Source organism: Nicotiana tabacum, chromosome 16 (assembly GCF_000715075.1).
Source record: "Nicotiana tabacum cultivar K326 chromosome 16, ASM71507v2, whole genome shotgun sequence".
Taxonomy (NCBI): domain Eukaryota; kingdom Viridiplantae; phylum Streptophyta; class Magnoliopsida; order Solanales; family Solanaceae; genus Nicotiana; species Nicotiana tabacum.
Window position 1 is genome coordinate 161,884,756 of NC_134095.1, and position 72,089 is coordinate 161,956,844.

The following is a 72,089-nucleotide window of genomic DNA, read 5'->3' on the forward strand; positions in this document are numbered from 1 at the left end:
TCGCCAAAGGTAAAAATGCTCAGTTCAGGGGTTGGAGCCCTGATGCTGGCTGACAGAAAAAATGCTCAGTTCAGGGATTGGAGCCCTAATGCTGGCTAACAGAAAAATAAACGCACAGTTCAGGGATGGAGCCCTAATGCTGGCTAACAGAAAAATGCTCAGTTCAGGGTTGGAGCCCTAATGCTGGCTTACTGGAAAAATGCTCAGTTCAGGGTTGGAGCCCTAATGCTGGCTAAATGTAAAATGCTCAGTTCAGGGTTGGAGCCCTAATGCTGGCTAACAGAAAAATGCTCAGTTCAGGGTTGGAGCCCTAATGCTGGCTAAATGGAAACTTGCTCAACTTAGGGATCGGAGCCCTAAATTGGGAGGATTGCCAGGTTATGCTGGAAACTGTCCGGGTTATGTCGGAAAGATTCATCGGGTTATGCCAGAAGGATTCATCGGGTTATGCCGGGAAGATTCATCGGGTTATGCCAGAAAGATTCATCGGGTTATGCCGGAAAAGGCCCACGGGTTACACCGGGAAGATTCATCGGGTTATGCTGGGAAAAGGTAAGAATCCTCGAGTTATGCCGGGGAAGTCATTGGGTTATGCCGGAAAGATTCATCGGGTCATGCCGGGAAGATTCATCGGATCATGCCGAAAAGATTCATCGGGTTATGCCGGAAAAGTTCCACGGGTTATGGCGGGAAGATTCACCGGGTTATGCCGGAAAAGGTAAGAGTCCTCAGGTTATGTTGGGGAAGTCATCGGGTTATGCCGAAAAGATTCATCGGGTCATGCCGGGAAGATTCATCGGATCATGCCGGGAAGATTCATCGGGTTATGCCGGAAAAGGTCCACGGGTTATGCCGGGAAGATTCGTCGGGTTATGCCGGAAAGATTCATCGGGTTATGCCGGAAAAGGTCCACGGGTTATGCCGGGAAGATTCATCGGGTTATGCCGGGAAGATTCATCGGGTTATGCCGGAAAAGGTCCACGGGTTATGCCGGGAAGATTCATCGGGTTATGCCGGGAAGATTCATCGGGTTATGCCGGAAAAAGTCCAGGTAGATCCGCGATTTTTAGCCGGGATTTGGATAGAAAAATCTCCTTGGGTTATGCCAGGGAGATCCGTGGTTTATACCGGGATAGTTGAGGAATGAGGTCCTATGCTACCATGATTTGTTTTTCTTTTGGGGATTTTCATTTTTCTTTCTTGTCTTCTTTCTTTTCTTTGGTTTTCCTTTTATATTTCTTTTTATTTATCAAAATGCATGAAAGAATTCTGGGGAAACTTCCCTTTGGTCGTTTTCCTGCTGCATGAAAGAATTCCGAGGAAACTTACTTTGGTCGTTTTCCTGCTGCAAAGCTGTTTCAACGCTCGTGCGCTTCATTTCTTTTGGGCTACACCTGCTTCTTGCATGGTTTCTTTGGATTGCACCTGTCTCAATTTTCCTAAGCAAAGAAAAATTGTCAGTTTGAAAACGGTGGTTGATTCGGTGGCCTTGATCATTCCAATTGCTTGGTCTTGGACTAATTCCTGTTGAGAAACTTTGCCATTGATTGGATTCACAGGCGACCCGTTTTAAACTGATCAGACTCGCATTTCTGGATTTGTGATGATTTGTTCGTGTAAGGCTTTGGTTCTTTCATCCCATTCTGCTTGGGGATTCTTTACAAGGCCAACTCAGTGGGGATTTTTATTGGGGAGACTTTGTGGGGAAGTCCAAGGCAGACTTGTTGGGGATTTGCTGGGCAGACTCTTTGGGGGATTTTTACAAGGGGAGACTGGGATTTTTACAAAGGGAGACCCTGTGAGGATTTGTCGGTTTTGTGTCAGGGATTTTGATCCTCAAACCTAAACTGCAGTGGCTAACCGCGTGGGGATTAACCTTTCCAACTTTATTTTGCCTTCGTAGGCTTTTCTTTTCTTTCGAACGTCTTTACTTTGGAAGCAAATCAACTACCATGGTCAGTCGGGATGAGACTGACGCACCACTGAGGCCGTGCATTTTCTTTGACTCTTGCCAGGCGGGGGCCTGTGAAGCCGGTCCTGCCACCGTTTCTTTGTAATTGTTACGAAATCAGAGTTAGATCGAAAGGGATTCAAAGAAAACTATGCAAAAGGAAAGCATATGAGTTTAAAGGGAAGTGTCCCTTTCAGGGGGAAAGAAGGACTTATCTGGAGTGCATGCTGGCTTCAAACTGACATGACATGCCTTTTGGACTGTATGTCCGATCCGTATCAAACTCCAGCTTCTCATGAACCTATTGATATGTGTTTCCAAACTGGAGAACCTTTCCAGGACTTTTAATGATGAAGTATCCTTTTTCCGGTCGACCACGCCCTTTGCGGGTTTTCGCTAATCGACCTCTCTCATTTTTGATTTCTCTACTCTCATCGCCTCATGGTGCCCGAAGGTTTTCACCGATAAGACTCTCTCACTTTATTCTTCTCAATTTGATTTCTATCAGATTCCAACAATGATGTTTTCCACTTTCCTGTCTTTGCCGATTGATCAGAAGGACTTGGACAAGGTTTGGGGTGAAAAGAATTGGGATTGAACTACAACTTTGGAACCTTTTGGGCGGGATCATCGCCGAACCATTATAACTTCTGCCCGAGTTTCAACTTTTGGGGGACTTTTCGGATTTTTATTTTGGTGTGACTGAACCCCAGGGAGAGGTTGCCTACGTATCCTTTCGGAATCAAGTCAGACATAGTTCAGGGAACTTTTGTTTTTGGATTTTCTTTTTGTTTTTCTGCTTTAACTTTGTTTTTCACTTCCTTTTCCTTTTCTCCTTTTCATTGTATCTTTATATATATATTTAAAAAATTTATTATTTTTTTTCTTCTAATTCTTTCTTCTTCTTCCTTTTTGTTTCTTTCTATTTGTCTCTTTCATTTCGATTTCTCTTTTTCTTTCATTTTATTTTCAATAATACTTTCAGGTTCCAAAGAGGGTAATCAAAGAAGAGTAATCGGCCCAAATGGGTTTGCAAAAGGTTGATAGTGTTTGGGTAGCGAGAATGAAAGCCTTCGTCATCTCAAACTGTGCAAAGACATCGCCGGAGCGATCTAGACATAGTGTTGCATCTGCTTTCATAGCGGGGTCGGCGTCATTTCTTTCGACGTCGCCAGATACAAATGCTCTTCTTGGCAATATTTTCCAATGACGTATGGACCCTTCTTTGTCGATACAATTGCTCGTGACAAACCGCAGTCATTAAGGTTAACACTCCGTACGGGTCTAAACCCATTTACTGTCCTCAAACTCTGCTTTAGTGATAGACATTTTCCAAACCATGAACCAATTTCTTTGGTTGTTCCTATTTTCTCAAATTCTTTATATTTCAAATTTTGACTCATTATTTGAAGTCTGACGGAGTTCTCGGGATCTGGGCATGAAGTCCGCAAGCATATCATGTTATTTAAAGCTGCATCATCAGAATTGAAGAGAACTAAAAAATAAAATATAGCAGATCTCTGAAAAAGAAAGTGAGCGATGAAACATGATTTCATTTCTTGGAATTTTGGGAAGATAAAAAAAGGGTTGACATTCAGGAAATTAAAAACAGGAAACTAAAGAAAACATCTGAGTTACACCCTGGGGTAGCTTGTGGTGCAGAGAAAGTGGCAGGACAGGTCCATTAGGACTTCCGTTTGATCAAGAATGGCGTAGCCTTCCAGTTTTGAAGCTTGGCGCTTGGTCCCATGTACGATATCTCAGCGGTGCTAGTGCCCTCTCCTGGCTGGACCATGTGTGTTTCGCATAGCTTTTCCCTCATCGCCTCACATATTCCCTCACTCTCTTCGAGCGGGAACACCTTATCATCTTCCTCTTTACTGTATTTTGGCTTCTGTGGTATGCGTCCAACAACCACTGGCTCGTTCAGCCGAGGTGGTTTGATCGTCCCCCATACCATATAGGCCTGCTTGGATACATCAATTTTTCCCTTTTCTTGCTCCGGGGTTGCCTTGGGCTTCCTTTCTATATTAGCAATAGCAATTATGGCCTTAAGCGTTGGATCAAATTCCTTGTCTTCACAAATCATCTCAATTATCGGCCCGTTGTTGTGGGCGGGCAGCGGATTATTGGTCACCTTTGGGACATCCTCGTCTTTCAACACGATCTTCCCTTGCTCTAACAAATTCTCTACAGCTTGTTTCAATGTCCAACAGTTGTTGGTGTCGTGCCCTTCCGCCCCTGAATGGTATGCACACCTGACACCCCGCTGATATGATGGTGATCCCGGGTTCTGCCCGTTTGGTTGTATGGGCTGCAACAAATTCATCTGGACAAGCTTAGGGAATAGGGTGGAGTAGGGTTCACCTATTGGTGTATAGTTGGGTCTCCTGGGTGGTTCCAGAGGACGGAAATTATTCTGGGATGGTCGAGGATTGTAGTGGTTTTGGTGAGGAGACTAATTTCTGGGATGTGGAGCTTGGCCCCGATTGGCTGGTTGCGGCCGCTGGACGTAAGGCTGGGTGCTCATGACCATGTAGGGCTGAGGAGCATAGGTCACATTTTGGTGGGGGAAATAATGTTGCGGGGTTCTTTCTGAAGAACAAAGCCTGGGATTATGATATTCTCCTGCCTCTGATGCCGCCATGGATGTCTCTTCCTTTTTCTTCACTCTTGCCATTCCTCCGGTCCCGCTTTGGACGGCTTGGGAGGTTGCCCTTATGGCTGCCTGACTCAAAATTCTACCCGTTTTCAGACCATTCTCCACCATCTCCCCAATCTTAATCGCTTCTGCGAAAGGCTTTCCCATGGCTGACATCATGTTTTGGAAATAGTCGGACTCTTGAGCCTGGAGGAAAGTAGTGACCATTTCTATCTCGTCCATGGGAGGTTTTACCCTTGACGCTTGCTCGCGCCATTTGATGGCGTATTCTCTGAAACTTTTCGAGGGTTTCTTCTTCAAGTTTGACAAGGCATTTCTGTCCGGTGCGATGTCAATATTATATTGAAACTGCCCTACGAAATCTCTGGCAAGATCATCCCATATATGCCAACGAGATATGTCCTGGTCCATATACCACTCTGAGGCGATTCCTACCATACTTTCCCCGAAGTATGCCATCAACAATTCTTCTTTGCCTCCGGCTCCCCGCAGTTGGTTGCAATACTTTTTGAGATGAGCAATAGGGTCGCCGTGCCCGTCATACTTCTCAAACTTTGGGGTTTTGAAACCAACGGGTAAGTTCATGTGAGGGAACATGCATAGATCGGTATAGGAGACACTCTTCTGCCCGCTTAAACCTTGCATGTTTTTCAAACTCTTCTCGAGGCTCCTCATCCTTTTCGCCATCTCATCTTGTTTAGCAGTTTTGGGGTTTTGATCCTACCCAGGTGCAAACTCGTATTGAGGTTGTTGAGGGGGAGTGCTGGTGGTGAACCGAGTTGGTTCCAGTGAGAAGGAGGGTGCTTGAAAAGTGAATGAGGAAGAGTCAAAATTGGGCCTGTGTGTAGTGGGTTGTTCCATGATTGGACAGGGCGGTGCGGTGAATATGCTTGTAGTGACATCCGTTGTTGACATTCAAGGGAAAAACTCAGAGGGTGACCCTGCGGAGTGGGCTGAAATGGCCAGGTACCCGAATGGGGTAGTTAGATAGCTTATGGGAATGTTTGAAGTCCCACTTATTCTGTAGAACAACTCAGGGAACCCAGGGATTACACTCGGTGGCTCCTTTCCATTATTCCAGTCATCCAACATCTCCATCATGCGGAGCCTCAGGATTCTGTTTTCCTCAGCAGTTGCTGACTCGGAAGTCAGAACGGCCGAGATTGAACTCTCCTCAGAGACAGGAATTGTCGGCAAAGGAATTTCCGAAGACATCGCTACACTCCCCTTCGATCTTGTGAAGTAAGTGTGAATACCCCCTCTTGACTTAACAACAGGTAATTGAACACTCCCTCTCGACCTCGTGAAGTATGAATGTGAGGCCAGACTTTCACCAAACCAACCGCCTTTTCTAAAACCTGGAAGGACTCAACGACAAACGAACGGTTATTTCGAAACAAATAACAGATAGGTAATCTCACGTTGGGGCATGATGCACCTATACAGTTAAGTGAATTCCTACATGTTTGCAACGAAAGCATGCGTCATTCCGGCTTCCTTTTTAGGCTTCCCCTTTATTTTATTATTATTTTTTTATTATTATTATTATTTTTATTTTCTTTCTTTCCCTTTTTATTACTGTTTTCAATTTTTGCAGTTAAAATATGACCGGATCCGATGAGGATTGCCTACGTATCACGATGTCGCGTGAATCAGATCATTACGTAGTTCAAAACAGATGAGTGTAAAAGAAGCACACATTTTATTACTGAAACGATCTATTACAACCAACATTTTTTGAAAAAGGAAAAATAACAAACCTTGAAAATAAACATAGACTCAAACAGACTAATGCACCCTGATGCGAAAAGATGGACAGAAGATGCTAAGATACAGACTCGACCTATGAATACATTAAGGTTTCGAAAATTGGTGCCCGTGGGGCATCGTTCGGCCTCGCCGCGGTCCTAGGTGTGAGATCCCTTTCAAGTTGTTCCAGATCATGCATGGTCTGCTTGACATAACCCATCACTGCCGAGAGAACGGTAATGCTGGTCATGTTCTCGCACCGTAGACACCGTCTGATGATGGCATGGCCAATGGTCCTGATCTTATCTCTGGTTTGCTTCTTCTCTATGAGCAAGCATTTTATCTGATCACTGCACGTCTTTAAAACCTGAGAATCCTGCATATGCTGATTCTTCAGTTGTCGTACTTCTACCTTCATCCGGGCCAACAAGTCGTAACAGTATCTGCTCTCAATTTGGAAATCCTCGGCCTGATTAACTGCTTTAACCTCAAGTGTAGCCATCTCTCTCTTCATTTCGGCAACAGTTTTCTCGTGGTCACGTTTCAATTGATTCAAGTATCGGCGATGCTTATCTGCTCTTGTACCCCACTGTACCTTGAGCTCTGTCATGACGTTTTCAGACATTTCTAAACCATCTCACCATTCCCTGACTTCACTTTTCAGCCCTTTTATCAACTGCTCGTCTGATCGACTCCTTGGTTGTTTATCAAGAGCCAATCTCAATTTCTGAATTTGGGCCGTAAGTTCTTCATTTTCTTGGGCCAATCTATTCTTTTCGCCTCGATCCGCAGCGATTTGCATACTGTTATTGAATTTCAGACTGCTAACCTGTTGCTTCAAATCACCGATTTCTGCCCGATACCCCTTTTCTTTTGCTAACCAGTTCCATTGCTCTTGGGATGACTCAACGAAATCTTTGAGATGAGGTCTTTTAGCTGGTCTCTCGCAGGATATGTCACCTCTAAACCAAGCGTGATACCCCGGGGCAACTTCCTCTTTAGCCGTATCCATCACACAAGTGTTTGCTGTCAGGTGTTGGCACTCACTCCAGATTTGGCGGACTTCTTCTTCGGGAAAACGACCGTCTGGACTGATTTCAATCACTTGGGTACTCAAGTCTTCATCTTTCGGCACTACTTGATACCTCCCAAATTGCCTCAAAACCCGATACGGTGCATAGGGTTGGATGTTTTTAAGTCCTATCAACAGAAAGTGGGGCCTGGTTGCCGGCATGTATATGATTTCCTCAACAGGCAACCATCCGAGCGTCCACTGGATTTGGTTGGCAGAGAGAGTTCGAAAAAATGACGTCCAAGCTGTGACTCCCTTGGGTAGACTAAACCCTTTGATTCTTGTGTAGAATTCTCCAATACAAGTTTTCTCGGGCGAACCGTAACCCAAGAGCGGGGAGCGGTGGCATAAATGATCGGTCATCCACATTTGCAACAATAGGTTACATCATTCGAAAAAGTCACCCCTGGCTCGTCAAGCAGTGAGAGCCCGGAAGATGTCAGCCATAATCATAGGCGCCAGAGTACTTTTATCTTGGGTGAGCAAAGTACTGACGACCCCAGTTACTTTTAGATCGATGTTTCCGTCTTTCCTTGGGAACACTATAAGACCCAAAAAATCTATCATAAAAGCTACCAGCCTGTGTTCGTCCCACTTTTGTCGGTTACCTCTACTGCATAGTTTGAAGTTTGGCTTATTGAACCCGCCCACGTGGCCGTATCTAGCATATATGAGGTGGAGACTGCAGAAACCTTTGGCAAGATCTGGATGGTGAAATGTTCGGGGTATTTTTAGGAAATCCAGAAACCGGTGTATCGTGACGGCCCTAGGTGCAATCAAGTACTTGAACCTTAACGGGGCTTCATCACCTCCGATGTATCCCGCTATTTCTTCCAATGTCGGGGTGAGCTCAAAGTCCGAGAAATGAAATACATTGTGTGCTGAATCCCAGCAAGTGACCAATGATCTGATAATATCACCCCGAGGCTGAATGTCTAGTAAATCCGGGAGATCTTTCAGATACTTCTTTACTTTGTCTTGCCCCTCCTTGCCTAAGTCATTCCACCATAATCGCAACTCGAAAGGGATCTTGGTCATTATTGAAAAGGGTTTGTTTTGTATCGTGCTCATCCTACACATTTATTAAGGTGATTATGCCAACGAAAAGCTTTCATTAGACTCAAAAAATAAAACTATGTTTTCTTTTTTTGTAAAATGATGGACTCGGTTTTCGAATGCGGCCTTTTAGCACTTCGGGAACGAAGATTTTAAGGCTGCGAGGATCAACCGGTCGAAAATCAAAAACGATGACCAAAGACGACCGTTTATGCAATGGTAGCCTTCCGCCGTCCCTTTCGGGAACATTCAGCTGTTTTTGACAACGAAAGCGTCACTTGATTTTTTTTTTTTTTTTTTTTATTTTTTTTAGGAATGGTGACCCGATATTGGGAACATGGCCTCGCAGATCCTCGGGGACGAGGATCCTAAGGCCATTGGGCGATTTGGTCAAAATTTAAAAATGACTAAAATGGCTGTTTATGCAAAGATAGTCTTCCGGCGTCCCTTTCGGGAACATTTGGCTATTCTCGACAAAAACGGCATCACCTGACTCACAAATTAAAATTCTGATATTTTGGTTATTTCCGAAAACGGGGAGGTTGGACCCGATGAGGGTTGCCTACGTATCTCGCACCCTGCGAGAATCAAACCGGCGTAGTTCGGGCTTGATCAAGCGTAGAGTAAAACCCCTTCTGAATGCAATCTTTTTACAGAAAAGAAAAAAAATATTTTTCTGGATTTTTTTTATATTTTTTTTTTTTGAAAAGAGATAAAGACTAAAGAAAAATCTATTAGTCTGAATTTATAAAAGAGATACTACAAAAGAAACAATATTTTTTGAATTTTGAATTTTCCCTTCTTTTTTTACTTTTACAAATTTTTATTTTGAAAGTGATTAAAAGAATTTTATATATAAATATATATTTTTTGATTTTGAAAGTGATTAAAAGATTTTTTTTTCTTTTTATATGTTTTTTTAATAAATCAAACTAAAAGACAAACTTTGTTTTCATTTTTTTTTTTTTAAGAAAATTCTGGCGAGATTTTGACACTACTTGGACATTGGTTTTATTTTTCAAGAATAAGTAATTATCTCCCTACGCTGCTATTTTTTTTTCTTTTTTGAACCCTTTTTTAGAAACCGGTCAGCATGCAGATCTGAAGCAAATAAATGCGCAAAACAAACGGGATGCAGCAAGATGATCTTTTATTTCAGGTTGCCTGTCCTAGACAGACCCAACCCCTGTGTTGAGTCCCCTATGTCAAATGCAACATGATGCAAATAAGCGTTCCTACTAGGGATCCGGCACGAGGTTTCGTTATACTAGGTTTATAACCTGGGTATATATTCTAGACTGTGTACCCGAGCGGACAACTCGAGTCGAGGAGAGGGAAACTTACCGGGAACCAAAAGGCCATCCGGCTTCATAACTTGTCCGAGCCTCTTTTTTATTTCAGGGTATAACACTAACAGAAAAGGGAGTCTCAACCAGTAAGCACATCCCCGGAGGTGAAGAGAGAAGGATTCGGCACAGTTTATATATACAGTCAAATAATATCAAAGCGGTAAAAGCAGCATTTAGCACATTAGGCTCAAACATATAAAAATAAGATAAAAGCCAAATATAACAATTATTCTAAGCTCGAATTCTTGAACCTTGAACCAGTGATTCTGGGCACAATATCCCCAGCAGAGTCGCCAGAGCTGTCACACCTCTTTTTTGCGCACCCGCCCCGAAGGGTAGAACGCGCGAGGGAGTTTTTCCAATTTAAGTGACAATATTCGAAATGGGATTATTTATTTAATTCAGAGTCGCCACTTGGGAAAGGTTTAGATTTTGGTGTCCCAAGTCACCGGTTTATCTTGAATCCCAAATCGAAGAAATTTCGACTTTTCCAAATGAAGTCTGCGAACCAGAAATTCTAAGTAAGGAATTTTGTTGACCCGAGGGAAGGTGTTAGGCACCCTCGGATCCCGTGGTTCTAGCACGGTAGCTTAAATTGTTATAATGGCTAAATATCTGATTCGAATACATGTTGTGACTTATGTGCTTTTATTAAGTTTAAACCGCTTTTATTATTATCATTTATTTTTATAGAATTGCAACGTCGTGAAAATGCATCTCGAACCACGTAACAATCAATGCACCCGTAGTTGTTAACACATTTCGATTTCGTTGAGATTTGAATTTGGGTCACATAAATGCGCACCCGAATTTAAGAGGAGTAATATTATTAAAACGTGCCTAAAGAAACTATCGCGTTATTATTTTTGGGGAGGGTCATGAAATTCGCTAAATGACCCATCCCAGATTCTAAGTATTCAATATATACATTTATGAGGGCCCCGCAGTTTGTGCATCTCATTTGACGAGGCTCGTCTCATTTTATGAAATAGGTGAACCTACAATGACTACATCTTTATTATGTTCGTCTCTAAGAAATGGAAGAAAGAAAATACATTCTAATTAAATTGCATGCTTGGCCAACTCCGGATTCTTGTTAATTATCTGATTAATTGTTTAGGAGGCGGGAATTGTTTCGCGCCTTATTCCCTGGGTGAACATGCTTTTAATTTGGTAAAGGGAATTGCATACAAGATTGATGAAACGCTAAACTTACTCCAAACGCTTCTCAAACCGAATTTAAACTAACCCATTTAGACAAGATTAATGGAATTACTTATTAGAGGATGCTACTAATGGTATTCGGAACTTGTCCTATAAACTGCCTAAGCGGGATCCAATAAAGTTGAAACTCAAAAGATTAAAACTGTATTACATTTGGCAAGGTTAAAAGTCACCTGCCCTACATATTCAAACATAACTGTAGAAGGAGTTCAAATTAACAATTGTACTAAGTGATTGCACATTCCATGAATTATATAGCTACATCATGTATACTACTAAACAAACCATATATCGCAGTTTTAGACCAACTAAGTTTCAATTAAGTACGAGCTCACTAATGTGTTCTCTATTGAGCTACAAACTAAAGAATTACACAATTTTAACAACATTTATAAAGCTATAAGTAAAGCAGCGACTGATTAAACTTCTTTGCATCTTTCATTTCATGCTTTTAACTGTTACATCAGTATGAGATTCAAATGTGTACCTGGAAAGTGCTTACAATTGAAGAGGCAGAAAAGTCAGTAGAGCAGTAGTAGCATACACAAAGCAGCAGTGCAGCAGGACTTAGTAAAACCAATAACAACAGCAGCAGGAATTTCCAGGAAAGAATAGAACCCAAAGAAGAAGCCAGTAGCTTGAAAAGTAGTGCTTGAAAAATCAACAGGCAACTAGACTGCCCGATAAATCCCACAGTACAAGAAGATTGCTAAGATTGCAAGCAGTGACAATGAGACAGTAGTTTCTAATTTTTGAATTTCTGGGCAGAAGACAAAACTGAAGTTCTTTGTTATGAAGCTTAAACTTTTAACATACTAAGACCCAGGAAAATTCTTCTTTATGGCTTTTAAAACTCTTGCTCCTTTTCTGGTTTCAGCATTCTTTCTTTTCTGGTTTTTCAGAACTATCTCCTATTTTCAGAACTATCTCTTTCTGATTTTTAAAACTAATGCCCAGAACTCTCTCCTCTCTTTTCCAGTTTTTTCTTTAGCTTCTGTCTCTTATCAGATTTCTCTCTCTCTTCCCTTTCTCTGTCTGATTTTTTTTCATAACTGATGGAATCCCCTCTATTTATTCTAGCATCAGGCCATTCAAAACAGCTTGTTAAAATCCACTGAATCCCCTCCCATGTTCTCCTCCTGTTTTTCCACTCAAGGATTAAAATAAAGTCTCCTCCCATGAGATTCCCCTGACAGGCCCTTTCTTTACTGCTAAAGTGGCCTATCTTTATTAAAGACAACAGACATGGGCAGTGTGGGCATGTTCTGACAGCACATGCTATCCATTTCTACTCTAATTCCCTAACTTCTGACAAAACACATATTGTTACTGGTTTCCAGCCATTAAAGGTACTCAATATGTCATTTATCCCACTATTGGTCAATTAATTCCATTAGTTGAATCAATATTTTAATACTTTACTGGCAGCTCACTTGCCTTTAAGCATTTCAGAATTTTACAACCCCAAACCAAACCTTTTAAAACCCCTGACCATTACTGTTTTATCCCAACTTCAACAAACTGAAATTCTGAACTTATGGGAGTTCAAATTCAACAACTATCCTAACTGAATTCTAGTTATTGTATTGTAGCTAGCAAACCATTCACAGATAGTTTCAAACAATCAGCTAAACGACAATGGTTCGATCAAATCATATGAAGTTTATCAGAAATCAGGACATTTGAACATTCAGTCCTATAAAACTAATCGACGACGTTTATCTAATCGACTATACTAATTACAACGCAGAACAATCAGTCGATTAAACAAATAATACAAATAGGGCATGAACTGTTCTTGATAATTTTGCACGATTCAGGGAAAACTAACAGGCATTATTGATTCGACGATGTCAATCAAATTGAAATATGTACACTACTATACGGATTCAACATAACAGAATAAACAATCGACCAAATAAAAGGTCTTATGGAGATGGAGAACAACTGACAACAGAAATCTCAGAATAAACAAACAAACTAAATAAACATGCCGATAAACTAATCTAGACTAAAATAGACAACAAAAGGGAAAAGTGAACAAACCAGAAAAGCTTAAACACAGATGACCCAGGCTCGAGCTTGATTAGCCCATTTGAAGTCGAACAGATCTTAATCGAGGTGTTCTCGACTGAGAACACTTCGATTAGGGTCTATTAGACCCCGAACTTCCGTTTAAATCTAAACAGACTCCACATATTCTTGTGCTCTAGGGTTCGAATTTTCAGATTTGGGGTTTTGGGATTTGTGGGTAGATTCAGACCAAACCAAACTTGGTTTGGTCACGAGGAAGGTCAAGGGGATACCTGGTATGAATTTGGGGGGGTTTGGTGTAGGTCGAGGTCCGGCTTGAATCTTCAAATGAAGATTCGAGATGGTGGGGGGATATTCGAGACCCACGGCTGGTGGATCTGTGTTCAGGGGGTCGAGGTGGTCCTAGGGTGTGAAGATGGTGGTCACCGGCGCCCTTGCCTCCGGGTTTACGGTGAGGGGAAAGGGGGCGGCGCTAGGGTTTCGTGGGATTTGGGTCTGGTGAAGACGACGATGAAGGGGGGGTGTTTGGATGGGGGCGTGGGGTAAGGTTTTGGGTTTATATAGTTAGTGAGTGATCAGATCCTGGCCGTTGGATGAAGCGAGATGAAGGGCCAGGATCTTTCAGCTGGTGAGGAACGGTGTCGTTTCAAATGCCAGGGGTTGGGTTGGTTCGGGGTTGAACGGGTCGGGTTTAAATGTGGGTATGGAGATGTGACGAGGGCCGTCAGATCAATCTGGTTTGAACGACTGAGATGGGTTGTCCCTAAAACGACGTAGTTTTAGTGTCAAACTACGTCGTTTGGTGGCCTGGGAGATGGGTCTCTTGGACCGGTTGCCTTGGGCTGCTTTTGGGCCTCGAATTTAAAGAAAACCTGGCCCAATCCGATATTTGAACCAATTTGCACTCTTTTCTTTTATTTTCTAATTTAAAACACAACACCTAATTAAAGTGAAATTAAACACCCATTAATTAACACTTAACACAATTATAACACGCATATTAAAGTAGGTAAAATCATACCATGGCAACAAATAGAATAAAAGATGCATTTTTTGTGATTTTCCTTTTAATAACCGAATCATGGTTTAGTTACACACGACATATATTTTTTGTATTTTTGTTTGACAAAAAATAAAAATGGACAGGACCATAAATAACTACCAAAAATGCCACGTAAATTCCAAAAATTGTACAGCAAGACCATTTGTTATTATTTTTGATTTCTTTTGGAGTGATTGTCGCGTAAACAAAAATCACGTACTCACAGCAATCACAGGAGGATTTAACAATTCCATTGGGGACAAGTGTCAGCGAGATTGTATGCAAATTCTTAGAAGGAACGTATGATCTCTCTACACTGCTGTCATACAAAGAAAAATTTGGAGTTCAAACTTGTGCCAGTCAAGGTTAGATAAAATTTTCATTATATATTGTATATTTATTTCATTATATATTGTATCTTTTGAAGCAGTAAGCGAAGAAGCTGGAGTGCAGTATCAAGAGAAAACTGGACTACAATCTCAAGACATAGGCAGAAGTGAGATTGGTTCCAAATCTATAGATGCAACATGTGATGATGATGATGTAGCTGGAATGATCTTGGATATTGCAAATGGTTAGGCAGTGCTTTTTTAATTTTATATATATTTGTTTTAATTAAAGATTATTAACATGTTAGCTGTTGTAAATATTTTTGCAGAATCTTGTCAACAAGCATCTAAAGATCATGGTGAACAACTGCAAGATAAAGAAAATGTGGAATTGCAAGAAAAAGAAAATGCTGCACGCAATATCCTTAACGTTTGAACTTAAGGATAACTTAACATGGGACTATAACTTAAGGACCTCATGGCCTTAACGTTTGAACTTAAAATTTAAAGTTAAGAACAGACAGTCCTTAAGTTTTTAACTTGTATTTCAAACTTAAGGACTCCTATAGTTAATGACAAACAGTCCTCAAGTTTTTAACATGGGACTATAACTTAAGGACCTCATATCCTTAACTTTTGAACTTGAAATTCAAAGTTAAGGATAGACAGTCCTTAAGTTTTTAACATGGGACTATAACTTAAGGACCTCATGTCCTTAACTTTTGAACTTGAAATTCAAAGTTAAGGACAGACAGTCATTACGTTTTTAATATGGGACTATAACTTAAGGACCTCATGTCCTTAACGTTTGAACTTAAAATTCAAAGTTAAGGACACTTAAGTTTTTAACATGAGACTATAACTTAAGGACCTCATGTCCTTAACTTTTGAACTTGAAATTCAAAGTTAAGGACAGACAGTCGTTACGTTTTCAAAATTGCAAGTTGAACTTACTGACTCCTGTTAATAACTTTTAATTGTTGAACTCAAAAGAAATTAAAAGAACGTAACAAGATATAAATATTGAAAATCTAGGCATCCGCTCAAATTAGAATAATAATGAATACAATCTATAGCAAAAACTTAAAAGAGTCGATAAACATAAATGTATATTTCTACTCTTCTCTATGCTTTCTTGAAAATGGATGGAGTGTCGGAGAATATATACAAGATGTTCTATTATGACCAATTCTTCTGCAACGACCACATTTGAATGTTATTTTTGATGGCTCGGTAGCAGGAATATGCCTTTTCATTTGCCTTCTACCTGGTCACACTTTGAAATCTGGAGGTTTAACAATTTGTGACTTAACACTCTCTGGTACAATCCATGAATCAGTATGTCCTACAGGATGTATTTGTCTTTCATATGTTTTCAGCCAAGATTCCTTTAAGTACCAGTGCAAACAAAAGTCGGACTTCTTGATGTTTCTCTTCTCGATAGCTGCAATTGCATGTATGCATGGTAATTCATCAAGTTGAAATTGAAAACAATCACATATTCTTTTGTTTAAGTCCACCAAGAAAGTTATTCCTTCTTCTTCAACTCTAGAACGCCATGAATCAACAGGGAAGACCTTCAATGTTGAAAAATTATAAGTGAGTACATTATGTTAAAAAATGTCAAAATCATAATATAAACATAAAACATAATACTTACGTTCAAAGTAAATGCTAAATCTATTCTGTTCTTCAATTTCTCCTCTACCCAACAAGAAACATCATAAAATGTTCCTTCTGCTTTATTTCTTCTTTCATAAAACCAATGTTGTAGCTTCACTTGAATGAAATCCATCATTCTTAGTATAGGCAGCTCCCTTGCTTCTAATAGCACTGAATTCATCGACTCAACTATGTTTGTTGTGAGCATGTCATATATTCGTTGTGGACTACAAGAGCGTGCCCATCTTTCCGGTGGTTCTTCCATCAAGTAGTCATAAGTTTTGTTATCTACATTTGCAATACATGACATGTATATGTCAAATTCTTTACGCTTGTATACTCTTGCAGCACTTTGGAAAAGTTTTATGACCTCACTTTTCACCTTTCTTCGCTTTAGGTTCTGCTCCAAATGATAGATGCAAATCCCATGATGGCTTTCAGGATATACCTTTACAATGCCATTTGCAATAGCTTGATGCCTGTCTGATAAAAAAATCAAATTCTCATGGCTCCCAATTGCATTGCGAAGCTGACTAAAGTACCACTCATAGGAATTGTTTCAGATTCTGCTATTCCAAAGACTAATGGGAAAATTTGGTTATTTGCATCTTTTGAAACTGAAATCATTAAAACACCACGATATTTTGACTTCAAAAAAGTCGCATCAATAGCAATCACTGGTCTACAATGATTCCAACCAGCTATCGATGATCCATATGCGTAAAACATATAAAGAAACCTGAAAATACAATATAAAACAAGGTTAAAATACCCGAAGTTTAGGACAGTCAGTCCTTAACTTACATTTACAAGTTATAAAGTTAAGGACATGCTGTCCTTAACTTTTATTTCAAAGTTCAAAACTTAAGGACTGGAAGTCCTTAACTTTTAATTACAAGTTCAAAACTTAAGGATAGGCAGTCCTCAACTTCTGGTTATAACTCAAAAGTTAACAAGGCTAAAGACAGCATGTCCTAAATTGTTTACCTGTTGTTGTCGTCTATCTTTATGTTAGTATAAGTTCCCGGGTTTTTACTTGTCATCATATACAAGTATGAACACAATAATTCATAATTTTCTTCGGGACTTCCTCTTATTAAAGCGGAAGCATGTTGAATAGCACGCCACGCCTTGTGATATCCAATGTCTAGTCCATGCAATTTTTGCATCTCTGCCATGACAAAAGCTGGTGTAACTTCAAATCTTGGGTCCCGAAGATTATCGATAATGTAACCACTAATCAACTTTGAAGTAGCATGCCTTTGATCTGCTTTCCTAGTGTTAACAGAGCAGTCATGCTTTTTCTCAAGCTTTACTATCTTGAATAATGTTGAGTCTTTAATTCTGAAAGCACGCACACACCAACGACACCTATCATCATTGCATGTCAACGAATATCTTGTTGAGCTTGATCTAACAACTTTGAATTCAAAATGTCCTTTGATTGCTACATTAGAAAAACAATTAATTATGCTCTTCTTCTTGTCAAATACTGATCCGACTTTTATTTGATCCAAAGAAGCATTTTCTCTTAATATCGTAGTTGGGGATTATTTTTGTTTCAAATTTGATCTTCGTCTAGTTATTTGAGTGCAGGTTTTGTCCGCAACTACTTCGATTACCGGTGCACTCTCTAAGACTTGAATACCCAAAGCTTGTTCGTTGTCAATCTCTATAATGCTTTGTCCTTCTACTTGAATAGAATCAAATGTTTGATGCACCTCTTCATTTAATGGTTGAGCTTCAACCATATCTACTTCAACTATGTGTTGGCATCGCTCTTGATTGTCATGTTGAGTTTTTGTGTTGGCATGTTCATTGCTTGTTGATGCAAAAACTCTTTTCGAAATATCAACTATGAAACGACAGCTCTTGAAGAGTGAATGAGTTTTTAGCAACTCTATACATGTGTGAAGATCTAAATCTTTGGATACAAGCATTTCTTTGCTTATTCCAAGGTTGATATCAAACCATATCACTATTTCAAACTTTTCTCTATCCAATTCAATAAGCTCAAAAATCTGTTTAACGAAATCTTCAAACTGAATTGACTCAGGTGCTAGGAAAAGCTTTGTTTGATGATCAAGATATTTATAGTCTTCAGTCCATCTACCATTAAAAGCAACTATTATGCATATTGTTTCCATCCTACAAGTCAAGAGAATGGGAAACAAAGGACATACGTTATAAAGCAATCCTTGTAGAATTAAGAACAGGTGTACTGTAAGTGCAAGACCAAGATAAGGACTGTATGTCCTTAACCTTTAAACATGTAATTAAAGTTAAGGACTGTCAGTCCTTAACATTTAAACATGTAATTAAAGTTAAGAACTGCCAGTCCTTTAACATTTAAACATGTAATTAAAGTTAAGAACTGCCAGTCCTTAACATTTAAACATGGAATTAAATGTTAAGGACTGTCAGTCCTTAAGTTTTAAACATGGAATTAAAAGTTAAGGACTGTCAGTCCTTAACTTTTGAACAAGAAATGAAAAGCTGAGGACTGTCTGTCATTTAATATTTAAACATGTAATTAAAGTTAAGGACTGTCAGTCCTTAACATTTAAACATGGAATTAAAACTTAAGGATTGCTAGTCCTTAACTTTTGAACCAGAAATTAAAAGCTAAGGACTGTCTGTCCTTTAACATTTAAACATGGAATTAAAATTAAAAGTTAAGGACTGCCAGTCCTTAAGTTTTAAACATGGAATTAAAAGTTAAGGATTGTTAGTCCTTAACTTTTGAACCAGAAATTAAAAGCTAAGGACTGTCTGTCCTTTAACATTTAAACATGGAATTAAAATTAAAAGTTAAGGACTGCCAGTCCTTAAGTTTTAAACATGGAATTAAAAGTTAAGGACTGTCAGTCCTTAACTTTTGAACCAGAAATTAAAAGCTAAGGACTGCCTGTCCTTTAACATTTAAACATGGAATTAAAAGTTAAGGACTGTCAGTCCTTAACTTTTGAACAAGAAATGAAAAGCTAAGGACTGTCTGTCCTTTAATATTTAAACATGTAATTAAAGTTAAGGACTGTCAGTCCTTAACATTTAAACATGGAATTAAAACTTAAGGATTGCTAGTCCTTAACTTTTGAACCAGAAATTAAAAGCTAAGGACTGTCTGTCCTTTAACATTTAAACATGGAATTAAAATTAAAAGTTAAGGACTGCCAGTCCTTAAGTTTTAAACATGGAATTAAAAGTTAAGGACTACCAGTCCTTAACTTTTGAACCAGAAATTAAAAGCTAAGGACTGCCTGTCCTTTAACATTTAAACATGGAATTAAAAGTTAAGGACTGTCAGTCCTTAACTTTTGAATAAGAAATGAAAAGCTAAGGACTGTCTGTCCTTTAATATTTAAACATGTAATTAAAGTTAAGGACTGTCAGTCCTTAACATTTAAACATGGAATTAAAACTTAAGGATTGCTAGTCCGTAACTTTTGAACTAGAAATTAAAAGCTAAGGACTGTCTGTCCTTTAACATTTAAACATGGAATTAAAAGTTAAGGACTGCTAGTCCTTAACATTTAAACAAGTATTTAAGAGTTAAGGAATGTCGGTCTTTAACATTTGAACCAGAAATTAAAACATACAATTTGAAACTCAAGCTACAGGACTTTGTATACAGAAGAACAACAACAAAGTGAAGGACATTTTGTCCTTAAGTTTTTTTATTCAATTTGCAAAATGAGGCCAGTAGAATCAAAGTTAAGGACATAGTGTTCTTATTTTTTTGAATTCAATTTCCAAAATGAAGACACTATGTCCGGAATACAGAATTATCATAGGAGGCGATGTCTATAAATTTATCAATCCAGAAATTCAAAAAAATCAAATTCTTATCTAATATATAATCAAATCAATACAGATCTAAAAAAGTATAACTATAGCGAAATAAAAATTGATAGAAACACATGAAATTACAACTTACTGTTTATCTATGTCATTTTTTTGGATTAGATTGCTGAATTTTTGAAATCGGGAAGATAAATGTGGTTCGTCCTCAGTTGATCGCCGCTGTGGTAACTGCTGCTGTTGCTCGCTTCTTCTCTTTGTGTAACTGCTGCTTGTGTTGATAGTGTAGGTATAAGTTATACCAGAAGGGTATTTTCGTCCAATCAGGTATAAATATTTTAAAAGAAGTGACTAAAGTCTAAATACATTGAAAACAGTGGCTTTAAAATACAAGCCACAGCTTTTAGTGGCTATTTGTGCCGTTCGCCCCACTTCTTGACCACATGGCCCAATGACCTAGTTGCGCCAAGTTCCGATCTTATTTCTTAACCCAACCATAGCAATTATATCCCAACAACATTTCACATTTTTACCTAACCGTAAAAATTAACAAAAATCTAATAATAGGCAAACTCATCTCTACACATGTTCATATTACTGCAAGCTTAAAAAAAGGGAAAAACTAATTATAGGTTGCAAATGTTAATCCTGTTTTGAAACTAACAAACAAAGCAACTACTGGTGCATTTTATTTGGACTAACCATATGAAAAAATATATATATATTCTATCAATTTTTCTAGAATTTAACCATGGTAAGCTCATATGTCAATGTAGTATCCAGAAATAGGCATCAACATAACAATGACAAGAATAAGAACCAAAAAGAAAGAAAAAGCTTTAAACAGGTAAATTATTTTATTTTATTTTTGACTGCTCATTAATTTAGCCATGCCCGTGCCTCAAGAAAATTGAGCTTTAACTATTCAAAATAGTCTATACAAAGAAATATTTTTATAACTGATATTACGTTTCAAGTTTAAACTAGTTGACTGGAGATCTAAACATGGACATGACTTTCACAAAAGAAAGGAACCAAACTAACATTAAAGACATTCTAAATAATCAGAATAAACTCAAGATATCTTCTTATCATTCACTTACGTAAAAGCTACATAGATAGAGTTCCAAAGGGTACCTAAGGTGCAGAATGTGAGACGACACGCTATTGAAGTTCAACTTTGACTCAAAGCTAGCTTGCGGAAATTCGAGAACGGACAACAACAAGTAAACCACAGCAGCAGTGAACAAACCCAGCAAAACTCAGAGAAATCCAATGGAAAACAGCAAAAACAAAATCCCAAGAACTAATATTTCAAACTGAAATGCAAGCGTTTAAGCTAGACAGAAAACTTCTTCCCTTTTTTTTTTAGTTGTATTCTTTCTTAGAGTGTAAATGATGTGTCTTTTTAGAGTGGAAGATGTCTTTTTAAGTGTTCTTAAAATCTGAAAGGAACAACCCTTAAGTAAGCAAAGAAAATCACTTTTGGACAGCTTTTAGTTTACCAAAAGTTTGTTCAAAAGGACTGATTTTTGTTCACCAAACAAAACTGTTCAAAAGACTCACTTTTGTGTGCTAAAAGTTTGTTCAAGGACGGTCCAAAAAGGGAAAAGGACAGTCCTTGAACAACTGTGGCATGGCAGAAGCATGGAGGAAAATGGTACTCTTAGCCACCCTAGATGTTAAAGTAAACAACTTTGTACCCTAAATCATGATCAATCTTAGCTAACTTCAACTTTAAGCAAATTAATACCAGACTAGTTTGCACCAAACCAAAACGAGAAACAAGTAACTAGAACTTAGTTAAACTACCACAAAAAAGTAACTAAAACTTAACACTGAACTATAATCAAGAAAACTTAAAACTTAATGACTAAAATCAAACCAAGCAAGACACATGTTAACAGAGAAAATAACTTAGTGAAAATGTTTGATTTAAGCGAAGACGAAACTGAAAACTAGATAGAAAACAAACTAAAATCGACCACTAATTATTAATCAAAAAAACTAAACTAATAAAAACAAAAATAAAACTAGAGAAACAACAAAGAAATATTGACTACGAATCAAATCAATGTAACTAACTAAAAGATTAATGAGTCAAAAAGTAGCTCAATTGATCTTAGTCGCCTAACCGATACATCTAAACTAATCACGACGAGCAAGGAAAGGGATGATTCGAAGCAACGTACAATGACATGAAAATAATAGTAACCAACTGATTATTACTTAAATTTATAGGAACAACATAAATGTGAATGAAAATTAAACTTTAAAGCTAATGCTAATGCTAATTACAAGAATGAAATCAGGAAAAAAAGGGAAAGAGCTATTACCAACAGTCAGGGACATTCAAGGCCAAATCGCACAACTAAAAGATGCCGAGGATATCAACCAATGAATGTCCGACCCCGAAACGCAAGCTTCCTTTTAGTAGACACCGAAACAAATATGTTCTAGCGTCATACTAGAAGGAAACGTGAGTCTTCCGATCGAATAGGCTTAAAGAATGAGGCAGTGGTAAGGCAGTAGTGGCGGGATAGTGGAGTGGCCGCCGGAATTCGGCCGTATTTTGGTCGTCGGATTTGGGATAGAAACTAATACAGAGAGATAGAACAAAGCAAGACATACATGTTTATGCAAGTATTATCTGAAAATGGGGCGTGGAACTTCATCAATTTGGGGACAAAAGAAGCTAGGTTCTTTTTACGAATTTATGTAGATTGGTGAATATTTGGAGGATTTGGTTCATGGATTTGGAAAGAGGGGAGTGAGAGGAAGAGACTGGTCTAGGTTTTATGGGCTTTAGACGACGTCTGCCGGCGGCGGCAATTTCCGGCCGGCGGAGATGGGCAGTGGACGGCTGGTCTCTAAGAAGAGCGGAGAGAGTGAGAAGAGAGAGGAAGAAGAAAGAGATAAGGGGAAAATATGGGGGCCATTTCCGGTCACCTTAGGGTTTAAATACCAAAAATGGAGATTAAATGGTGATCGTTGGATCAAGCCAAGATGAATCTCATCCACTTAACCAAAACGACGTCGTTTTGACGCGTCCAGTTGGGGCCTGAAAGCTGGGCGGATCTAGAGCTTTGGGCCACTGATTTTGGTCCATTTTTTGCCTTAAAATGACAACATCAACCCCCCCTTAACCCCCTAAATAAAACTAGACTAATTAAATCCAAATAACATCAAATAAAAATAAGAAAAATATGACAAAAAATGGGCATTTACAATACTCTTGACTTGTCCCTTCAAGGATACAACATCCCGATAATGTTGTATGACTCGAACAAATTGTGTACAAGTTGTTGAGTCCAAAGCTCCACCAAAATAAATACTTTTATTCTCTTTTGTATGGAATAAGTTGGAGACTTAGGGTGTGTTTGGTATAACGGAAAATGTTTTCCGTGGAAAATGTTGAAAATATTTTCTTTTAAAATAAGTAGTAATCTTATTCATTTTCCGGTGTTTGATACGCAAATTAAGGAAAATGACTTCTCAAGAGTATTCATAAGTAATTTAGATATAATAAACATGAAGCCATAAACTTTCAAACCTACAACCTTCCGAACCCACATTTTTCATAAATTTTCGAATCGCTAAACTTTCGAAACCGCGGAATTTCGAACCCGTAAACTTTATAACTTCTAAACTCGTAAACTTCCAAATACATAAACCTTCGAACTCATAACGTTGGAACTTGTAAAATTTGAACCTTTAAACCGATAAATTCGAATCCGTAAACTTTATAATCTCTAAATCTGTAAACTTCCAAACACATAAACCTCCGAACTCATAATTTTGGAACTTGTAAAATTTTGAGTCTTTAAACTGATAAATAAAAAAATTAAAACTGAAAAATATATTGAAATTTTTTTTTCCGGGGTTGGGGGGAGGTGGGGTTGGGGTGGGGTGGGTGGTGCAGAAAAATGAAAAAACAGAAATTTGAAATTACAAAAAATAATTAGGTAAAAAAATAATTTTTTTGCGGGAGGGGGGAGGGGTGGGGGTGGAGGGGTAGTAGGGTGGGTGGTATCGAAAAAACTGAAATTTGAAAAAAAAAAACATTTTTGGTGAGAGGTGGTGGGTTGGAGAAGGTTGAGAAGGAGTTTTGGAAAATGTTTTCCCATAAGGAAAATATTTTCCTCCAATTGGAAGAAAATGAGTACATAAGGAAAATGTTTCCAAAATATTTAAGCCAACTAAACATGGAAAAATTGAAAAATATTTTCCTTCATACCAAACACACCCTTAGATTTTCCCATTCTCTTTTTCACTACACAAAGTTCACTTTTTTCATCTACACTACCATATTTTCCCATAGCAAACGCAAGGAAACACCACTATTTATAGGTGAAGAATCTCTTTCATAAAATTATTAATAAGGTATACAATGAAATAATTTTTAATCATCAAGTAGTTACTACAACTGAAGGAACCAAAAAAAAAATTCTCTCCATATATAAGGTCAAACGATAACATAACAATCATCCTGGGGCGACTGGTGCACACGCACCGAGCTATGATGACACCGCCCGACACTACAACCGTGCGTCTAACTGATAATAAGGCTCCCACTGCTGGAGAGACCACATATGTGGAAGAAATTACTCTAAAATTGGATACGCTAATGCTGTTGCGGTACCCATGAAAACCAAACCTAGCTCTAAGGTGGTGGCACGACAGACGACATATAACGGGATGCCGGTGGTGATTTTCAAAGCAGAAGACTACTGTGGCGTGATGGCTGAAGAATAAAAATGGACACTAGTTGAAAAATTCATCTACGACATACCAAAAATCGAACTCATCAGATCAAAGTTTCTGGAGCAAATTCCTCTAAAAGGCAAAGTTAGAATTGGGGCTTATGATAACAGGCATGTCTTAATTGATTCTAATAATGAAGCTTATCTAAATAAAGCATATTTCAAAGGATTTTTGGGGATTTCGGGCTCATTGATGCGTATGTTCAAATGGTCCCCTAATTTTGACCCTAATAAAAAACTATCCTTAGCCTCAATCTAGGTGTTACTGCCAGAATTAAAGCATCACCTTTTCAGCTGAGAATACCTAAAACAAATTTTAACACAAGTGGGAACCTCTCTTAAGATAGATGTAGCAATTATAATCAAATCTAGGCCTAACTTGGCAAAGGTAAAAGTGGACGTGGACCTGCTAAAGTCATTACCTAAGAATATATTTGTTGGGCAAGAAGGTCATAGAGTAGGGATAAAAGGACACGAACAGAAACTAGAATACCAAGGTGTTCCAGCATTCTATAAAACTTACAAATTGAAAGGCCATGATCACATCAATTGCAAGGTTTAGGCTAGAAAGAATGCTGCTAAGATTGACGAAGGGCAAGGGAAAAAGGAAGGAAAAAAGGAGCCACAAATCAATAATGTAGAAAGAGAAAAGGCTTCAGGATTCAAACAGAGACGACCAAAGGTAAAGCAAGTACATCTCAATCAAAGAACGACATTCAAGATGAGGATGAGTTTACCCAATTCAAGAGCAAAAAAAAAATTAAGAAATCCAAAGATAAGTTTATACCTCCAAAAATCATGATAGAGAAGAGCAAAGGAAAAGAGAAAGAATCAATCGAGGACAATGTTGATAAGGAAAAGAGAATTGAAGAAGGTACAACCAAAATGCAGACAACTACTAATGAAACACAACTAGAAAGAACTATGATGTCAATCAAAAAGAACAAGAAGAAAAAGAAAAGAAAACAACAAAAAAAGACATCATCTTTCTGAAAATAAAGAACATGATACGAGTCAAGTAAAAAGCAAGCAATCTTATAAGAATAGAGTAAAAGAAACAATGGAGCAGGAAGAGATGGGTAAAGAAACAAGAAAAACAAAAAATAAAAAAGCAAAGAGGATTACAAAAGGAGAATACACTCAATTCTACTGAAGTATATCAAAAAGCTGGGAATGACAAAATGGAACATAGCAGTTGTAACAGTTCCAATGAAGAGATGTTGATCCCTTTCATAGCAGTCACAACTTGTAAGAAATCCAAATGAAGTCAAATTATAGTGGATCTAGGACATATGCAGGTAATTTAAGTTGTAAGCCAAGAGAGACATGGTCCAGATTTGTAGCATAGCTCAAATAATGAATAGTGTTATGATACTAGTGAGGAACATATTGCATAAGACTCTTCAGATGAAGAAGTAGAAGGTTTTCTTGAAGGCAATGAGTCGGACAAGAAAGAAGTGGCAGCCAATCTAAGTGAAACCTTTACACTTAAACCTAAGGAACCTACAGATCCAGTAACCAAGGAGATTGAGCGGGTGATTCAGCACCTAGGCCTATCTACAAGGTCAAAAACATAACAAAAGAACAAAGAAAAATAGGGAAGAAGTAATACATCCCAAGAAAAAGAAGTTAGCTCAACCTACAAAAATTTCTTATGATTAAGATAATTATATGGGATATAAGAGGGATGAAGTCCAAAGGAGCATATCAAAGCCTAGTTCAATTAAGCAAGCTTCACAAGGTGGATTTTGTGGGACTTCAGGAGCCTTTCTTGAAAAGTAACAAAATTGACAGATTTTGAAGAGATATGGGGTATGACCATGCTATTGCTAATGCCCATAGTAAGATCTGGTGTTTTTGGAACTCTACTATGAATTGTTCAGTCATCTCCAAAAGCAGACAACAAATCACTCTTAAATGTAGTTGTTGGGAAGTTCGGATCCATTCCGGATTACTGCAGTCTATGCTAGATCAAAGGAAGCTAAAAGCGTTGTCATGCTCCGAACCTAGGCATGGACGTAACACGATACTCGTGCCTGACTATATGTGACCGAGAGAAAGTTGTTGAATCAACATGAGATATCATAACTACTAAACGGAAGATACACTAGCACATACTGAAATAATGGAAGTCTGGATTATATAAATCAAGTGCGAAAATACTAATACATGTCTAAAATATTTCTTAGACAACATTTCTTAACATGAAAAGCATGTTACTCTGTATAACTGACTCTAGTATATGAAGCCTCTAATGAAGTACTGAAAATAATGATTGTTTGTAAATATTGAAAGACTCTAAAATAATGATAATGCCCCAAAAGAACTAGGCTTACCAAATAATTGGTATGAGAATTCTAGTTCTCTGAATCATCAACCTGTAAACCGTTACCTACATCGTGAGATGTAGGCCCCAGACAAAAGGGACATCAGTACATTTGAGCTGCACTGGTATGTAAAGCAACTGAAATAATGAACTGAAACTAAATTGATAAGTGATAACTAATAGCTAAAGAGAACTGATATCTGATATCTGATAACTGAAATGATAATTGACAATTGATAACTAAAATAATAATTGATAACTGAACTGAACAAAGAAAGTAAAGATGTGAATACTCCCTTTTTTGAATGATGAACCACCAATTTATTTGAATAAATTATGGCCTTGGGCCCAATATATATGTGCACAAGCTACGGCCTCAGGCCCAAGTATATGTGTACATAACTACGGCCTCAGGCCCAAAATGCATAAAGCATAAACTACGGCCTCAGGCCCAAACATACATAAAGCATAAACTACAACCTTAGGCCCAAACATACATAAAGCATAAACTACGGTCTCAGGCCTAAACATGCATAAAACATAAACTATGGCCTCATACCCAAATACAGGTGTTCAACATTCAGAGATTTAAATTCATGAATTGAGAATCATACTGCAATATGTGATGCTGAAATACTGAATCATATTGAGTTACATGATACTGGAATACTGAATAGGACTAGACTATAACATGTATTCTTGAACTGATTATGAAAATTGAAACTTCAATTGTTTATGACATACTGAGTAATATAGACTAATACTCGTGGGCATCAAACCCAAGTCTATATTGATTATGCATTGAGCTCACAATATTTAGAATGAAATTCATGAACGAGTTATGAAGCTATAGAATAGAAGTTCTGCAACTATTCAAAGAACTGGGTTTAACTAAATTTCTGAGGCAATTAATAACGTTGTAAAAGAAACATAATGAAGGAAGAATCATAAACATTTCCAAACATAAAGAGTTAGCCTCACATACCTTAACTTCCCGCTCTTGAGCATAATATAATGTTTTCTAACCCTTTCAACTTTAATCCATATGAATACAAGTCAAAGGGATTCCATATTAGCGAATACTCATGTTTTGGTCACTTAGGCATTTTATCAAATTTCTTATGGGCGTAAAGCCTCATATCCCTCATTAGTGGTGTTTCTACACCCAAAACCTTATTCTCTTGCTCTTAAATAAATTCTAAAATCTCAAAATCTTATAATCAATATCATTCTTCTTCACCCATAAGATAAATAACACCCTTAACCAATAATCAACAACCCAAACCTATAATCGTTTGTGCTTTTCTATCAAACCCATCAACCCATATCTCATGAACTTAGAGTTTATAATCATTAATCTAATGCTATAATCAATTAGAGGATACAGACATTACTTTTTGATATTCAATCCTCTTGAATTCGAGTTCTAGGATTTCTTCTCACAACAATGATGTTCCAATCGAATACCTAATGATTTAAAAGGTTTACCCATGTTGATAAGGTATTGGAGAATTGAAATTAACTTAGAATCACCATTAAAACTCACCTTGTATGATGGAGGGGCCTTTGAGGAGTTAGGTTCTTAAAAGCTCCCCTTTCTAGAGCAAGTTTTGTGTTTTGGGTGTGGGGGATGAGGTAGGGCTTATAAAACGGCTTCATGGGTGCGCCCCCAGACAGATGAAGGCGTAACTATGCACCTGAACTGTCACGACCCAAACCGAAGGGCCGCGACGGGCACCCGGTGCTTTACTCAATCGAGTACCAATGTAACATATCTTTCTTATCATGTTATCATGAGAGAATGAGCCAGAAAACCCGTCATGAGATAACAAGAATAAAACATAAGGGAATACTCAACATATGAAGACCCAACATGATATACAAACTAATATATGTGACATACGGGCCTATAAGGCCAACATGACCATTAGTAAACTCGAAACATAGGCCGACAAGGCCATACAAGTATCCATACACCTGAAATCTGTCTACAATCCTCTAATAGTACATAAAATCATAAAGGTCGGGATAGGGCTCCGCCATACCAATCAATACATATCCAAAGCATACTGACCAAATAGGCAACTCCAGAGCAAGTGGAGTGCACCAACACCTTCGCTGAGCTGATAGCCTACTGGAGGACTGTCAACCTATAAATCGAGACATACGGGCATGAAATGCAGCGTCCCCAGGCAAAAGGGACGTCAGTACGAATAAAGTACCGAGTATGTTAGGCAGGAAAGCATAAACAAGAACAGTAATGTAAAGAGAGAGATAGAGGAGATACAACCTGTAACATCAGAGTGCCTCTGGGGGTTACTGATATGAAATGCATAATACATATATATACATAAACTTTTTAAAACATTCGCCTCTGTGGGCATCATCATCATCATATCATACCCGGCCTCAAAGAGGACTTTGTAAAAGCGTACCCGACCATCATAAGGTTCGGTAGAATCATACCCGGTCACGTGGATCTCGGTAAACCAACTGATCAGTGGTTGCACAATAGGTGTCGTACCCGGCCGACTATAGTGCGGCTCGGTAGAGTAAAATAGATATACATATATATAATGCATGCTCAACTCATGGAATCACCTTCTAAACCTTTTGGAGTGACTTAAGAGCACTATGGACATCCATACCCTCAATATGAACCTTAGTAGGATTCAAGGATCATACACACTTGCTTAGAATAATTTTATAAGGAAAGAACAACATGGACAACCTTAGTTGCTAGGAGTAGATCCGTTATGAAGTAGCGTATTCATTTCACTTTAGATCATGCCAAAAGAAAGAAGAAAGTGCCTTAACATACCTTAAACCCGTTGAGTCCCTAATCCCTTCCAAGAAACTCTTCAAACAAGTCAACTCGATCTATCATAGTATAAGGAGATTCAAAATCAGTGTTGAGCAAAGGCTAAGTCTATAACTTAAGCTAGTAGCTCGTTTACGTAAATTTGGGCAGCATCTCCCTAGTAACACGGGCCTCCTCCAATACCATATACCAACAACAATTACCAGAGCAATCCATCAATACATAATTATCAATATCAAGACACTATATAACAACAACAAGTCACAACTACATTACGATGAGCGGCAAGCTCCGATTGGAATCCGTATACCCCTTATCAATCCTTATAGACTTATTACATCAACATAAAAGTATCATTAACATGATAATGAAGTCATTAATCAATGATTCCAGCCTTAAACCATATATTTATAACAACAAAAATAATCCACAACTTCAACTATCCTCAATTAGCAACTTTATTCACTAGTTCATGTCTAGCCCATCCATTTAACTTAATCAACATCAAGATAACCTTAGGCACAAGCAAGATCACAATATAAATACCTTATACAGTAACTTCAAGACAAAATTCAAGTTATATTTAGTTTACAACAACCCTTAATAGCAATACAACACCATAGAAGTGACTTAAGCTAATTCAAGTATTATCTTGTAGTTTATTATCCTAACAACTTAACCAACATACAAGTAAGATTAAGAACAATTAGTAGGCTGTTATACTCACCTTAGACAGCAGCAACAACTTGTAATTTTATCCAAATACATCCCATAACAATCCTCAATGACAACACAACCTCAAAGAGGTGTTGTTCTTCACTAGAACTAAGTTTTGATGTTGAAATATGGTGTAATCACTTTGGAATCACTTCAAACCCTTGTGGTATATGTTTATGAGGGTTAGGAGAAGTTTGGAGACGAATTTTAGTTGAAAAATGAGCTAAAATAGGCGTCCAAATCGTTTATAAATTGAAGTAGGTCAACCACCGCCTAAGTGGGTCCCATTGGGAGCTGCTTGCGCGGTCTCGCGAAAACGCGAATATCTATCTACTCCAATTTCGTATTAACGAACAGTTTAATATGTTAGAAACTAGAATAATAGACCTTCAATTTGGTAGGTATAAAACCCCATGATTCCAAGTATATTTGGAGAAATTCTCAGATATATTTGACCTAAATTTCAGCAAATTTATGAATGTAACTTGTGATGACCTTTGCCAACTCTTGTTCCACAACTTGCTTGCCTTCAAAATGTAGAAAATGAATATCATACGACTAAAATAACTCATATAATAACCTTCTTATCATGTTAATAACCCTAATCTCACCCCAAAGTACATGTTATAACATTCGAAACTTGTCGACTTTCGACGAAACTTATTTTCTTCAATTGGTTTAGCTTCTAAGATTTCCAACCCTCTTGGTACTCGTTATTCATGATCTTAAATATTTGTAACCTCCAAGGTAACATGATTAACTTACTTTATTTGCTTCCAAATATAATCTCATTTCCGAGCTTACATCAATGACTTACGACGTACTCTCACGTATGAAAACTTGGGGTGTAACATGAACGTGCATCAAAGCAGTAGCACTATCACAAGTGTGCGGCCGTGTAGGGGACCAGTTGGGCGCGCAAACTATGCATTGTCTAGTAAAACATGCATAATGTTTTGCATAGAGGTCCGTTAGGACTCCATAATATATCATTGAAAAGTTATTTCAAAGGTCACAACTTTTGTGCTTTGAGTTTTCTCAAAATCCTAACAAAATTTTATAAAATCTGGCTGAAAGACAGACCTTCCATAAACTTATTCCATTTTATCAAAACTTATGCACCTCGCTCTCCATCTTGATTCTAAAACAGTTATTTTCACCCATACTCATCCCAATAGGACTTCATATGTCTAAGATGTCATATTAACAATTATTTAACACGTCCACACCTAGTCCTAATTTACAAAGTGTTACAAGAGTGTACATATGGAACAAACTGATGGATCTAAACTCTATTATTGATGGTCCTTGGGCGATTGGAGGGGATTTTAATTCTATCATGGCCTTAGAGGAGAAGAAAGGTGGTGTTCCCTTTAGACTAAGCAATGATATTGATTTTATCACCTTTACAGGAGATTGTAGAATGACTGATTCAGGCTTTACTGGTAATATCTTGACATGGTGTAATGGTAGAGGTAGGAAGAATAGAATCAGTATGAGATTGGACAGAATCATGCACAATGATGAATGGTTTTATCATTTGTCTAAAACAAGGTCTGATCATAATTTACTTCTTGTGTCATGCTCCAAGGATAATCATCAAATGATCAAATATTTCAGATTTCGCAATTTTTGGACTAAACAAGAAGACTTCATTCCTCTTGTCAAAACTACTTAGGACATGAAAATTGAAGGAAATCCTATGTGGACCCTTCACCAAAAGTTTAAAGTCTGGCTAAAGAACTGAACAAATGGTCAACGGAAAACATAAGTGATATTTTTGAAAATGTAAAATAACTGGAGAATGAAATCAACATGTACGAGGCCATTAATGAAGTCAACAACTCTGGTCAAAATAGAGAAAGGCTATACAAGACATAAGCATAGTACATAAGCTGTCTTAAGAAGGAAGATTCTATTCTTAGGCAGAAAGCTAGGGTCAAATGGGCAGAAGAAGGTGATACTAATTCTAAGTACTTTTATAGTGTCATCAGGGAGAAGAGGTGAAGATCACAGATCTACAGGATCAAGAACAGAAAAGATCAATGGGTGAAGGGTACTCAAGAAATTTCTGAGGCAGCAGTAGATTATTTAAGCCATATGTTCTCTGAGCAAAATTCTGAATCCAATATGCAGATACTTAGATACTGTGAGAGCCTCATTACTGATGAAGACAACCGTCTGATGCAAAAAATGCTTGAGGAAGAAGATATTAAAGATGCTATATTTTCTATGGGCCCTAGCAGCTCTGCAAGTCCAAACAGTTTTAGTGGCCACTTTTATCAGGTTATATGGAATATAATCAAAAAGGATGTTATTGAATTGATCACCTCTTTATTTCAGGGTACTATTCTTAGCAAGTACTTCAGACATACTTGACTTGCTCTCATTCCTTAAGTCACTTCTCCTGATAATTTTTCACAACTCAGGCCGATTAGTCTTTGTAGTTTTTCTAATAAGATCCTCTCCAAGATCTTGGCCATAAGACTGAACTCTTTAATTCCAAAACTTATTCTTAACAATCAGTTAGGATTTGTCAAAGGATGATTGATTACTGAAAATATTCTTTTGACTCAAGAAATCACTCAAGGAATTAGATCCAAAAACAAGAATGGAAATGTGGTCATCATATTGGACATGTCTAAAGCTTAAGATAAAATGTCCTGGACCTTTCTTACTTTTGTCCTAAGGAAATTTGGTTTCGCTGAAGGTTTTATTGGGATGATCCATAGACTTATCGCCAATAACTGATACTCTGTAATCATCAATGGTATTAGATTTGGATTCTTCAAGTCTACGAGGGGTCCTAAGCAAGGTGATCCTCTCTCATCGGCTCTTTTTATTCTTGCAGCAAAAACACTCACAAGGGCCTTGAACTATCCGCAAAAACTCACCATTCCCTTTCACTTATCTTGGTTGTCCCATCTACTCAGGCAGGAAGAAGATCTGCTATTTTGCAGACATTTCCAAAAAGATCGTTAACAAAATAGCAGGTTGGCAAGACAGGTTTTTATCTCTAGGTGAGAAAGCTATTATTATTAATCATACCCTACAGTCCTAGACTCTTCATATATCTGTGGCTATTCAACCTACGAAAATTGTCCTAGAAGAGTTAGAGATGCATCCAACTTCTTTTGGGGGAAAATAGATGGGAAAAATAGCTATCAATGTAGTTCCAGGAGCAATATGTGTTACCCTAAAGAGGAAAGAGGTTTAGAATTTAAGAGTTTACTTGATATCTGTAACTCATTCTCTACTAAGAGGTGGTGGAGATTGAGAATGGAGAGCTCTCTTTGGTCTGAATTCCTTAAACCAAAATACTATCAAAGGAGTAATCTACTCTCTAAAGTGATAAGCTCTAAAGACTCCAGCAGTTGGAAAGATCTTCTCACCAGTAGAGAGAGGATTGAGCAAGACATCAATTGGAAAATAAACAAAGGAAATAGTTTTTTTATGGGATAATTGGACTTGTAAATGCTTCCTTTTCCACTTACTAGAACATACTCCTAAACTCGGCAATGAGAAGGTATGCTCTTTTATTTATGATAATCATTGGGACTTGGACAACATCACATATGATATGCCAGGTTATCTTATAGATATTATTAGTGATATTAACACTGGCATCCTACTTTCAATGAAAATGCTATATGGAACCTCTCTCCAAATGGTTCTTTCTCATGTTCCTCAGCCTTTCAATTTGTCAGAAAGAAAAACAGCCCCTTACTACAACTTTTTACATCTGAATTGAAGAAATTCCTTTCAAAATTTCATTCTTCACGTGGAAACTCCTCAAAAAGATATTACCTCTTGATGATTCTATGCATAGGTTTGGTTTTAACTGTTGGGAATAAAAATAGAATATCCCGCCCAGGAATAATATCCATGATAAATCACAATAATACAAGAGAGTAACAAAGACACCAAATCTTTTAAGGAGCAATAATACCACTATAATAATATAACTTAGTAGTGCAAAATACTACTACAACTTCGAAAAAAATAACACTCTTTATTTTAAAGACCTCACTACAATATTACTCACACTCATTATTTATCTCACAGACTATAATGTGTGGATTACTCTCTCTATCTTCAGTTGCTTCTCTCTCGTTTTGGTGTGTTTGAAAGGAAGAACGAAAGCTTCTATTTATAGGAAACGTTTCCAGATTTGGCTTTCTAAAATCAGATTTGTCTTTTGCAAAATCTGATTTGCAAATTGCACGTTTAAGCCAATTGTTGTCTTCTTTTCCTTTTTCTTTTATTTCTTTTTTATCTAAATGGGTCCCACAAATCTCTCCCTTAATTTTGATTTTTCTTCTTCATTAAAAGTCTCGATCTCAATCTCTGAAAATCTTTAAACTTGAGCGGCTTTTGAAAAATATTTGCAACTTGGTAATGAGATTTTACATATTTGAGCTCTACTTTATTCTTGGCACCATGCTACCTTTACTTGTAGCCTTTAGCCACAAGTTGTGCCTTATATCTCTCCACATCTCCATCAGCATTTTTCTTTGTCTTGTATACCCATTTCACTCCAATTGCTCGATGACCCTTGGGAAGAATTGTTAACTCCCAAGTGTTGTTCTTATCTATTGACTCAATATCCTCCTCCATGTCTTGTCTCCACCTTTTGTTTGTAACAGTTTCATCAAAGTTCATTGGTTCACTGCCAGCAAAGAGACAACATAAAAAATTAAATTAGTAACTTCTTTTGTGTCCTCATAGAGCTCTTGAATACTCCTTGTCCTTTGCGACTGTTCATTTGAACTTTCTTGAGAAGATGGAGATGGCACATTGGTTGGAGAAGGAGGTGGAGTTGTATGCTGCACAGGTTCCATGGTCTCTGGTTCTTCTTCATCACCAAAGTATGGAAGAAAATCATATGAAGTTTCTTCCTGAGCTTCCCAATCCCATGCCAATTCTTCATCAAATTCAACATCGTGACTTACCATCACCTTGCCACTGCTTGGGTTGTATAATTTGTAGCCTTTTGAACTTGTATCATAGCCAACAAATACATGCTTGATACTTCGATCGTCATGCTTTGCTCTCCCTTGATGTGGCACATGAGCATAGGCTATGCTCCGAAAGATTCTCAAGTGCTTGACACTTGGCTTTCTTCCGCTCCATATTTCTTGAGGAGTTTGATCTCTAACATTCCTTGTTGGAGACCTGTTGTTCAAATAAACTGCACAAGAAACAGATTCGGCCCAAAATTCCTTAGGTATACTTTTAGCTTTCAACATACATCTAGTCATATTAAGAATCGTTCGATTCTTTCTCTCTGCAACTCCATTTTGTTGGGGTGAATAAGGTACCGTTAGAGGGCGACGAATTCCATGAGATTGATAGAAGTCATTAAATTCTTTTGAAGTGAATTCGCCTCCTCTGTCGGACCTTAAAACTTTTATTTCATAACCACTTTCTTTTTTCACAAGTACTTTAAAAAATTTAAAAGCGGCAAAAGCTTCAAATTTTTGTTTCAAGAAATAAACCCAAGTCTTTTTACTAAAGTCATCAATGAAGAGCAGAAAATATTTACTTTTACCAAAGGAAGATGGATTGATTGGTCCACACATATCAGTATGGACAAGCTAAAGCGGTTTGGTTGATCTTAACATGGGCTCCTTTGGAAAACTCCTCCTTGCATGTTTTCCAAGAAGACAAGCTTCACACAATTGATTGGGATGGCTGATTGATGGCATCCCATGCACCATGTTCTGTTCTCCCATTGTTTTTGAGCGCTTCAAAATTCAAGTGCCCAAATCGCATGTGCCAACATCATAATTCATCTTGCACATTAGCCTTCAAACACTTTGCATCAATTGTTGTACGATTCAGAGAAAATAATCTATTCTTTGCCATATGCACTTTAGCAATTAGAATTCCACTTAAATCTCTAAGCCAAATATGCATGTTTTTCATGTGGATGTCATATTCCTTTTCAAGAAGTTGGCCCAAAATCAATATATTACCTTTTAATTTTGGCACTTAATAAACATCTTAAATTAACTTGTGACTACCATCTGTACAGGAGATCAGAATCGTACCAATCCCTTCGATTTGAATATTTGAGGTATCTCCAAAGGACACATACCTCTCACTATTTTATTGATCTCCACAAACTTCTCTTTGCATCCACACATATGATTGCTTGCTCCATTGTCCAAATACCACGAGCTGCAATCATCTCTGTCTTATTTCTTGAGTTCCATCAACAACGTTGACTCAACTTCTTCTTTATTGTCGTCAACAAGGTTAGCTTTTTTTCAACATTGCTACAACAATCCCAAGAGTAATGGCGAAATTTATGACAATTATAGCACTCAATTTTTGATTTGTCATACCTTTGTCCATTATTTTCTTGATAGTAGCCACGTCCTCTTCCTCCTCTATGTCCACAACCACGACCTCTGAATGTTTAGTAAATTTTAGCTTCATTGTTCAAGTTGTTATCGTTACTTCTTCCTCGTCCATGACCGCCACGACCTCGTCCCCGTCCATTCCTTCGATAGCTCTTTTCACCTCCATAATCCTTGAAGGATGCCTGAGTTTTAAGAAGTTGCTCTAGTGGCACTTCTTGTCTCCTTTTGATCTTTTCTTCGTGTTTCTGTAAAGAACCCTCCAATTGCTCCACCGTCATAGAGTCTAAATCTTTAGACTCCTCAATAGCACACACCACAAAATCAAATTTAGGTGTTAAAGTGCGAAGGATCTTTTCTACCACACGGACATCTTCTATGTCCTCTCCGTATCTTCTTAGTTGATTCACAACAACCTTCACTTTTGAACAATAATCCGAAATGCATTTGGATTCTTTCATTTTTAAAACTTCAAAATCAGCCCTTAGAGTTTGAAATTTTACCTTACTCACCTTGTCAACTCCTTGGAGAGAATTTTTTAAAATCTCCCAAGCTTCCTTTGAGGTGGTAGCATCTGCCACCTTCTCAAACATGGCATTATCTAGACATTAGTGGATGAGCGTGATGGCTTGTTGATCTTTCTTCCTTATTTTTGCCAATACATCTTTTTCATTTTGAGGTAGAGATTCCTCATTATCGATTTTTTCACACCATCTGTCTATGATTTCCCACACATCATGGGAGCCAAGAATGGCTTTCATGCGTACACACCATTTCTCATAATTATCTTTTGTGAGACGGGGATACTGAAAAGACAGCGTACCATTACTCGCCATGGCTTTGATACTACGTTGTTGGGAATAAAAATATAATATCCCACCCAGGAATAATATCCACGATAAATCACAATAACACAAGAGAGTAACAAAGACACCAAATCTTTTAACGGGGTAAAATATAATATCCGAGCTGAACAATATTACCACTATAATATTACAACTTAGTAGTGCCAAAAGACTACTACAACTTCGAAAGAAATAACACTCTTTATTTTAAACACCTTACTACAATATTACTCGCACTCACTATTTATCTCACAGATTACAATCTGTGGATTACTCTCTCTAACTTCTATTTAGATGAAAAACAAAAGCTTCTATTTATAGGAAAAGTTTCCAGATTTGGCTTTCTAAAATCAGATTTGCATCTTTCCAAATCAAATTTGTCTTTTGCAAAATTTGATTTGCAAATTGCACGTTTAAGCCAACTGTTGTCTTCCTTTTCTTTTTCTTTTATTTTTTTTATTTAAATGGGTCCCACATTAACTTGGTTTCAAGATGTTCTTGTTGCAGGGTTCCCAAGAATGAGACCACTGATGATGTTCTTATTGGAAGCGACACCGCCAAACAAGCCTGGAGGAAAATCTCTACTCCGCTAGGGATTATGTTTACTGGAGATAATGTCATAAATTGCTTTTGGCAGTGGTGGAAGGCACCAGCTAAAAACTATGTCCACAAGTATCTTCTCCACATCACACCTAGCATTTTATGCTGCGAAATATGGAAAGCAAGGTGTAAGAGCAAGTATGAGAAAACACAAATATCTTCTAATAGCATTTATCACTATTTTCTATTTCAGGTAAAGGTGACAGTGGAAAAGAAATTCAGCAAAATGGAGCATACCTGGAACTAGAAAGATGTTTGATCCATAGAAAAAAATTACAAACCAAGAATTACTAATATCATGGTGAACTGGAAAAGTACGACTAGTAATTCGTGAAAACTCAAAACAGATGGCAACTATATGAAGTCTCAAAATAAGGCAGGAGCTGGAGGAATTTTTAGAAATAGAAATGGGGACATGATTATGGCTTTTGTATATCCCACCCAATTCTACACTAACAATTTTAGTGAAGCTCAAGCAGCTTTAATTGGGATTTCATGGTGTTGTGATAAATAAGTCAACGAGTTGTACTCCATGATAATTGTTAACTTGATCAATGGACAATCCAAACCACCATGGAGATTACAACCAATAAATGAAGCTATCCAGAAAAAGATGAAGCACAGAAACATCCAAGTGAATCATTGTTATAGAGAAGGAAACGAGGTGGCAAATCTGGCAAAGGCAGGCACCACTATACAAGAGAACAAGATATATTTACATGAGAACGATCTTCCTCGAAAAGCTAAAGGACCTTTGAGAATGAACAAGCTGCAGCTTCCATCCTTCAGGAGAAGGGCAAAAAAACACTCCACATGGTGTTAGTCAAATCAGGAGCAAATAAATGCACGTTGACTGATTAAAATCAGTACTAAGAATTACTTATGACCAAATGCTGAATTCATCAATTCTTATTCTAAGCTAGGAGAATTGGAAACAAAAAAGAATAGAAGAACAAAATTTAAAAAAGAAAAAAAAAAAGGAAAGAGTTAAAAGAAAAAACAAAGCTTAGGAAAAAAAACAGAAGTGCATACTTGCAATTATTTGAACATGAATACAAGTAACATTATAGCCTGGGAGCAACATAAGAGTACTATGCCCACCTCTTCTTAACCCTAACCTTAAAACCATGTTTCATGTGGAGGATAACAGAGCAATTAGGGGAAACATCATGATCTTTTACCATTTTAATCTCGTAATTATGGATGATAACAGCGGCCATAACTTTTAATTGAGTGAAAGATGTTTCTATCCCTATGCATTTTCTTGGTCCTGCACCAAAAGTCAAAAACTTGTAAGATGCCTCATGTTTTATCGTTCCACACTCTGATATCCATCTCTCTGGCTTGAATTCCGAAGCTTCCTTTCCCCAAATGAATTCCATCCTCCCCATCGCATACAAATTAAACATCACTCTCATCTTGGGATGAACATGGTGACCACTTGGGAGAATATCATGTTTCTGTGGCCTCTTGTGCTGGAATGGAACAGGGGGATACAACCTCATTGTTTCGCACAATGCAGCATGTAAATAAATCATATTTTTCAAATCTTCGGCCGTAAAAAGCTTCCATTTTTCAGCTTCTTCCATGGGGATGATTGTCTTAAGTTGTTCCCTTATATTTTTTTCAACCCCGGGGTATGTGAAAACCAACCAAATAAACCAAGTAAGACAGGAGTTAACTGTATCGCATCCTGCAAACAAGAAGCTAAATATTGTATCCCTCAAAAATTTATTATCAAACTTCAACCCTGTTGTCCTTTCTCCATTATTGACTATGCATAATGTTAATAAGTCAAAACCATCTTCTTGTTGCTTAGATTTTGCTCCTTTGCTCAATTCTTCACGTTTCATCAATATAAATTTTTCTATAATTTGGTCAACAACTTCCACAGCTTTACTTAGCTTCTTTTCTTGCCCAACTCCAAGCCATTTTTGCAACTTCCAAATATTCTCTGGCAATAAATGGCGTATGACTATAACATAATCAATATCTTCCATAACTTTCACAAATGGAACATATGGGAACTCAAGAGAGAGGCAACCAAGATCAAAGCCTGTGACTACTTTACATATTGTATCAAAGGTCAACCTCTTGAAAATATCTTACAAATCAAAAATTCTATCTTCTTTAGCCATGAATTCAAGAATCGGAATCAGGCCATCTTTGACCTTGTCATCAATAGTTTTTATCAAACACTTGTGATATCTCTGATTAATCATCAGTTCTTTGGCATATTTGCTTTGTTTCTTCCATAAATCAAAGTCAGAATTAAAAATCCCATCACCAAAAGCATCAAAAATCTTCTTGAATTCTGGCCCTTTTGGAAAATTTGAAGAATTTGTACTCATTATATAATGTACATTTGCAGGATCTACTGTGCCAAGCATGTCCATATTAGTAAACCAAGGGCCTTTCAGCAAGAAAGTACCTCCAGTTTTTGAAAGAACCTCTTTAGCCACTTCATGGATTTTGTGTATATTGAGAAGAAGGGCTGGGAACATCCCCAGAAATGGATAATTCCTTGGTAGGCCATTATTTCCTAAAGCCCAGAATATAAGAAAGAAAAACATTGCTATAAATATTTCAAGGTACCCTATTGAGGCTATCAGAGAACTAAAAGCCATTTCTTTCGTAATGTGAATTCTTTTGGCAGTTTTTTCACTTGATGCTTCTTGTTATATGAACAACACTCTATTCTATTTATAGCTAGGGATCCAAGATTGGAATATGTGCATAGCCATGTGATTATATATATGACTCAAGTGTCCATCGATCATTCAGATTTTAGTTTAACTAATTTTCATTGATGCATGGATAAATAATTCATTTTGTAATGTAACAGATAACGTGTCTTATTTTCAAAATTATAAATTTTACTTGTTATAGAGTTACTTGTAGACTTTTGAATGACTTGATAATATAAAAATACCTTTACACTGTCAGTGTGTAGAAGTTAAAATCTGTAGAGTTGTATGATTCTTGTGTGTGCGCGCGCATAGTACGTAGTTCGTTTTTTTTATACTAGTTTCTATACTGGAAGTCAGCCAAAACGTTTTATGCTGCGAGTAACTTTTTACGTCAGAAAGCTATGAAATTATAGAAAAAACAACAAAATACCGTTGTTTGCACTCATTTAATATTAAATCTCTAAACCTTCCTTGTCCGCGAATGTTACCATTCGTGTCCCTTACGCCACGACGTCGTGAGATATCACGTGGAGAGTTAAACCACTTCGATATCTCAAGCAATAAGGAATATGGAGTGATGAATATGAATCTTTCACGCTTAAGTATTTCTAGTGTTGGAAATAAATGAAATTTTTGGTATGGAGCTCTTTCCCCTTTTAATTCTTTTGAAGTTTTTTTTAATTTATAGACATTGAAAATTTGTCAAATTAGTGCATAAAAAAATTTGGACTATGGCCTCCACAAGATGAGCTCATTAGGGTTAAGTCTTTGGTGACTACTCCACCGAAACCCTAATTCATGTCTATGAATAAGGATATACTTATCCTTAAAAAATGATCTCATCAATTCCATAAATTCTCGGAATATGTCAAAAAAGAGATCAAATATACGATCTCCGAAATTGTATAAAGCTCTTAGAATATTCATTAAGAGATCAAAGACATGTCAAATATGTCTTGCTCAAAGTTCTAGCAATATTCAAGATCCAAATTGAGTGTTGCTACATACTTCTTGATCATCAAATATATTAAGGAGATGCATATCATCCTACATTTTGAGCAATCGAATTACGGAAAACAAATCGGAGGGAAGAATCAAGAGATAAACAGAATTGTGTAACCCGCAATATTTATCAATAAAATTATTTTTTTTTATAGTTGTTTGTGAATGTAGTTTATTTTTCTACAAAAATTTATTGCTAACACTCATTTTTCCTTCTATTAGGTAGGTTGTGCTTTTGTCAGGGTATATTGATCAATAATATGGATATATTCGGTACGTTCTAAGCTAATTCAATTTGCTGTTTTGAATTTTTGTTTATAAATAGCCAAATAGTTAGACTGAAATTGGTCTGTTTTGTTAAATATTCTCTCTCTTGATTCGACACTATTGAGTAAAGTTATTAAGAAAAGAAAGTGTCAAGATAAAATATGAGCCTATCAAACAGATAACTTGGTGATGAAAAGCATAGCTCAATTCTCTTTGATAGCTCATCTTAATGAAATTTATTTTTATAAAGTTTAATCACTTTGTCCATATGTTTTAAATGCAAAATAGCAACAATAATTACACCTCAATTCCAATCCTCATTTCTTTCTTTAACGTTGATAACACATATAGACATAACGACAAGCAATCTCATGGAAGCCATAATCAAATCAGGAGCAAATAAACGCACATTGACTGATTAAAATCAGTAAGAATTACTTATGACCAAATGCAACTGCATTCATCAATTCTTATTCTAAACTTTTGGGAAACAGAAATGAATAGAAGAACAAAATTAAAGAAAAGAAAAAGTTAAAACAATAACAAAAAGAAGATCACTGCATACTGAAAATTATTTGAGCATGAACACAAGTAACATTACAGCTTGAGAGCAACAAAAAAGTACTATGCCCATCTCTTCTTAACCCTAACCTTAAAACCATGTTTCATGTGGAGGATAATGGAACAATTAGGGGAAACATCATGATCTTTTACCATTTTAATCTCGTAATTATGGATGATAACAGCGGCCATAACTTTTAATTGAGTGAAAGATGTTTCTATCCCTATGCATTTTCTTGGTCCTGCACCAAAAGTCAAAAACTTGTAAGATGCCTCATGTTTTATCGTTCCACACTCTGATATCCATCTCTCTGGCTTGAATTCCGAAGCTTCCTTTCCCCAAATGAATTCCATCCTCCCCATCGCATACAAATTAAACATCACTCTCATCTTGGGATGAACATGGTGACCACTTGGGAGAATATCATGTTTCTGTGGCCTCTTGTGCTGGAATGGAACAGGGGGATACAACCTCATTGTTTCGCACAATGCAGCATGTAAATAAATCACATTTTTCAAATCTTCTGCCGTAAAAAACTTCCATTTTTCAGTTTCTTCCACGGGGATGATTGCCTTAAGTTCTTCTCTTATATTCCTTTCAACCTCAGGGTGTGCGAAAACCAGCCAAATGAACCAAGTAAGGCAGGAGTTAACTCCATCACGTCCGGCAAACAAGAAGCTAAATATTGTATCCCTCAAAAATTTATTATCAAACTTCAACCCTGTTGTCCTTTCTCCATCATTAACTATGCATAATGTTAATAAGTCAAAACCAACTTCTTGTTGCTTAGATTTTGCTCCATTGCTCAACTCTTCACGTTTCATCAATATAAACTTTTCTATAATTTGGTCAACAACTTCCACAGCTTTGCTTAGTTTCTTTTCTGGCCCAACTCCAAGCCATTTTTGCAGCTTCCAAATACTCTCCGGCAATAAATGGCGTATGACTATAACATAATCAATATCTTCCATAGCTTTCACAAATGGAACGCATGGGAACTCAAGAGAAAGGCAACCAGGATCAAAGCCAGTGACTACTTTACATATTGTATCAAAGGTTAACCTCTTGAAAATATCTTGCAAATCAAAAATTTTATCTTCTTTAGCCATGAAATCAAGAATCGGTATCAGGCCATCTTTGACCTTGTCGTTAATGGTTTTTATCAAACATTTGTGGTATTTCTGATTAATGACCAGTTCTTTGGCATATTTGCTTTGTTTCTTCCATAAATCAAAGTCAGAATTAAAAATTCCATCACCAAAAGCATCAAAAATCTTCTTGAATTCTGGTCCTTTTGGAAAATTTGAAGAATTTGTACTCATAATATAATGTACATTTACAGGATCTACTGTGCCAAGCATGTCCATATTAGTAAACCAAGGGCCTTTCAACAAGAAAGTACCTCCAGTTTTTGAAAGAACTTCTGTAATCTTTTCATGGATTCTGTGTATATTGAGAAGTAGGGTTGGAAACATTCCGAGAAATGGATAATTTCTTGGTAGGTCATTTTTGGTATTTCCTATAGCCCAGAATACAAGAAAGAAAAAGATTGCTATAAAGATTTCAAGGTACCCTACTGAGGTTAATAGAGAACTGAAAGCCATTTCTTTCATAATGTGTATTCTTTTTTGGAGCTTTTCCCACTTGATGCTTATATATAAACAACCCTCTTATTCTATGAGTATTATACTATTATATAGGGTTTCAAGATGGGAATATGTATAACCACGGGGTTTCGGATCAATAGAAAGAATCAATATATTATTTTCTTGCCTATATTTTTAGGGTTTTAACTTATGCGAGGAGCCGAATGATATGCCAGCGCTACTAATTGAGTGCCAGCATCTAGCTGTGCTGTCAGTAAGAAGGTAACCGGTGCCTTTTATTAGGCTTCACCTAATTTTCACTTAAGGACTTTTAGCCACCTTCTTTTCATTCTACGACGCCGGTACAACAACAACAACACCAAGCCCAACGTAATATCATAAGTGGGTCGGAGTAGGGTAGTGTTTATGCAGACCTTACCCCGATTTTCAGAAGGTAGAAAAATTATTTCCGATAGATCATCGGTTCAAAAAAAGATGAAAAAAGCAGCAGTAACAACAAACAGTAACAACAACAAGATAGCAAAAAACCAAAGTGGAAAAAACAAGTAGTAACATAAATCGACGAGTCAAAAATACAAGACTATACTAATGCTACTTGTGCCGAAAAGAAAAGCACTCGACCATATATTTACCGTACAATATAATAAATTTTTACTGTATCAAGTCGCTCAATAGACAACCCTTAAGAACAAGAAGGATTTGTATTCTATAAAATAAGGAAACTTACCTACTAGTACAAACATGTACATGTGATATAATAGGGTAAATATTTTTTAAACTATCAACAAATATTTGGACAAAATTACCATCTCACTTCTTGTAGAAGGACGATGTATATAAGTTAAACTTATGTATCAGTGTTAGCCAAGTTCTTCTACGCTACGTAAGAACTATGAAATTCGTGAAAAGTATTCTTATGGCAACAAATGTCATTGGTTAAGAATAATCTCAGTGCCAATAATTCTTAGAACAAAGTTTCCAGCTTGCGATTAACTGGACTTTCTTGGAATCCAACAAAGTTGAAAATATAAAATTTTCCAAATCTTCAATATTACTCTTACAATTGGGACTAGCTATTCTCCAGCCTCTGTTTGATCTCTTCTTCTTTTTCTGAATTATGTAGCTTAATTTCATCTTCTAAATACTTTTGCCGTCCCAACACCTCCGCTACCAAAAAAACAAAAAAGAAATTAGCAATGACAGATTATCAAACAATTCAGCCAGATACGAGCTATTTAGCGACGAAGTTCATAGCTAATTCTTGTTCATACACCAAGCCGATAATCCGAGTCAAACCGAGAAAAAAAAACCCGACTATGGTTTGGTATTAGCAAAAAACCCTGACCATAATTGGTTTAATTTGGTTTTAACTCAAAAAAGTCAAACCGAAACCAAACCAACCCGACATTACATGTATACAAGTTTTAAAAATATTTTATTCATAAAAATAATTATTATAATGTAATTTATAAATATAATTTAAGCTCTTTAATAATTCTCTATTTTAATGTATTATTTCAAGCTTGCACTTAGAACTTTTGAATGGTCAAATATGTTTTATAGCTCATGAAAGTTAGTAACTCAAATAAAGCCCAAAGCAAAATCAAATCAATACTAATGCTAAAAAAAAAAACTCAATTCAATACTAGAAATGACAATAGTATTGAATTTTTTTATTTTTTTTTTAGTTTTGCATTGATTTAGATAGTGAAAATGCATAACTCACCTTTAATATTATTTAGTCATGTAATTAACACTTAGTACTTATTGGTCGTACTTATCTAACATAACTTAGAACTTTCAGATTATGTTTATTTTTATTATGACTTATTAATTAGCAATAATCATGACTCATCTCACATTATTTTGTATTATTTTATTGGGTAACATCTTATATAGTTTTATCCTACTAGGATCGAAAAAATATTAGAGCACAAATTATAAATTTTATGTTGTGAAGATTTTGTCGGAAAAAAAAACTCGAAAAATCCGAAAAACTCAAGAAAACCCATGATTGAAAAATCCGACTTTTGTTGGTTTGGTTTGATTTATAAATTTAAAAATCCGAGACTATTGATTTTGATTTGTAATTGAAAAATCCGAACCAAATGTCATATACAACATTTTTAATTGGTAATGTAAAAGACATTAATGTGTAGCGAGTTTTATGTTAACTAGTCTTTGGGTACGTGCCTTGCGCGTGTATCATATCTCAATGAGATAGTATTTTTAAAATATGACATAAATATTAAATATTTAATAATTTTGTGCTTACGTTATAAAACAAAAATTCATATTCCTAAAAATAATGAATGTTCATCTTATATAGCTAAGTCAATAAAAAAAGAAATTGCCTTATGTATGTTCTCACTGATTAGTCGATGTATTCACAACCTAAATTTATTTTAGCTTTATAATTTCAGCACTTCAACATTGTAAGTTATCATGATTCCTAGGGTTGTTCACGATTTGACGGAAAACCGATTCAAACCGAAAATCAAACCAAACTGATTAAGTAAACCGATATTTTTTTTGATTTGGATTGGTTATGATTTTAAATTTTAAAAACCGATAATATTTTATTTGGTTTTGGTTCTATTATAAAAAACCGAAAAATAAACCGAACCAAACCGATTAACTATAGACAAAATTTAATAATTATTTATATACAATATAATATCTTTTTTCTAAATAATATTAAATATTTTATGCAATTTAATTGTTATTTTGAATTTTGATTTATCCTACTTATATCTTAAAAGATTGCCTAATCCCAAAATAATAGGAATCGGCCAATTTTCTTTTCATTAAGAGACTTTAATTCTCTAACCCTCCGCACATACTTTTGCCTAACAAAAGAGTTAAAAAAAATCATACCATAAGAGTAAAGAAAGCAAACTCAAATTGCAGGACTGCAGTGGCTAAAGCTTGAGAAAGCAAACTTTAGTTTATTTTTTTGTTCATTCTTTTCATCTAAAGAGGTAAATAAACTTTCAGTTCCGGAAGAAATATATAAAAAGCATAAATTTAGCAAATTATTTTCAGATTATTGTATAGTGTTGTTTCACTATTATCGACTTATTATTAGCTTACTAAGAACCGAAAACCGAACCAAACCAAACCAAACCAATAACAACCAAATCGATGGTTTGTATTTAATTTAGTTTGGTTTTGGTTTTAAAATTTTAAAAATCAATTAAATTGGTTTGGTTTTGATTTTAATCAAAAACCGATCAAACCGAACCGTGAACACCCCTAATGATTCCTTTTCAGTTTCAACGAGAACATATAACTCTTGAAGATTTAAGAGTTTTACTTAAACTTTTTATTGAAAAGCTATTCTCCAGCTCATTACAGAAAACACAAACAAAATCATCCAACAAAGAAAAGGCAACCTAAGTCTAAATCTCATCGAATTTTAGTATCTTTTATGTTGGCTTAGTTCTATCGTTAATCGAATTTTAAATTCTTTAAAGTATAGATCGCATTGATAAATTCTAACCAATTCATTCGTGGAACTTGTTAGTATAATTCTCCTCAACTTAAGAGTACAACTTACCAAAACTAAAGGAATATCAAAGTAAGAAAATTTATATCCAATCTTAAAGTCCTAAACTTAGTTCTACCAAAAATAAATTATTAATTATAATTGTAATGTACATTGACATAATTAACTATAATAAAAGGTAAATAGAATATAAAAAGGTATAATTTACCTACTTATTATGCTTTGCTCTAAAAGATCCAAAACGAAAATAATAAATGAAAAGTAAAGAAAAAACCTTCAATTTAATTATATGGTCGGCAACAATCTTCCCAAAAAATCATCAAAGGTATTTTTTGTTTGAACTTTAGATGATTACGTTCTGTTGGAATAGTAGCACATCTAATAATAATTTTAACTTATAATAGACAACTTAATTCCTAGAAGTTTTAGGAAAGGGCATAATCAATTTGCTAAGTTTACATATTGTATAGGTCTTTTTGTCCAATAATTTTATTTATTAAATTAAATAAAGGAGGCAGAAGAATGAATAAGTTTCATAATGTTACTTGTAAATAAAAGAGTTTTTCTATTGTAATAAATAACTATGGCACACAAGCAAACGAAGAACTACCGAAAAAATATAACTCACAAGTAATTCATCTAACACTTGCAAAAGAATTGTCAAAATATTTAATATCTTCATGGTTTCAATTGCTTCGTTCAAAACCAAAAAAACAGACTGGACAAATTTGTGGAGAAAGCATACAATACGAACCATATTTGTGGAGAAAGCAGACAACTGCTTCCTTCAGCTATCGATTTTTTTTGCTATTTTATATTTAAAATCTTTCCTTATTTTTAAATTCAAATCTTCTCAGAATCTTTATTTACGTATTTAATTAACTCATTATGTGTTGTAGTCCTTCTATTCTAAAATTCTTACCCGTATTTTTTGGGTTTTCATATCGTTTCATTATTGAGTTGAATTGATTTCGAATTCCTAAATATTAGGGAGATACGTATAAAATAATTCTAACAATTAGGAAAATAATACAAATGACTATTTTGTCTAGTGTAAAACTCATTTTTATAGGGTAAAAAAGGCGAACGATATTTCGTTAAGGGCCTTTGTGCTTTTAATATAGTATAGATTCGTTTTTAAAACTAGTTTCTTTACTGGAAGACAATAAAAACGTTTAGAAAAGTAACAAATGCCAGTGATTTGCACTTTGCACCCATTTTACTCCTGTCTTCTGGTCTGGTTTCCAAAAATATTACTACTAAAATCTTTAAGCCTTTGTTGTCCTAGAATATCTTCACTGACATTAATGTTACTATTTGTGTCCCTTACGCAACGACGTCGTGAGCTATCACGTGGCCCAATTAATCATACGAGATCAGTTCTATTATTGTCATTATTGTTAGTAGTAAGTTTTACTAAAGAAAGACTTTGCAATCAAAAATAGCAAGTCTTTCTTACTTGTATAAAACATCCAAAAGTATTCGTTAGCGGAATAGCCGAATCAATTTGGGAGAAATTTAAAAATAGTCAGATTTACAACTAGTCATTCAAAAATAGTCAGTTTCAAAAGTAATCGAAATTTAGCCATTTTTCATGTAAAGATAAATCTGAGCGAAAACACTGATCAAAACCCGGAAAATACACCCGTATATTATACTGGAGTTCCAGCATAAGTATGTTTGAACTCCAACATATTATACGAGAGTTCCAGGATAACTATGCTGGAACTCCAGCATAATATGTTAGAGTTCCAGCATAAGTACACTAGAACTCCAGCATAATATACTGGAGTTGCAGCAAGTATAAATGTCCATTATAATATACTGGAGTTCGGAGCACCGGTGCTCCAGTCTCCCGTATATTATACAGGAGTCAGCAAAATATACCGGTCCAGCATAATATGTTGGAGTTCGTACACAAGGTGCACCGAACTCCAGTATATTATGCGGGACCGGTCTCTGTTGCAGCAAAATAATGGCTATTTTTCATTGACTTCATAAATGCTGACTATTTTTGATTGACCAGTCCGAAAACTGGCTATACAGTGCTATTTTAACAATCAACTTGGTTGGATTATATTTGGAATCCAACGAAGTTGAAAGTATAAAATTTTCCAAAATAGTACTTATTGTGACGATCGTGGGTTAATTAACACACAATCATACACAAAGCAAATAGAGAAAAAAAATCAACACGAGAATTTAAAGAGGTTCGGCTACACCTAATCCTCGGGGCAGAAGCAGAGAGAGTTTTCTATTATGAATGAGAAGAAAAACACAATACAATCTATAGAATCCCTAACTACAATCCCTATATTAGATCCCAAATTGTCTTAAACCTATAGGAGAAAGGTTTTCCAATTTGGCAAGGACAATAGGTTTTCTTTTTCCAAATCTATTACGACAACGAGTTTTCCGAAACCTATATGGATTATGGGTTTCCTAAAAATACAAGAAAATAATTCAAGCCACAAAATAACAAATCTTCCCCTTGGCTTGAATTCTCTTTACCAACAGGAACAACATCTCTCTACCTTGCCCTCGGCCCTCGTAAAGGCTCTACCCATTTTTGCACACATCAACCAAGTCTAGGCAATGCCTAAACTTGTTAAAGACTCAATCTCTTTAACCATAACACTAATCCGTCGATTTGATTCTGTACCCGGAATAGCTTCTCGATAGCTATAACACTCAAACACATTAACAATCTCAGCAATTGCCAAAGCAAATCCCATATGATTCATATATCGAAGAAGATTCCCATCAACGATGTTTGCAAATCTTTACGGTCGGTTGATCACTCTCTTATATCTGTTTGTTGCAATGATGATAATATTGATGCACCTCCTTCACTTCCTCTACTTTAGAAATACTGGGCTGAGCTAGTGGAGATTCAATTTCTAGCTCTATGTGGTCACTGACACCACGATCTGTTTCTGTAATTACTTTCTCCCTCTGATTGTCCAGTGTGGCAGATTCATTGAATGTTATATCCCTACTGATAATTAGCCTTGGAATCTTTTGATTTGTGCACCACAACCTGTAACCTTTCACTCCAGTTGCATACCCTAGAAATATGCACTTCTTTGCCCTCGGCTCAAGTTTTCCATCCCTCACATGAACATAAGCAGGACAACCAAATATCCTTAAATTTGAATAATCAGCAGGCGAACCGGACCATACCTCAAAAGGAGTTTTGAACTCAATTGTTGTGGATGGAGATATATTGACCAAATAACAAACTGTATTGATTGCTTCAGCCCAAAAATCCTTGTTAACACATGACTGTGAAAGCATGTTTCCTGCCCTATCACAAAGTGTTCTGTTCATATGTTTTGCAACACTATTTTGTTGTGGTTTTCCAACACAAGTGCAGTGTCTCATTATACCCTCTCTGCTGCAAAAATTATCGAACTCAGAAATGCAAAAATTCAACTCATTTTCAGTTCGAAGAAGCTTAACTTTTCTTTTCATCTGCCTCTCAACCATCGTCTTCCATTTAACAAATGTTAGAAATGCCTCATCTTTTGTTTTCAAAAAATACACCTACACCATCCTTGAGTAATCATCAATCAAAGTCATAAAATATCTGGCACCACTCTTGGAGGGAACTCTATATAGACCTCTCAAGTGTGAATGTATATAATCTAACTTGTCTCTAGTCTTGTGTTTGGACTTCTTGCTGAACTTTTCCCTTGTCTGTTTACCAAACACACAATGCTCACAAAAAATTCAAAACTTGATTTTTGTACCCATTCAACAAATTTTGATTACTCAACAAAGACAATCTCTTATCACTCATATGACCAAATCGCAAGTGTCACACCTGAGACTGATTCAGGTTACTTTTCCCAGAAGCTACAACAGCTTCCCCTTCAACTACACTGGCCTAAAGATGATACAATTTAGAATGTAGTTTACCCTTCATAATTACCATGGAGCTTTTACACACTTTAAGTATTCCATTCTCAAGATGAAACTTATACCCTTGATCAACCAATACCGAAAAAGAAATCAAATTTCTCTTTATCCGAGGAATATGCCAACACTTAATGTTTCTGATAATTCGATCAAATATTCCCAATAAGATGTTACCAATCCCCTCTAATGGTAATGGATTATCATCTCCCATGTAGACAGTCCCACTTATTTGCTAGTAAGTTACAAACCAATTCTTGTGCGGACACATGTGGAAAGTAGCACCAGAATCAAGAACCCAAGAATTCTGCCTATGGCAAGAACTCAAAGCATAGACTTCCCCTACATAGTCACTATCATCAAAATTATTGCTAGTGTCAGCAATATTTGTCGAATTATCTATTTTCTGCTTCCCTCTTTTCTCTTTCAGCTTAGGACAATCTCTCTTGTAGTGATCTTGCGCCCCGCACTCATAATAATTTTGCTTCCTTGCTCTAGACTTTGATTTGGAGGTTGACTTTTTTCTATTAAAGTCCTTTTGTTGTGTTCTTCCTCTGCTCACAAGGCCCTCGCCCTTAATTCTGATGCCTAGAAAGCTCTTTTTCAACTCTTTAGATTTTAGTACAGTACAAACATCTTCCAGTGAAATGGTGTCTTTCATATATAGCAGTGTATCGCCAAAAGTATCATAAGACTGGTGGTAAAGAACATAACACAATCAAGGTATGATCCTCACTCTGAATTTTGATATCCACATTTTTTGGGTCCATTATAATTGAATTAAACGCATCAAGACAATTTTTAACAGGTGTACATTTGTTCATACGGAGATTGTATAACCTCTTTTTCAGGTAGAGGCGGTTTGTTAGCGATTTCTTAGAATACAGATCTTCTAGCTTCTTCCATGCCGTTGTTGTAGAAGTTTCTTCAGTAATTTCCCGAAAAACACTATCTGTAATGCTCATGAAGATGGCACTCAAATCTCCTTCAGGTTTGCCTTCTCAGTCTCGTTCATCTCTTTAGGAAAATCCTCATCAATTGCCTTCCATAACCTTTGGAACACTAGAACAATTTCATCCTAATCTTCCATAGGTTGAAACTAGAACTCCCGTCAAATTTTTCCACTTCGTACTTTGTTGATGATGATGAAGACATCTTAACCTTAGAGTATATGTAGAAACCTGAACTTTGCTCTGTACTATTTGTTGCGGAAGATCATTGGTTAACTAGTACACAATCACACACAAAACAAATAGAGAAAAAAATCAATAACGTTTGCAAATCCTGGAAAAAGTCTCACATGGAAAGTAGAAAGGAAAAGGATTCTGCTTATAACGAGTTTGATACTCTTAATGGTGTGAGGCCTTTTGGGGAAAAATATGTGGGCTTAATCCAAAAAGGACAATATCATACCATATTAAAAGTATTTTTGGGTCGTTTTAGCCTAACAATACTCTTAAATTTACGACTAGCTATTCTGCTTTTTCACTTCTGTTCTAAACCAAAATATTAGCTATTGTGTGATGCTATCTTTCAAGTTGGAGAGGTCTCTCGAGGATTTTAAATTTCATATGACAATGTTATAAAGGTTAATTCTTATGGTTAGTCTATAATAGTATATTACTATAGTATTTATTTAGCTTAATAATATAGTTTAATTCACGGAAGAAAGTCAAACTAAACCGGATATGATGAATAATAGTCCAACTTAGGGAATTGACACAAAAAATTTTCTTTTTTATTCATGGAACCAAAACAGAGGAAGACTAGGACTACGGCAACAATAAACAATACTGTAGTTTAATTGTTAAAATTTAGACCTTTAACTAAGACAATTGAGGGAGAATTGGTTTTTTCGTCCTTTACAAAGTTATTTTTAGTTTTATACTTTTTTTTTACAGAAGATTTTTATTTTTACACATAAGAGATTTGAAAATAACACACCAAAGATATAAAAATGTCATTTTTTCTATTCAAATTGTAAGGGGCCACAAGAGATCATTTCCTCGATATTTCATGTTGAAGAACCAATATATAACATGATACACAAGTTTAGTTTAGTCTTCTTACTCTAAATTAGGTGAAAGATTTACTATCATATTTATATCACATTGTTGATGGAAAAGAAAGCATTTAACTCTTATGTTCCTTCAAAAAAAAAAAATAATAATTAAAAAAATTAACTTTCTTCTACATATCTGCATCTAGATCATAGGAGGTATACATATTGGCAGCTTACATATATAATTAATACCAAACCAGCATAGAACAATTAAATCCATCAAAAAAAATATTACATGCCTAATGTAATCAACAAAAAGAAATTGCAGGCAAACAAACAAAACATTACATATATTTGATGCACAGCATATATTGCACGTCCTTAATATCAAGGCCACCTTCTACTTATCCTAACTTTAAAACCATGTCTCATGTAGAGAATTATAGAAGCATTGGGTTCAATAGGGTGTCCTTTTACAAGTTCAACTTGATAATTGTGAATAATAGCAGCTGCTACAGCCTTCATTTGAGTGAAAGCCACTTCTTTTCCAAGACAAGTTCTTGGTCCAGCATTAAAAGCCAAGAACTTGTACGACGGCTCGTGCTTAATAGTTCCTCCGTCTGAAATCCATCTCTCTGGCTTAAATTCCAAGCAATCTTTCCCCCATATCGATTCCATTCTTCCCATTGCATACAACGAAAACATTATCTTTAACTTTGGATGAACTTTGTGACCACTCGGGAGAATATCATTCTCAAGTGGCTCTTTGTGTTGGAATGGAACTGGTGGATATAGCCTTAACGAATCACACAACGCGCCATGTAAGTAAACAAGCTTGTTCAATTCTTGAACATTAAAAAGCCTCCATTTTCCAATTTCTTGTTTTGGAATAATAGAGTTGATTTCATCCCTAATCTTCTTCTCCACTTGTGGATTTGTTGACACTAGCCAAATAAACCATGTGAGAGCAGAGCTAGTCGTGTCGCGCCCTGCTATCATAAGATTCAATATGGTGTCCCTTAAATATTTATCATCACATTTCACCCCCAAATTCTCTTCTTCCTTGAGATAAAATGTCAAAAGATCAATTCCCTCTTCACTTTCTTTCACATTTTCTCCTTCCTTCAACTTTTCGCGCTTCTTGGATATATATTTACTTAAAGTATAGTCCAATGTTTCGCGAGCTCTAATCAACTTCTTTTCCTCTCCAATTCTAAGCCATCTTTGCAATTTCCAAATGATCTCGGGCAATGCATGGCGAAAAAGAATGGCCTCTTCAGCATCATCCATAGCTTTCGAGAAAGGAACATCGGGAAAATCTATAGATACACATCCAGGATCATATCCAGTGACTAAAATACAAGTTGTATCAAAAGTAAACCTTTGGAACAAATCTTGCAAATCCACTATAGAACCTTTGTCACATATATAATCTAGCACAGGAATTAGCCCTTTTTCTACCTTCTCGCGACTAGTCTTGACTAAAAACTTGTAAAATTGTAGATGTGTGATGAGAGCACGAGTCGTCTTCCTCTGAATCTTCCACATATCCAAGTCCGCGTTGAAAATCCCATTTCCTAAAACATCAAACATCTCTTTAAATTTTGGCCCTTTTGGAAAATTCATGAAATTTGCACTCATTATGTAATGCACATTGGCTGGATCAACTGTTGATAACATGTCCATATTTGCAAACCAAGGACCTTTAAATAAAAAGGTTCCCCCTGAGGCTCTCATTGTCATAGTACACCTCTCATGTATTTGTTGTATATGGTACAAAGCCCCTGGAAGCATACCGAAAATCGGCCAATTTATCGGATATTTTGAATCCCTATAGTAATAAAACAAGAAAAAACATAACATTGCTAGGAAAATTTCAATGTATCCTAATCCTATTAATGCCATTTTGTGGCTAGATTGAAATATTTCAAAGTGGAAATGGCACTATGTATGTGTGTGTACTTGCAAAAATAATAAACTTCAGACTTGCTTTTATAATAGCAGTACATTGTCAAAGTAGTTAGTTGCCTCAATTTTCAGTATTTGGAATTTTCTTATTTTTCTTCACTATTCATATTTATGGTTTCTAGTTGGAACAGACTACCTATTATGAAACTACCATCAAACAAAAAATGGTATAAAACAAATATTTCTAAAGAGCTTTCCTCATACTTTGTTTTTCTTTTTGTTTTCTATTTGTTTTTTTGTGAGAAAAACAATGTTTAAATGTGGGAAAAAAGAGGAAAAACTAAATATTGCATGCACTAGAGTTAGTTGATCTGCTTTCTACTATCTAACATTTATGAAACTATTATATCTCTGTGCATCACTCTATGAAATTAGTCAACAAGGTGTGATGTGTTATGAGGTCAGCACAGTTTTTCATTAAATGCGTTTACAAAATTTATAAATTTCTTGGTTATTAGTTTGTAAAAGTGAAGCTAACTCCATCCTGAATTGTCACCATTTTGACTTTTGCATAGATTCTCCCAAATTTGAGCATCTCTTTAAATTCTAGTGATCTTTTTTTATAATTTATTAATTCGACATAGAATATGTTAATTAAATTCGTTAGAGAAGTTAGACCTAATTCATCTCTTTTGAAAAGTCATAATTTTAAAGATCTCGCCACGGTATCTGTTAGGGGTTATTTGGTCTAATTTAATGTATAAGAACTAATCATTCACACCAATAACTCCATACCTAGATCTCAGTGTTCGAAGCAAAACATCTATTTAAAAATGAAAGAATACATATTACTTCACCACAATCTTTATTGGTAAATCAAAAAAATTCAATTTTTTACATATAGCAAAAGAAATCGTTTATGCTTTATTTGTGGAGTATAATTTTTCGATAAAGAGATTTTAATTGACAGCCCTTGCCAAGTTCTAACTCAGCCCCTGATAGCAATCCGCAACATAACCTATGTATCTTTCTTTGCTACCACATGATATGTGATCCAAGCAGCATTTTTTTTTTTTTTTAAAGTTCCACTAATTGATAGTTGGTTAGGATTAGAGCTGGTAAAATAATTAAAAGAAAACAGTTAATCATCCATATTATCTACTAAAAAATGAGTTGGATAATAAACTTTTTAAAAACGGGTCAAATATTGATAAAAACCATATTATCTATTTAGAAAATGGATAATCAATGAGTTAACTTTTACATTTTTTGGGGTTCCTTAAATTTGGGAGAATAGAAATTCTCCCGAAAGTGATCATATTCAAGAAGCCATGGATAATATGGTTACTCATATTATCCGTCGGTTAATCCGCTTTTTATCTATATTAAATATGGGTTAGGTCGGATAATTTATCCATTATTTTATTATCCGTTTTCGACCTGTCCCATATCCGACCCGACCTGTCCGTTTGCTCCTCCTAGTTGAGATAGTGAAGAAGCTAGACTTACAAAGTAACACGATACGTATATTTAATTTGTGTGTGCACCCAGGGGCGGATGTATAGCCTAATTCACGGGGTACGTGAACCTATGGTCTCTCCACCAAAGTAGGTATTTTATGTACATATTTCGTAAAATTGGCCTAATATCATCTGCTGGCATCCATGCTCCAAAGAGGCTAAATGATGTACTTGGTTGAATGTTAAGTTATTTACAATGATGCACTTGGTTGAATGTTAAGTTACTTACCTAGAGGAGTAGTAATCAATTTCCATTTAATACTTTTTTTTTCCTTTCTTTAATGGTGCACCCATGTTATAAAATCCTAGATCCGCCTCTGTCTGCACCGGCGGGGCCATAATAGAAGTTATGTGTTCGATAACCTAGTAGTTTTGGCTCAAACTATGTTTATATTAAGAAATTACTTAATATGTATAAAGAATATATCTCAAACCTAGTTAATAAAAGAATTATAATTCAAAATCCATAAACCTATAAACTTAAAATCCTAAATGCGCGTGAGAGAGAGTTGTTGAGCCATTTTGGCATCCTTCATAAAAAGCCCTCACAACAAACTAGTAGATGCACATTTCAACATCACACTAGATTATATTTACCAGCTTTGAATCAATGTTCAAGCCTTCTTATTGGAATACTGGTAATTAATTTTTCTATCACAAACTTGTATAATAAAAGTACCCACTTATTACTTAAATTTCGTCAAGACACAATGAGATAATCCACATTCCTAATATTAGTTACTCATTAGATAGGTTAGTGAACGATAACTAACCTAGGATGCTAAAAAGCACTACCTACTTCCTAACATTCAACATATATAGTATTTTTATTAAAATACTCGAGTTAGTTAATCACCCATGAGTCAGTTTTCAACTAAAAAGGAAATACTCTTTTTTCTTTAATTTAATGTTCTCAGTATGCTCAACCTAAAAAGGCAACCCGGTGCACAAAGCTCCCGCATGAGACCCGTCCAAACAACCCGCCCCGCTTCCCCTTTTGATCTTGGCCGTTGATTTCAAATGATCAACGACCCACAATCCTACCCTTCTCCTTATTCCCTTACCCCAAAACCCTAACCCATTTTCACCGCCTAGCCGCCACTATACTCTCCATGTTCCGCCTTTAATTTCTTTTGTAAACCTTAGAAGCCGCTTCCTAATTTCTCTCTGATTCCGACCTAGAAATGGAATCAATCTCTGATCTACTTACCTTTTAGTATCCTCTCGCTATCGGTCGCTTATTTATGGTATTACTTAGGTACTTGCCTAAGTTTGGCAAGCACTACCCCCAAGGTCGGACTGTGCGGAACTGAATTTGTGAGATTTGGACAATACTCCGTCCATATATGCTCAAGAAGGAATGATTTGCTCCTTTGGTTCAATTTACAGAAGGTTGGACTCAACTAGGGTTTGAGATTATCAATCTTCTTTACCGGTTTTCATTGCATGAGATCTTTTCTTACCTCATTTGTGTCTAATTGATTATTTTCCATGGTTTTGTTTGATTAATCAAATTCTACATAAACCTTTTCCCAGATTTCTCTAACACGATCTTTTGAAGCTCTTGCTTCCTCATTCACTCACTATATTCTGAAACTCTTGGTTCTTGGCCAACTGAAAGCCAAGGCTACCGGAATTTGCTTTATCAACCTCCTAGTGTGAGCACGTGTGATGACCCAAAGGGTCATCTTTCATTTTAGACTCCAATGTCGTGTTCCGAGGCCTTATTTACATTTTTCTCGATTTGCGTGTGCAGTCCGGACGAGCTCTCGAAGAGCTTTTGTGTGAAAAATTTAAGAAATAATAATTTTTGACTTAAAAGATGATTTTTGCTGACTTCGGTCAATATTTTAGGTAAACAGACCCAGACCCGTGTTCCGATGGTCCCGAAGGGTCCATAATAAAATATGGGACTTGGACATATGCCCAGAATCAAATTCCGAGGTCCCTAGCCCGAGAAATGAATTTTTAAAGAAAATTATTTGCTGGAAAACATAAGGATTTTTAGAAATGGAATAATGTGTGATCTTGTTGGTATTGGCCCGTATATTAGTTCCAGAGACCGGTACAGGTCCGTTATGGTATTTAGACATTATCTATGAAATTTGGTGAAAAACGAAAGATATTTGATATAATTCGGACCCTTGGTTGAGAAAATAGAATTTTTGAACTACCTTGAGAATTTCATGAGTTTTGGTGTTAAATTCGTTGTTTAAGATGTTATTTTGGCGATTTGATCGCATAAGAAAGTCCGTATGATATTTTTAGACTTGCGTGCATGTTTGGTTTGGAGCCCCGAGGGTTCGGGTGAGTTTTGGATAGGTCACAGAGTGATTTTGAACTTAGGAAATTTGCTGGTATGATTTAGTAGAGTTGCAGGCCTCTAATCTCGCAATTGTGAGATCAGGCTAGATTAGACTTCGCATTTGCGAGCTTGACAGGCTTGGCAATTATGAGGCTTCCATCACAAATGCGAAGGAAGCTAGGCCTAGACATGTTCACAATTGCGAACTTTTATTCGCATTTGCGAAGGAAACAACGCAGGGGGGCTTCGCATTTGCGATAGCAGCAGAAATGCAAAAAAGTTCGCAATTGCGATGCCTTTCTCGCATTTGCGAGATTCGTAAATGTGAAGCTCCAATCGCAATTGCGACATCTGCAGCAGTTAAGTTGGGACTTGGATGGGATTTTGAACTCATTTCTCAAATTTTCAAACCCTAAGCTCCCATAGGCGTTTTTCAAAGGAGAGTTCTTCCTCAAATCATAGGTAAACGATTTTAACTCATTTTCTTCAATCTATTTCATCTTTCTACATGATTTCATCTCAAAATATAGGGTTTTCATGGTGAATTGGATGTTCTTGGGTAGAATTTAGGAATTTCGATATTTGGGGATTTGGACCTCAAATTGAGGTCGGATTTCAAAACCAATTGCATATTTGGGTTTGTGGGTGAATGGTAATCGAGTTTTGGTTCAAAATTCGAGTTTTGACCAAGAGGGCTCGGGGTCAGTTAATTATGCATAGATTCAGGCGGTTTGGAAGTAAAAATCAAAGGAAAAGCGGTAATTGAGGCTTGACTTTTAGTTATGGAATCGAGATAAGTATTTGGTCTAACCTTAGATTGAGGGAATAGGCGTTGTTGTCTTATTTACTACGTGCTAGTATTGAGTACGACGTATAGGTGTGGTGACGAGTATCTATACGTTGGTGTTGATCATGCAAATGAGTCTTATATTGTGACTGTTGTGTCTCTTATTACATTCTGCTCATGTTTAAATTGATGATTATCCATGTTGAACAAGTCTTATGATATTTTCTTGGTATTGGATCATTGTTGAGTATTGACTCAAGTTGAGACTTACATTGTGAAGTTAACTGTTAAAACGAGATTGGTTATAGCTAATTCCCTTGCAGGGATGTTATTGTTTCTATTGTTTGGGTGAGGAAGAGTGTAAAGCACGAAGGGTGATGTCGTGCACGATATTGTGAGTGAGTGATAATGCACGAAGGGTGATTCTGTGACATATTCTATGAGTTTTAATGCATGAAGGGTTATGGTGTGCCATATTTCTGTGAGTGTTAATGCACGAAGGGTGATGTTGTGCCATGATTATGAGAGAGTTAATGCACGAAGGGTGATGTCGTGCCGTTTCTATTGATTTTTATGATGAGTGCGAGAGTGAAAGCACGAAAGGTGATGTCGTGCATGTATTACTGTGTTATAATTTCTGTTGGTTCAAAGTTTGATATTTACCTTGCTTTTTTACTTTATTACTGTCAGAATTTGATATTACCCTCAGCATGTTTCGCTTTGCCATCTTTATCTGATAAATTTATGTTATTATTGTTCCTCGTATATGATTTAACTGCACAGGTTTATATTGTTTTCGTGCCTTAGCCTCGTCACTACTTTGCCGAGGTTAGGCTCGACACTTACCAGTACATGGGGTTGGTTGTACCGATACTGCACTCTACACTTTTTATGCAGATTTCGATGACGGACCTTGTAAGTAGATCTAGGGTTGCTGCCTTCAGTCCACAAGAGACCCGAGGTAGATCTGCCGGTGTTCGCAACCCCCGAAGTCCCCTTCCTTCTATTTTAGATTTCATGTCTCTTTCCATTTCGATAATAGTTGTATTTCTTTTAAACCAATGTTCGTAGAAATACTTAGATGTTTCGTGAAATTATGACACCAGATCGTTGGGTAGCCTTGTTTTAGAACTTGAACTGTTGTGAAACTTCAGCATTTTATATCTTCTTAGCTTTATTTACTATTTATTAATATTTGGGTTAATAATTAATGTGTTAGAATGCATCTGTTGGCTTGCCTAGCTTTCACGAGTAGGCTTCATCATAATTCCGATGGTGAGAAATCCGGTCGTGACAGCACTACTCGGGGCTCATCAGAAGCCCTTGTGAACTCTAACGTATTGGGTTTGGTATCCTATTGTTCTCTCTTTGCTACTAACAATTGAATTACTTTTGAAAATTGCTCTTCTCATTTGCTTGTTCGTTAATTTGTAACTGATAAGTACCTTTGACTTTTGCAATGTCATGCTCTTTTGCTTGTATTCATGCTCTGTATATCTATGTCACTTAAGCTTTTGTGACCAATATGCTAATGTGTTGTCTCTGTTTGTAGTCCTATTTGCTTTGAAGTTATTTTGTGGCCCTGTATTTTTCTAGCATCTGAACCTGCCTAAACTCTAAGCTTTGATGTACGCCTATTATATGTGTTCAATATGAATAGTTTCGGGCTATCTTAAGCCTGTTTAGCCTAGTGTGGTTTTGTGCATGAGTACTTATATATGCTTGTGATGACCCGATAGGTCACTTTTAGATTTAACCTTTATTTATGTATTCAAAGACCTGGAATAACTCTATTTTGCCTTCCTCAATTTGTGTGTGCAGTCCATGTCCTCTTTGCAAAAAGTTTTTATGAGAAAAATTGATGAAAATGTGAAATCGTGCCTTAAAACTCGTTTGAGTTAACTACGGTCAATGTTTTATGCAAATGGACTCGGACCTGTATTTTGATAATTCTGGTGGTCCATATCGTGATTTGGGACTTGGGCATATGCTTGTTATCGAATTTGGAAGTTCCTAACTTGATCTAACGAAAATTGTGGAAAACTAAAAATTTAAAGGTTTAAAGAACTCCTAAGTTTGACCGCAAATTGACTTTGTTGATATCATGACCGGATTGCGATTTTGAGAGCTGGATTATCTTTGTCATGTCATTTGGGACTTACATGCAAAATTTGAGGTAATTCCGAATTGAATTGATACATTTCGACAGAAGTTATATAATTTGAAATTTTCATAAATTCATTAAGTTCGAATAGAGGTGCGATTCGTAGTTTCGACATTGTTTGATGTGATTTGAGACCTCGAGTAGGTCCGTGTTATGTTATGATAGTTGTTGGTATATTCGGACGGGGTCCCGAGTGGCCCGGATGAGTTTCGGATGAGTTTTAGATCCTTTTTTGGTCATGAAGGCAGGTTTGGTTCTGGTGCGTCGCACTTGTGCATTTTTTGAGAGCAGGTGTGTGGCCACTTCTGAGAAAAGGTTGGTCGCTTCTGCGACGTTTGTGCAGGTCCTATTGGTTTGCCTCTGCGAATAGGGGACCACAAGTGCAAGGTCGTATCTGCGAAAATGCGATTGCAGATGCGAAGTTGAGACTTCCTAGTTTCGTCCGCTTTTGCGGAATTGCAGACGTGATGGAGGGCGCGTATGTACGATACCTGGACTGATGAGTGAAGGTTGCAGGTGCGAGTGTTGGCTCGCAAAAGCGCAAGTGCAAGTGCTCAATTCTGTCCACAAATGCAAGTAAACTCGGCAGAAACATATACTCGGGGGAGGGGGTGTATTTTTATCATTTTTTGAGTTTGAAGTCTCAGTTTTGGGCGATTCTGGAGGAGTTCTTCATGAGTTTGAGTTGGGTAAGTGTTATTTATCCAAAATTAATTATATTTTATGATTCCATAACTAATTATATCATTAATTAGTAAATTAAATAGAAGAAAATAGGAAGTTTTGTAAATTCTTTCAAGCATTTAAAATAAAGATTTGAAGGATGATTCGATATCGGAGTTTGTATATTTTAGTATGGTTGGAGTCGTAACGGAACGGGTGTTCGGGTTTTATAAATTTTATCGGGTTCCGAGGTGCGGGCCCGAGGGTTGGCTTTCGTTGACCTTTTCGAAAATGAACTAAATTGAACCTCTTTCGAATTGAGAGTAGTTTCTAATACTTAATTTGAATTGTTGGCTAATACATTTCTAGATTTGGTTGGTTTGGAGGCGTGTTCGAAAGGCAAGGCCGTGGTCGAGTGATTGCTTGAGTTGCGAAACAAAGTGTCGTGGTTAACCTTGACTTGAGAGATTAGGACTTGTTTGCGTATTTACAACGTGATTAAATATGTGGGTACAACGTATATGTAAGGTGAAGAGTACTTATGCGTTGTTGTAGGGTTAAAACATAGGGATGGAACTTGTTAATGAATGAATTGTGATGTTGTGCCATTGCACTAATCTCCTTTATTGATTTATACATAGTGAGGAAGAGAGTTAAAGCGCGAAGGGTGATGCCGTGCCATTTATATCATTTATTCATTATATCGTGACAAGGAAAAGAGTAAAAGCCCGAAGGGGATACAGTTCCATTTCATGGTAAGGATGAGAGTAAAAGCACGAAGGGTGGTGTCGTACAATTTTTATATTATCGACTCACCTGTCTTCATTGTTGATGATTTATTTGGTTATTATATGATATTACTCCTGCTGTAATTATCGTATCTTTCCCCTTTCGCATGTCCCCTCCCAGTTTGTACATTGTTAATCTCTGCGTTTGCTACTGCTTTGTATATATACTTGCATATGTTTTTTACGTAGGTGTCATGTCATAGCCTCGTTACTACTTCGTCAAGGTTAGGCTCGACACTTACGGAGTATATGGGGTCGGTTGTACTCATACTACACTCTGCACTTCTTGTGCAGATTTTGAAGTCAGTCCTAGCGACAGTTAGTAGATTGCTCGGATTAATTTTCAGTTCAGAGACTTGAGGTACAGCTACATGGTGTTCGCAGCCCTAAAGTCCCCTTCTACCTTATCCTAGCTGATTATTTCATTTCGAATAGTTCTACTTTCATTAGACATTATTTGTATATTTCTAGTCGCTTATACACTTGTGACACCAGTTCTGGGATGGTATTCAGACATCACTGTCATTTTGGTTTATTCACTCTATTTTAGATTTATTTTAGTTATTTTGGTTTCTTTATTATTATTATTTAAACTTGAACTGTTAAAATAGCTAAAATTATTCTAATGTTGGTTTGCATAGCAAGTGAAATGTTAGGCGCCATCACGGTCCCGAGGGTGGGAACTCCGGATCGTGAAAAGTTAGTATCAGAGAACTAGGTTACCTAGGTATCATAAGTTATGAGCAAGTTTAGTAGAGTCTAGAGGATCGGTACGGAGACGTCTATACTTATCTTCCAGAGGCAATGAAATTTAGGAACAATTTAACTTCTATTCTCCTCTGTCGTGCGATTTTATTCTATCATTGATGATTGAACCCTTCTATTCTTGTTCTCTCGCAGATGGCGAGAACACGTACTGCGTCTATAGTCGGACAAGAGCCGGAGCCCCAGTAGCAGCTACAATAAAGGGTAGAGGTCGCGCTAGAGGCCGATGCAGAGGCAGAGACCGAGCTTAGTCTAGAGCTCGAGCATTGCAGTGGAGCCCAAGGTAGATTTGAGGAGGAGAGTTACAGCTGAGGCGGTACCCGTCTGACCAACTCAGGTCCCAAAAGGATTTATAGCCACTCTAGTGCTTTAGGATGCTCTAGTCCGTTTGGTGGGCCTTATGGAGGGTATGCCCAAAACGGTACATTTCTGGTAGCACCAGCCGTCTCACAGGTTCGGGGAGGAGCACAGACTCCCACTACTCACATTCCGGAGTAGATGGCTCCCCAGTATCAGTCTCCAGCAGCCCGCTAGTTAGGGTAATTTAGTCGGTTGTTGCGGCACATGCCGATGATAGGCCTACTATGTCTTCTAAGGCTTTGTTGAGGTTGGATAAGTTTACCAAGCTCTTTCCAGTCCATTTCAGTAGTGCATATTCTGAGGACCCACATGATTATCTAGAAGACTGCTATGATGTGCTGCGAAACACTAGTATAGTTGAGACCAATAGGGTCGATTTTGCAGTGTTTCACATGATTGGTTCCTCTAAGAGGTGGTGGAGAGATTATGTGTTGACTAGACCATCTAGGTTTCTTGCACTTACTTGGGGTCGGTTTTCGTAGTTATTTTTAGAGAAGTTCATTCCTGTCACTCTGAGAGATAGAGTGTCTTCAGCAGGGTAGTATGACTGTTACCGAGTACGATTTGTGGACTTAGCTCGCCATGACATTATCTTGCTCCCTACTAAGAAGGAGAGAGTGAGGAGAATTATTGATGGGCTCACTTACACTATCAGGCTTCAGATGGCCAAGGAATCTGGAAGTGATATTTCTTTCCAGAAGGCCATAGATATTGCCAGACGGATTGGATGGTTCGTGCTCAGGAAAGGGGGCAAATGTGTCTGATAAGAGGCCTCATTATTTTAGTGGGTTTAGTGGTGCCTTGTTTGGAGGAAAAGGTACTCTTGGTAGAGGTCATCCTCCCCGACCGTTTCAGTTAGCACTCCAGACATATCATAGTACTTCAGGGAGTTGTGGTCCTTATGTGTCTCATCCTGAGCAGCTAGTGTACAGTGAACCACCAGCTCCTATTAGTGCACCTCATATCCAGAGTTATCAGGGTGATTACTCATGTTGATAATGATGGAAATGAGGTGGTGCGGGTGTGGGGTGGTGCGGGTGTGGGGCGGTGCGGGGCGGGTTTGGAAGTTTGCGGTTGCGGTGCGGGGCGAGTTAAATTTTTAAATAAAAAAATCATGCGAGGCGGGGCGGGTCGCGGGTTGCGGATTTAATTTTTCATGATTGTAGTTCTTCACCGAACATTAAGGGTGAAATTGGGATAAAAACCAGTTTTCTAAAACACATACATAAACTGTGAGCTTTTGCATTCAGACAATTCATTTTTTCTTTTTGTTTTCTTCTCTTTTTCAAATTGTTTTTTCTAATTGGTGAAGTAGTTCTTCGTTTTAGAATATATATATATATATATATATATATATATATATATATATATATATATATATATATATATATAGTGGACGGCGTGCCACACGATTAATTAATTTCAGGTGATTAAGCTATCCAAGGAGGAGGAACAGGAATAAAAATAAAATGTTTTATTTCAGATTTGCTATTAATTATCATTTATGTTTAAAGTCTCTAAGTTATGAAAAATTAAGATATTGTGTAGATTTTTGTGGTATCTATATATAATGCAATCACTGGCAAAAAAATAAAAAAAAAGAGATTTTTTTAAAAACTTCTGCGGGGCGGGCGCGAGTGAACGCGGGTGGAGTATGAGGCAGGTGTATGCGGGTTTAAATCCTATGTGGGCGGGTTGAAATTGTGTGGGTTCAAACTGCACCCGCCCCGCCCTACACCGCCTTCCATTCCTACAGGTCGACAGGTCCAGTTCCATGGTCAGCAGTCATAGCAGCCGAGGGCTTATTATACTTGTAAGGATACGAGGCACATTGCTAGATTTTGCCCTAGGTCACAAGGCAGTGTTCAATAGCAGGGTCCTCGTGCCATGATACCGGCAATGGTTGTTCCACCGCCTGCCTAGCCAGCTAGGGCCAGGGGTCAGGCAGCCAGAGGTAGGGGTCAGGTCGTTAGAGGTAGAGGTCAGGCCATTAAAGGCGGAGGCCAGTCAGATAGATTTCGTCCTAGTGATGTAGTTTAGAGTGGTGGGGCCCACTTCTGATTTTATGCTTTTCTAGCTAGACTTGAGGTTGAGTCATCTGACGTTGTTATCATATGTATTGTTCTAGTTTTTCATAGAGATGCTTCAGTTCTATTTGATCTAGGCTCTACTTACTCCTACGTGTCATCCTGTTTTGCTTCATATCTAGTTTATCGCTCGTGTGTGGTTACTATTGGGAGTCTTGAGACAAGCGTAGATCTTCTACTTCTTGAAATGGTAGATTTTTTATATTATCTTGGATATGGATTGATTTTCACCTTATCAGGCTATATTAGATTATCACGCCAAGACAGTGACCTTAGCCATGTCGGGGTTTCCTCGATTAGAGTGGAGAGAGGCTCCTGGCCATTCTACCAGAATGGTTATCTCTTATGTGACTGCTCGATGTATGGTCGGGAAAAGGTATTTAGCTTATTTGGCTTATATTTGCGATCCTAGTATGGAGGTTTCATCCATGGATTCAGTCATAGTTGTTCGTGAGTTCCCAGAGGTGTTTCCTACAGATCTGCCGGGGAAGCCACCTGACAAAGAAATTGACTTCTATATTGATTTGGTTCCGAGCACTTAGTCCATTTCTATTCCACCATATTGTATGGCCCCACCGGAGTTGAAAGAATTGAAGGAGAGGTTGCAAGATTTGCTTGATCAGGGATTTATCAAACCTAGTGTCTTGCCCTGGGGTGCGTCGGTGTTATTTGTGAAGAAGAAAGATGGTTCGATGACGATGTGTATAGATTATTGATAGTTGAACAAGGTCACTATCAAGAACAAGTATTCGCTGCCGAGGATTGATGACTTATTTGATTAGCTTCAGGGTACCAAGATGTTTTCGAAGACTGATTTGAGGTTGGGCTACCATCAGTTGAAGATTAGGGCATCTGATGTCCCTAAGATTACTTTTCGGACTCAATATAGGCATTATGAGTTCCTAGTAATGTCACTTGGGTTGACAAATTCCCCAGCAATATTCATTGATTAGATAAACCGGGTGTTCAAGCCCTATTTGGATTCTTTTGTGATTGTATTCATTGATGATATCTTGATTTACTCCTGTAGTCCAAAGAAGCATGGGCAGCATCTTCAGATTGTACTTCAGACTTTGAGGGATAGTGAGTTATATGCCAAGTGTTCAAAGTGTGACTTTTGGTTAGATTCAGTGGCCCTCTTGGGACATGTGGTATCGGTAGAGGGCATAAAAGTAGATCGTAAGAAGATTGAGGCAGTTCAGAGCTGTTCTAGACCTACTTCAGCTATAGAGATCCGGAGTTTCCTAGGTTTGGCAGGTTATTATCACCGGTTCGTGGAAGGGTTTTCATCTATAGCAGCCCTATTGACAAGATTGACACGGAATGGTGCTCAGTTTAGATGGTCGGGTGAGAGTGAGTTGAGCTTTCAGAAGCTCAAGGCTGTTTTGACTATGACTCTAATGTTGGTGTTGCCCATAGATTCAGGATGCTACAAGGTGTATTGTGACGCATCTCGTATTGGTCTCAACGTAGTATTGATGCAGGATGGCAAGGTGATTGTATACGTATCGCGGCAGTTGAAGGTTCATGAGAAAAATTACCATGTTCATGACTTATAGTTGGAAACCATTGTTCATGCGCTGAAGATTTGGAGGCACTACATTTATGGTGTGTCGTGTGAGGTATTTACAGATCATCAGAGTCTACAGTATTTATTCAAGAAAAAAGATCTCAATTTAAGGCAGTAGGGGTGGCTAAAGCTGTTGAAAGACAATGATGTCACCATTTTACATCATCCTGGGAAGGCCGATGTGGTGGTCGATGCCCTAAGTAGAAAGGCTGTGATTATGGGAAGCCTTTCGTATATTCCAATTGGTGAGAGGCCACTTGCATCATATGTTCAGGCTTTGGCCAATCAGTTCATGAGGTTAGATGTTTCAGAGCCTAGTCATGTTCTAACTTGCATAGTCTCTCGTTCTTCATTGTATGAGCACATCAAAGAGCGTCAGTTTGATGATCCTCATTTGTATGTCCTTAAGGACACCGTGCGACATGGTGGTTCCTATCAGGTTTCTAAGGGAGATGATGGAGTTTTGCATATACATGATCATATTTATGTGCCCAATGTAGACGGACTTCATGAGTTGATTCTTGAAGAGGACCACAGTTCTCAGTTTTTATTTATTCGGGTACTACCAAGATGTATCAGGATTTGCGGCAATATTATTGGTATAGGAGAATGAAGAAGGATATAGTTGCATATGTAGCTTAGTGTCTAAATTGTCAGCAAGTTAAGTATGAGCATCAGAGACCCAGTGGTTTGCTTCAGAGGTTGGAGATTTTTGAATGGAAGTGGAAGCGTATCATTACGTATTTTGTTGTTGGACTCATATAGGCTCAGATGAAGTTCGGCACAGTATGGGTCATTATGGACAGGTTGACCAAGTCGGCATACTTCATCCTATGGCAATTACCTATTCTTCAGAGTGGTTAGCTGAGATCTACATCTGCGAGATTGTTCGTCTTTATGGTGTACCTATGTCTATCATTCCTGATTGAGTTACGCAGTTCACCTTGCACTTTTGGAGGACCGTATAGTTTGAGTTAGGCATGCAGGTTGAGTTGAGTATATCATTTCATCCCTAGATGGACGGACAGTCTAAGCGCATTACTTAGATATTGGAGGTCATGCTTCGCTCTTGGGTTATGGACTTCGGAGGTTCTTGTGATCAGTTCTTGTCACTTGCGGAATTTGCCTACAACAACAGCTACCAGTCTAGCATTCAGATTGCTCCCTATGAGGCTTTGTATGGGAGGCAATTCCGTTCGCCAATTGGTTGGTTTGAGCTGGGAGATGCTCGGGTTGTTGGGTACAGATATGGTTCAAGATGCCTTAGATAATGTCAAGATTATTCAGGATCGAGTTTGCACAGCTCAGTCTAGAAAAAAGAGTTATGCCAACCGTAGAGTTCGTGATATTGAATTCAAGGTTGGAGAGAGGGTACTGCTCCGGGTTTCGCGCATGAAGAGGGTGATAAGGTTCAGAAAGAATAGCAAGTTGAGCCCTAGGTATATCAAACCTTTTGAGATTCTTGAGAGTGGGTGAGGTGGCCTACAGGCTCGCATTTCCACCTAGTTTATCAACATTCCATCTGTTGTTCCTTGTGTCTATACTCCGAAAGTATCACGGTGATCCGTCCCATGTGTTAGATTTCAGCTCAGTCAAATTGGACAAGGATTTGACTTATAAGGAGGACCCGATGGCTATTCTAGCCAGGCAGGTCCGACAGTTGAGGTCTAAGAGTTATCCTTCAGTTTGAGTGCAGTAGAGAGGTTAGCCGATTAAGTCAACTATGTGGGAGTCTGAATCGGACATGCGGACTAGATAGCCATACCTTTTCACTAGTCCATGCACTTTCTTATTTTTTTAGGATGAACGTTTGTTTTAGAGGTGGAGAATATGATGACCTAATAGGTTATTTTTAGTTTTAATCTTTATTTCTATGTTTTGAGACCTTGAATAACTCCGTTTAGCCTTCCTCAATTTGCGTGCGTACTTCGTGTCCTCTTTCCGAAAGGTTTTTATGAGAAACATTGATAAAAATGTAAAATTGTGCCTTAAAACTCATTTGAGTTGACTACGGTCAATGTTTCATGTAAATGGAATTGGATCAGTATTTTAATAATTTTGGTGGGTCCGTATCGTGATTTGGGACTTGAGCGTATGTCCAGAAAAGAATTCGGAAGTCCCTAACTTGATCTAATGTAAATTGTGGAAAAACTAAAAATTTAAAGGTTTAAAGAATTCCTAAGTTTGTCCACAAATTGACTTTGTCGATATTAGGCTCGCATTGAGATTCCGAGAGTTGGATTATCTTCGTCATCTCATCTGAGACTTACATGCAAAATTTGAGGTTATTCCGAATTGAACTGATATGTTTCGCCACAAGTTATAGAATTTGAAATTTCATAAATTCATTAAGTTTGAATCGAAGTGCGATTCGTAGTTTCGACATTGCTTTATGTGATTTGAGACCTCGAGTGGGTCTATGTTATGTTACGGAACTTGTTGGTATATTCGGACAGGGTTTCGAGTGGCCAGGATGAGCTACAGACGAGTTTCGAATGCTTTTTGGTCATGATGCCAGGTCTATTTCTGGTGTATCGCACCTGTGCATTTTTTGGAGTGCAGGTGCATGACCGCTTTTGCGAAAAAATTGGTCACTTCTGCAACGTTTGATCAGCTCTTGTTGGTTCGCTTCTGCGGATGCGGACCACATGTGCGAGGTCGCATCTGCGGAAATGCGATTGCAGATGCGAAGTTCAGATTTCCGAGTGTCATTCATTTCTACAGACTTTTTGCCGCTTCTGCGAAATCGCAGATGCAATTGACGGCTCGCATGTATGACACATGGGCTGATGAGTGAAGGACGCATGTGTGAGTGCTTGCTCAAAAAAGCGAGAGCGACTATTCGGGGGGGGGGGGGTTGGTATTTTTATCACTTTTTGAGTTTGAAATCTCGGTTTTTGGCGATTTTGGAGGAGTTCTTCACGAGTTTGATTTGGGTAACTGTTCTTTATCTAAAATTTATTATATTTCATGATTCCATAGCTAATTATATCATTAATTAGTGAATTAAATGGAAGAAAATGGAAAATTATGTAAAATATCTAAAGAATTTAAAATAAGGATTTGAAAGGTGATTCGATATCAGAAATTGTTAATTTTGGTATGGTTGGACTTGTATCAGAATGGATGTTCGACTTTTGTAAATTTTATCGGATTCTGAGATGTGGGCCCGGGGTTGACTTTTTTGAAATGATCTAAATTAAACCTCTTTCGATTTGTGACTAGTTTCTAAAACTTAATCTAAATTA

The 72,089-nt window shown here is 37.0% G+C and overlaps 4 protein-coding genes and 1 pseudogene across 4 annotated transcripts; all 5 read right to left on the reverse strand.

The window, feature by feature from the left end:
* Positions 1-15,739: 15,739 nt before the first annotated feature.
* Positions 15,740-17,173, reverse strand: LOC107800696 (uncharacterized). The gene is made up of 4 exons (XM_075232418.1): positions 17,118-17,173; positions 16,673-16,869; positions 16,129-16,613; positions 15,740-16,045 (listed from the first exon to the last, which is right to left on the reverse strand). The coding sequence occupies exons 1-4, from the start codon at positions 17,171-17,173 to the stop codon at positions 15,740-15,742; spliced, it is 1,044 nt and encodes a 347-aa protein (XP_075088519.1).
* LOC107805542 (uncharacterized) lies at positions 16,059-22,275 on the reverse strand. The gene is made up of 3 exons (XM_075233548.1): positions 22,268-22,275; positions 20,068-20,199; positions 16,059-18,278 (listed from the first exon to the last, which is right to left on the reverse strand). The coding sequence occupies exon 3, from the start codon at positions 18,275-18,277 to the stop codon at positions 17,681-17,683; it is 597 nt and encodes a 198-aa protein (XP_075089649.1). The 5' UTR covers position 18,278; positions 20,068-20,199; positions 22,268-22,275; the 3' UTR covers positions 16,059-17,680.
* Positions 22,276-39,374: 17,099 nt separating this feature from the next.
* LOC107805541 (alkane hydroxylase MAH1-like) lies at positions 39,375-41,207 on the reverse strand (annotated as a pseudogene).
* A 1,681-nt stretch (positions 41,208-42,888) lies between these two features.
* On the reverse strand, positions 42,889-44,513 carry LOC107805537 (alkane hydroxylase MAH1-like). The gene has a single exon (XM_016629594.2). It carries the CDS (start codon positions 44,500-44,502, stop codon positions 42,952-42,954), a length of 1,551 nt encoding a protein of 516 aa, XP_016485080.2. The 5' UTR covers positions 44,503-44,513; the 3' UTR covers positions 42,889-42,951.
* A 9,583-nt stretch (positions 44,514-54,096) lies between these two features.
* Positions 54,097-55,899, reverse strand: LOC107792761 (alkane hydroxylase MAH1-like). The gene has a single exon (XM_016614991.2). It carries the CDS (start codon positions 55,827-55,829, stop codon positions 54,312-54,314), a length of 1,518 nt encoding a protein of 505 aa, XP_016470477.1. The 5' UTR covers positions 55,830-55,899; the 3' UTR covers positions 54,097-54,311.
* Positions 55,900-72,089: the final 16,190 nt, after the last annotated feature.

Bases quoted from the DNA above. Each gene is read 5' to 3' on its own strand.
- LOC107792761 (XM_016614991.2), bottom strand. From the start codon at position 55,829: ATGGCATTAATAGGATTAGGATACATTGAAATTTTCCTAGCAATGTTA.
- LOC107805537 (XM_016629594.2), bottom strand. From the start codon at position 44,502: ATGAAAGAAATGGCTTTCAGTTCTCTATTAACCTCAGTAGGGTACCTT.
- LOC107800696 (XM_075232418.1), bottom strand. From the start codon at position 17,173: ATGACAAGTAAAAACCCGGGAACTTATACTAACATAAAGATAGACGAC. The intron at 16,870-17,117 runs GTAAACAATTTA...TTGTATTTTCAG, and splicing joins AAGATAGACGACAACAACAG to GTTTCTTTATATGTTTTACG. The intron at 16,614-16,672 runs GTACTTTAGTCA...TTTTTTTATCAG, and splicing joins TGAAACAATTCCTATGAGTG to ACAGGCATCAAGCTATTGCA.
- LOC107805542 (XM_075233548.1), bottom strand. From the start codon at position 18,277: ATGGAAACAATATGCATAATAGTTGCTTTTAATGGTAGATGGACTGAA.